The sequence below is a fragment of the Chiloscyllium punctatum genome, chromosome 2, assembly GCF_047496795.1.
Source record: "Chiloscyllium punctatum isolate Juve2018m chromosome 2, sChiPun1.3, whole genome shotgun sequence".
NCBI lineage: Eukaryota > Metazoa > Chordata > Chondrichthyes > Orectolobiformes > Hemiscylliidae > Chiloscyllium > Chiloscyllium punctatum.
Genome location: NC_092740.1, coordinates 11,034,070 through 11,106,158, shown reverse-complemented (window position 1 = coordinate 11,106,158; position 72,089 = coordinate 11,034,070). Strand labels below are relative to the sequence as shown.

At 43.9% G+C, this 72,089-nt stretch overlaps 1 protein-coding gene across 1 annotated transcript; it reads left to right on the top strand.

Annotated features, from left to right (window-relative positions):
• The first annotated feature begins 20,148 nt into the window (after positions 1-20,148).
• On the top strand, positions 20,149-56,895 carry LOC140493737 (junctional adhesion molecule-like). The gene is made up of 4 exons (XM_072592557.1): positions 20,149-20,427; positions 33,221-33,607; positions 41,796-42,143; positions 56,474-56,895. The coding sequence occupies exons 1-4, from the start codon at positions 20,367-20,369 to the stop codon at positions 56,893-56,895; spliced, it is 1,218 nt and encodes a 405-aa protein (XP_072448658.1). The 5' UTR covers positions 20,149-20,366.
• The last annotated feature ends 15,194 nt before the right edge of the window (positions 56,896-72,089 follow it).

Here is a 72,089-nt window from a genome sequence, read left to right as displayed (position 1 = left end):
AGAATTCGGATCAGGTTTAAAGGTTTGAGAAAATGTAGATGGGTAAGTGGTTCTGTTGATGCATTAACTGGAAATGTGCAGAACATGCTGCCTATTTGGATGGTGCAAGTGAAGATGATCAATTATTGATGAAAAAAATGAGACCAGAAACTGAGGGAAATAAATTTGCAGGGCTTTGGGGATAGAGCAGTGAATGGGACACACGGGATTATGTGGCAGATAGGCAGCTTGATGGGCTGAATGGTCTTTTTCTATGCCACAATGAAGCTCTTTTTCTCTCTTTAACCCGTTCTGATCTTTTAACGCATGGAGACAAACTACCATTTCAATAAACCTGCTCTGTACTCCGACTCAGCCCAGTACAGGTCACCCTTCTGCAGGTGTGGTACACAGAATGACCACATACTCCAGGATGGTCTAATCAGGATTGTGAATATTTTGGAACACATACAGTCACACCAACATCTGACATCTTTTCCCTCAGACAGAAAGAAAAACACTTGCTTCCACAGAGAAAGGACAATGATATTCGTGTCCTGGTTAAAGGAGTGACAGTCACATGTCTGTTTGGAGTTTCCTGTTTGTGAATGGTTCCCATTTCATATCCTCACAACCCCTCCGTCACAGCAGCACTGTACCTGCGAGACTCTGATGGGATGAATGGTCCACTTCAGTTCCTGTGTCTGATGATCTTCCATGTTAACCATATTTGGGAGTGAGTCTGTTTGATCAGAATTTGTTTCTGATGCTGTGCCTGTGTGCCATCCCTCACATCCTCCAGCCCGCTGGTCCAAAGGCCCTCACATGTTGCTCCATGTCTCAATCTTGAACCCATATCCATCTTCAGTTTTCTTTGCCATCTCTTGTCATGCCTTATCAGAGACCATGTTGACCAATTCTCACCTAACTGTAGACTGTATCTATGTGTCAAAGTTTTAGTGAATAATTAAATAAAGCAAGAGAGTAGGTTCAACAGCAGTTAAAAATAGCACAGCATATGATGGAACAGGAAGGAGACAAGAAAACGAAAAAATTGCAATTTTACTAAAAGAGGTAAAGTGTCAGTGTAATTCTAGTGAAAGGTGAACCTTTAAAATCAAGGTTTAGTGGATCTTAACAAATCAAAAGGAGATTGAGTGAGGTGAATTATTTGATAAGGGTTCCAGATAGAAAATAAATTTCACAAAATGTATCAGGTGATTATGCGCACAAGGTATTTCAATATGCAATGAAAGCAAAAGGAGAAGGTGTTGCTGGTTACAACACAGAGTGAAGAAGCAAGTTCAGAGGATTCTGAATTGGACATCTCTCAAATTAATTTGAACAATGAGGCAGATCTCAAAAATTGGGATAAACTATTGAGTTAACTTCCAGAGGAAAATTGAAATGACCTGAAAGAGTTATGACTATCGCGTGGAGAGATATTCGAGAATAAACTGGGAAGTATTCATCTAATTATAAATGATGTAGATATAGGAAATGCTGTTCCAATTAAGCAAAATCCTTTCAGACTGAACACTCTAAATGTGGCACAGGTTCAAAAAGAGATTGAACGCATGTTAAAAGACAACATCATTGAAGCGAGTTGCAGTGACTGGAGCTTACCCAAAGTAATGATGACAAAATCAGATGGTACCCAACGAGTATGTGTGTGTACTACTGCAAAATAAATGTAGTCACAAAGTCTGATTGATCCTGTACTCTATGTTTGAAAGACTGTTTGAGAAGGTGGGCCATCAATTTAATTCTCAGTTGAACTTACTCAGAGGATACTAGCAGGTAACTTTATCTGGAAGAATTAAGACAGTTTTGGCTTTCATGATCCCAAAGACACTGCCTTACTCCAAGTTCCACAATCTCCACCCCATCTGCTCTCAGGAGGACAAATTCCACCATAGAATATCCCAGATGGCCTCCTACTTCAAGGACCCCAATTTCCCCTTCCACATGGTCAATGATGCCATCCAGCCAAATGAAAGAGAACACTGGGAAGAGTGAAGTGACACATCATGATAGGAAGAACAAAGAGAGGTGTGATAAATGGTGTAATTTTACAATGGTTACAGGAACAGAAAGTTAGCAGAAATGCACATTGAGAAGTCTTTGAAGCTTGGAGGTTTCATTGAAATGGATTAAAAAAGGCAAAAGAAATGTTTGTTTTTGTTGAATAGCACATAGAGTAGAAAAGCAAGGATGGACATTTCCAAAACATCAGTTCGAACTCTGCTGTAGACACGTGATCATTTCTGAGCACCATCCTTTAAGGAAGATGTTTTTGTACAAAGCAGATGAATTGAATAGTTCCAGAGAAGAGAGACTTCAGTTCTTTGGAGGAACTGGTGTTATTTTAACAGCAGAGAAGATTCAGGGGAGATTTGGTTGGACTGTGCCAATTCAAGAAGAGTCTTTCAAAAGCAAGTCATGAGAAACTGTTTCCAATGGCAATCTTTCTGTTCCTGTAACCATTGTAAAATTACACCATTTATCACACCTCTCTTTGTTCTTCCTATCATGATGTGTCACTTCACTCTTCCCAGTGTTCTCTTTCATTTGGCTGGCCATTTCACCAGCCTATATAGCCCAGAGCCTGTGAGCACTTTCCTCACTCTTCACTGTGTTTTTGAATTTTGTGTCATCTGAAAACATTGGAGTTTGTCCTGTATCCCTGAGTGCAGATCATTCACAAAGATCAAGTCAGTTCATAAATGGATCCAGGTAAAGGTGTTGATGAAAGAACCAGAGGTCACATGACAGACAAATCTCCAGGGCAGGATGAAATGTATCTCAGGTTATTGAGTGAGGCAGGGGAGAAAATAGCAGGGGCTTTGGAAATAATTTTCCATTCCTCTCCGGCTGCAGGAGAGGTGCTGGAGGACAGGAGGACAGCCAGTGTGGTACCTCAAGAAGGGAACAAGGGATAAACCAGGAAACTTCAGGCTAGTCAGTCTAAACTCTGTGTCAAAACGTGTGGCAGGTCAGGCTGATGAAGGACTTATGTCTAAAACGTTGACCCTCCTGCTCCTCAGATGCTGCCTGAGCTGCTGTGCTTTTCCAGTGCTACACTGTTAAACTCTAACTCTCCAGCATGTTCAGTCCTCACTTTCTCTCAGTCTATACTCAGTGGGGTGGAAACTGTTCGAGGTAATTCTGAGGGACAGAATGGATCTGCATTTGGAGAGACAGGGATCAATCATGAACATGGATTTGTTCAGGAGAAGTCATGTCTGAACAACTTCCCTGAATTTTTTTGAAGAGGTGACCAGGTATGTAGATGAGGAGAATGAATTTGATGTTGTCTTTTGAATGCAAAGACAGATAGATTTTTGAACAGTAAAGGAATTAAAGGTTATGGTGAGTGTGCAATAAATGAAGCTGAGTCCATGAAAGGATCAGCCATGATCTTATTGAATGATGAACCAGGCTCGGGGGGTCAGATAGCCCTCTCCTGCTCCTATTCCTTATGTTCTTGTGTCTTCTTGGACTTCGGCAAGACTTTTGATCAGGTTCCACATGGGAGAACGACAGCAAAGGTGAGAGCCCATGGGATTCAAGGAAATTTGGTAAATTGGATGAACAATTTGCTGACTGGCAGGAAACAGAGGGTGATGGTTGAGGGGCATTTTTGTGACTGGAAGTGCGTGTCCGGTGGGATCCCACAGGGGTCACTGTTGTGGCCCTTGCTATTTGCGGTTAGTCATAAATGATTTAGACTTGAATGAAGAGGGGTTGATCAATATGGTTCCAGATGATAAACAAATAATGGGCGGCACGGTGGCACAGCGGTTAGCACTGCTGCCTCACAGCACCAGAGACCCGGGTTCAATTCCCGCCTCAGGTGACTGACTGTGTGGAGTTTCCACGTTCTCCCTTTGTCTGTGTGGGTTTCCTCCGGGTGCTCCAGTTTCCTCCCACAGTCCAAAGATGTGCTGGTCAGGTGAATTGGCCATGCTAAATTGCCCGTAGTGTTAGGTAAGGGGTAGGTGTAGAGGTATGGGTGGGTTGCGCTTCGGCGGGGCGGTGTGGACCTGTTGGGCCAAAGGGCCTGTTTCCACACTGTAAGTAATCTCAGTAAACTAATCTAAACAAATAGTTGTGGTAGTAAATATTGAGGAGGATAGCCTTAGCCAACAAGAGGATCTATATGGGCTGGTCAGATAGACTGATCAGGAGCAAACAGTATCCAACATGGATAAGTGTGAGGTGATACACTTGGGCAGGACGGAAAAGGGAAGGGAAGATATAATGAGCAATAGGACCCTGGGAAACACCAAGGATCAGAGCGACCTTGGTGTGCATGTACACCAGTCCCTTAATGTATCGGGACAGGTGGATAACATGGATAAAAACCCCTATGGGATACTTCCCTTTATTAGTTGAAGCATAGAGCTTAATTCAGAGCAGTGAGGTTATGTTGGAACTGGGTGAAAAATTGATTAGGTCACAGCTAAAGAATTGTGTGAAGTTCAGGAATCCACATTATGGGACAGAGCAGATTTTCCAGGATGTTACCTGGGCTGGAGAGTTTCAATTCTGAAGAGAATTTGGATAGATTGTTTTCTCCAGGGAGGAGGAGCTTGAGAGGAGACATGATTGAGATGTGTAAAATTATGAGGGACATAAATACGGTTGAAATGAAAATGGTTTCCCCATGATGGAGTGTTCAGTGACCATGGGACATTAATTTAAGGTACGGGGCAGGGTGTTTGTTTTTATTCATTCATGAAACATGCGTATCACTGGCTGGCCAGCATTCATTGCCCATTCCTTGTTGATCTCTTGAGAAGATGGCGATGGGCTGCCTTCTTGAACCATGATTTGGATGTACCAGTGTTGGGCTGGGGTGGGAAAAGTTAAAAAACACACAGCACCAGGTTATAGCCCAACGTTATTTGGAAGCACTTTCTTTCGGAGCACTGCACCTTCGTCAGATGACTGTGGAGTACAAGATTGTAAGATGCAGAAGTGTTCTCTGACTGTCAGGAGTGTTCCCTTCCAGTCGGAGAGCACTTCAACTTGGATCGAAAACTCCAAGAAAATTGGAGAATTTTGTGAACTTCTAAAAAAACTTCACCATTTTGGATGATCCCAGGAAGAGTGAGGCTTGATTTCCAAACTGCTACCTCAGTGAGGTGTAAAGATCTACATTTATATGTAATATGGGATTGACGCATGTGTGTGGTGTATCGATACGTTCTATATACAGTTTCTGTATCTCTATCAATGTCTTTCCCTTGATGTGGGTCAGCTTTTATTGCTTATTCCTTGAGAAGATTGTGCTGGATATCCAGCTGTGTGGAAGGTGTTTTTAATAATGGTTTTCTGGATCACTCAGGGAACATGAAGAAATGGAAACATTCACATTTATATCATGTTAATGAGGTTGATCCTCAATCCCTCTGACCTAGAAAGGCAGTAATTAAAATCACTGAGTCTTATTTTGCAGATTTTAAATTGTTCCAGACAATTTGTAAACTTCCAATTTAAGTTTAAAAAAAAATATTCCTTTCAGTCTCTTTCTTCTGTTTTCATTTCTCAACAAACAGCAATATGCAAACAACCAGTTATTAGTTTTATTGACAAAAGGGTAACTAGGGAGAGAACAGGGCCCCTCAAAGATCAGCAAGGCGGCCTTTGTGTGGAGCCGCAGAAAAAAGGGGAGATACTAATTGAGTATTTTGCAGCAGTATTTACTGTGAAAAAGGACATGGAAGATGTAGAATGTAGGGAAATAGATGGTGACACATTGCAAAATGTCCAGATTACAGAGGAGGAAGTGCTGGATGTCTTGAAAATGCATAAAGGTGGATAAATCCCCAGGACCTGATCAGGTGTACTCGAGAACTCTGTGGGAAGCTAGAGAAGTGATTGCTGGGCCTCTTGCTGAGATATTTGCATCATTGATAGTCACAGGTGAGGTGCCGGAAGACTGGAGATTGGCAAACGTGGTGCCACTGTTTAAGAAGGGCGGTAAAGACAAGCCAGGGAACTATAGACCAGTGAGATTGACCTCAGTGGTGGGCACGTTCTTGGAGGGAATCCTGAGGGACAGGATGTACATGTATTTGGAAAGGCAAAGACTGATTTGGGATAGTCAACGTGGCTTTGTGCGTGGGAAATCATGTCTCACAAACTTGATTGAGCTTTTTGAATAAGTAACAAAGAGGATTGATGAGGGCAGAGCGGTAGATGTGATCTATATGGACTTCAGTAAGGCGTTCGACAAGGTTCCCCATGGGAGACTGGTGAGCAAGGTTAGATCTCATGGAATACAGGGAGAGATACTCAATTGGATACAGAACTGGCTCAAAGGTAGAAGACAGAGGGTGGTGGTGGAAGGTTGTTTTTCAGACTGGAGGCCTGTGACCAGTGGAGTGTCACAAGGATCGGTGCTAGGTCCACGACTTTTTGTCATTTACATAAATGATTTGGATGTGAGCATAAGAGGTACAGTTAGTAAGTTTGCAGATGACACCAAAATTGGGAGTGTAGTGGACAGCGAAGAAGGTGACCTCAGATTACAACAGGATCTGGACCAAATGGGCCAATGGGCTGAGAAGTGGCAGATGGAGTTTAATTCAAATAAATGCGAGGTGCTGCATTTTGGAAAAGCAAATCTGAGCAGGAGTTATACACTGAATGGTAAGGTCCTGGGGAGTGTTGCTGAACAAAAAGACCTTCGAGTCCAGGTTCACAGCTCCTTGAAAGTGGAGTCCGAGGTAGATAGGATAGTGAAGAAGGTGTTTGGTATGCTTTCATTTACTGGGCAGAGCATTGAGTATTGGAGTTGGGAGGTCATGTTGCAGTTGTATAGGACATTGGTGTTACCACTGTTGGAATATAGCGTGCAATTCTGGTTACCTTCCTATCAGAAGTATGTTGTGAAACTTGAAAGGGTTCAGTAAAGATCTACAAGGATGTTGCCACCATTGGAAGATTTGAGCTACAGGGACAGACTGAACAGGCTGGGGCTGTTTTCCCTGGAATTTCGGAGGCTGAGGGGTGACCTTACAGAGGTTTACAAAATTATAAGGAGCTAGGATAGGATAAATAGACAAAGTCTTTTCCCTGGGGTTGGGGAGTCCAGAACGAGAGGGCATAGTTTTATGGTGAGAGGGGAAAGATATAACAGAGATATAACGGAGGGTGGTACGTGTATGGAATAAGCTGCCAGAGGAAGTGGTGAAGGCTGGTACAACTGCAACATTTAAGAGGCATTTGGATGGGTATATGAATAGGAAGGGTTTGGAGGGATATGGCCAGGTGCTGGCAGGTGGGACTAGATTGGGTTGGGATATCTGGTCAGCATGGACGGGTTGGACCAAAGGGTCTGTTTCCATGCTGTACATCTCTGTGACTCTAAGACATTGATTCATGGATAGACATTGAGCAGGTCACCAGGGAGAACTTTGAATAGTCACCACTGGTTCATGTGGGTCTACCCCTGTTGTCACAGCTAATGCTGCTGAGATTATGAGTGGAATCTTACAGGGGCCTGAGTGATGAGCCAAGGTCAAATTTGTGGTGGAATCAGATGAGAAGTGCGCTGAGGTCTATCTCAGAATCGGGAGCATCTCGCTGCATCTTTTATGGATTTGCTGAGCAGTGAGGCAGGCCTCTCACTGGGCAGCAGCAAATTAGGAATTAAGGGACATTATAACTTTTATTACTGCCCGAACCTTACTGACTAACATTCAGCTTCCTGTCTTACCAAACATGCCGAACAAGCTAGAAGGGCTTATTGCCGAAACGTCGATTCTCCTGCTTTTTTGATGCTGCCTGACCTGCTGCACTTTTCCAAAAACACATTTTTCAGCTCTGGTCTCCAGCATCTGCAGCCCTCACTTTCTCCATGGTGAATCCTCAGGTAAAAACAGGCTCTCTGCCTGTATTCCTGATGAAGGGCTTTTTCCCGAAACATCGATTTTACTGCTCCTCGGATGCTGCCTGAACTGCTGTGCTTTTCCAGCACCACTCTAATCTAGACCCTGAATCCTCTACATGGAGGTGGACAGAGCAGGTACCTGGAGACTTCAGCTCACCGCTGGCTGTGAGGAGTCTCCACGCTGCTCAGCACCAAACAGCGTCTCAGGGAATGATCCACAGGAATCATCCACATACACACCCATCATCCACAGACATTGGCATCCCAACATTTACCAACCCCTCTCCACCTTCACAGCAGCTCACCGATACATTGACGGGTCACTTTGGAAGCACAGACCCATATTGAGGGCAATTAACATTGAAAGGTTACTGCAGGCAGAGGGACAGGCACGCAGCTCCTTGATTGGACCAGGCTCCATCTCGGGGTTTAATCACCAAGCCTTGTTTACAGATAGACTACGTCCACAAATAATCCATGGTCAGCCACTCGTGGTCCCCATTAGCAGCTGTTTATTCTTTCAGGCTGACCTTTACCATTCCCTTTGTCTGTCCAGCTTTCTCTCTCTCTCTCTCTCTCTCTCTCTCTCTCTCTGGGTTCTATCTTCAGCTATCATTTACTCCTTCTCCTTCCCTCCAGCCCTTCTTTGACAGACATACCAACCTTTTCCCAGCTGTAATCAGTTCTGAACAATGATCACTGGCCCTGAAACATTAACTCTGCTTTCTCTCCACAGATGCTGCACCCTTCAGTCTAACACCTGCAGCATGTGCCAGCTGCCCACACAAGCAAACACACTGCATGTCTATTCAACTCGATGGCCTTGTCAGAAACTGGGTGGGGGCTGGACCTCAGGCCAGTTAAATGAAGGAGTCACCTGCTCAGGCCAGGCACCATCAGCAAATCTGTCTGCCTGCAGTTCAGGGAGAGGGCGACAGTCAGTGCTGTGGGGCCAGCAGCTTCAGTCAGGAGAACCTCGTGTTGTTAGTCTGGGAGTGGTCAGGGGTCTGACCAGTCATGTTCCAGGGGCTGTCAGTCAATGTCACTCAGAGATTTGGGGTGAATACGGTCCTGGGGACCGGTCCATTGATTGTTCAGGAGGCACAGTGGTGGAATCATTGCTGAGAGGGATGGGGGAGTTGAGGTCTGATGGGGAAAGGCAGAGGGACCTGTGGAGGTTGGGTCAAGAATGATGATCGGCGAGGGCATCTCAAGGTGTATGGGGGGAGGGGGATGAATATGGATCAGCACAGGAGGGTATCTCAGGCCATGGGGTGGGGGAGTGGTTTGCATTGCCAATGACCACCATCATGATCTCCACAGGGGGAATGTAAAGGGGCACAGTAGACATCACGAAGGTGTAATGTCAGGGCTTGGGGCAAGGAGGACAGTCATTGGTGAAGTTCATTGTGGTGGGGCTTCACGTCCGAAAATGTGTGGACAGGGTCTGTCAGGTAGTGTGAGGTATAAAGGGGACATGGAGGTGTGAGACCGTGTACCTCGTGATCTGGCAGAGCCCAATGCTGAACAGTGTCCACCGTGAACTGCATTCCCTGCCAGCACTTACCACTCTCTAAATATGAAATGGAATGGGAAATGGCAGGGCCAGTGACCCAGGATAGATGGGGACAATGTCACTCTGACAGTAAAAGCCTGGGATCCACCTCTACTGGATGCCAGGACATTGAAGGATCAATTACAAACCTGGGACATGACCAAAAGAGAACAGCTATTAACTTTGGAATACAACATTTAAAAATCCCAAGCCTAGAGAAAACAATGATTGTTAAAAGACAAAAGAAACCCAGGATTATCTATAGGAATGCCCATCATTGATCAGGTGTTTTACAGGAATGGTCCGATGGAGGGGAAAAGGAGGGCACAGCAACTATTTTGGGTATGATCATTGCAGAAACACATTGTATGAAAAGACTGTTTTTGACTGCAAAAATCAGAGTGTGTCATTGATCTCTCTTCCGGCCTGAGCTGCAGGTTCAGGGATCGATTGTGTTCTCATGTTGAAGACAGATTCGGGGATGATCCTTTGGCCCTCTCCGTGCATTCACCAGTTTCTGACTGAATAAAAGTCAGCCACGTCCCTGAATCCTGTCCGTCTCCTGACTCTTTGTCTCCAGTCTGGGTTCTCGCTCCTACAGATTGACGATACAATGAGGAGTCTCAGCTTGAAGCCGAGATGTGGGTGAGCAAAATTTTATGTACCACCCCTCTTAGAATATAAGGCACTTGGTGTGTGAAAAGCCAGGGCAAAAAAAACGTTTAATTGGAGTGAGCAGGTGGAGACAGAATTACAGGTAGGGGTGGACTGGGGGTGCCCGGCACGTGACAGCGTGAGACAAAGAGACACCAAGAGACTTGGGTGAGAGAATGCAAGATAAAGAGAGACCAAGAGTCTTCAGCAAGGGACAATGTGAAAACAAAGAGAGCAAGGGAGACCCTAAAGCATGAAGAAGTAACAAAGAAGATTGATGAGGGCAGAGCGGTAGATGTAATCTATATGGACAAAGTTCCCCATGGGAGACTGATTAGCAAGGTTAGATCTCATGGAATACAGGGAGAACTCGCCATTTGGATTCAGAACTGACTCAAAGGTAGAAGACAGAGGGTGGTGGTGGAGGGTTGTTTTTCAGACTGGAGGCCTGTGACCAGTGGAGTGCCACAAGGATCGGTGCTGGGTCCACTACTTTTTGTCATTAACATCAATGATTTGGATGCGAACATAAAAGGTACTGTTAGTAAGTTTGCAGATGACACCAAAACTGGAGGTGTAGTGGACAGTGAAGAAGGTTACCTCAGATTACAACAGGATCTTGACCAGATGGGCCAATGGGCTGAGAAGTGGCAGATGGAGTTTAATTCAGATAAATGTGAGGTGCTGCATTTTGCGAAAGAAAATTTTTGCAGGACTTCTACACTTAATGATAAGGTCCTAGGGAGTGCTGCTGAACAAAGAGACCTTGGAGTCTCCTTGTCATTGCTCCTTGAAAGTGGAGTCGCAGGTAGATAGGATAGTGAATGAGCGTTTGGTATGCTTTCTTTTATTGGTCAGAGTATTGAGTACAGGAGTTGGGAGGTCATGTTGTGGCTGTACAGGACATTGGTTCGGCCACTGTTGGAATATTGCATGCAATTCTGGTCTCCTTCCTATTTGAAGGATGTTGTGAAACTTGAAAGGGTTCAGAAAATATTTATAAGGATGTTGCCAGGATTGAAGGTTTTGAGCTATAGAGAGAGGCTGAACAGGCTGGGGCTGTTTTCCCTGGAGCATCAGAGGTTGAGGGTGACCTTATCGAAGTTTACAAAATTATGAGGGACATGGATAGGATAAATAGACAAAGTCTTTTCCCTGGGGTCGGGGAGTCCAGAACCAGAGAGCGTAGGTTTAGGGTGAGAGGGGAATGATATGAAAGAGATCTAAGGGGCAACTTTTTCATACAGACGGTGGTACATGTATGGAATGAGCTGCCAGAGGAAATGGTGGAGGCTGGTAAAATTGCAACATTTAAGAGGCATTTGGATGAGTGTATGAATAGGAAGGGTTTGGAGGGATATGGGCCAGGTGCTGGCAGGTGGGACTAGATTGGGTTGGGATATCTGGTCGGCATGGACGGGTTGGACCGAAGGGTCTGTTTCTCTGCTGTACATCTCTATGACTCTATGACTCCAAATGGAATCAGACACAGCCCGACATAGAGTCGAGGACAATGGCAGAACAGAACTGAAAAGAAAAACCCACTGGGTTCCAGACCAGTCTGTGTTTGAGAAAAATAAAACCTTAATTAAAGATATGATAGAGGATAGTTGGAATAGGGAGGGAACTGAATCAGAACAGGAAGCTTGGTGGCTGGGTCAAAGAAAGAGAAATCGACCAATGAGTTAATCAGCTTTGTGGGTCTGTTCAAGCAGAATACAAAAGAGGAACAGAATTAAGCTGAAATAGCTGCAGTGTTCATAACTGAAAAAGTGACAGAGGAAGACTGAATTTCTGCACCGGGCTGGTTCACTGAACCTTGGAGAAGGGTTAACTCTTTGTGGTTTGGTTTGAATGCACGAGTGTTGTTTGCAAAATGTTTTCTTGTGCAATTTGTGTGTTTTTGTTTCTTGGAACTTTAGATCTGGGGATATGTTGAAGTTAGTTTGCATTTTGGAAATGTTGGGTGATTTAGAAGTGTGATATGTGCCATATGTGAGCCAGTCTGGTTAATATAATGTCCATTTAAGAAACTATCAGTGGTTGTGCATGGCAGAAGTCTGCGACAAAATGTTGATTTAAGAAGTTGGTTCATCAGGCTTGGCAAAAGCTTTTGGAATTGGCTCCGTGCTGTGTTTGGACTTGGGTAAAATTTTCATTCCAGAAATTACCAATATTTGGGATTGCAGTTTCTTGCCAGAATGAACTTCCAAACACTGTTCTAACACATGAGTGAATCTTTAATTCCAGATGATAAGATTTGCTCATTGTAAAGGTACTTTGGTGTGAGACAATCCAAAAAAATTTGAAATGTGGAATCTTGGAAATACAATTCTCTTTGATCAAAATTCTGATGGTCTGTTCTAAAATCTGATAAAGCTGATAAAATAATTAGGAAAGGCAAATTTAACAAAGGAGGTGGGTTTTTTCCTAAAGTATAACATTTATTTTGGAGGAGGAGGAATGATGGATGATTTAATTACCTGCAAGAGATTGTGCCCCCCTCCCCTTTTTCCATCGTTGAAAACTAATTAACCCATTCTACTTCTCATGGAATGGATGGATACTTCCTTTAGGAATTTTGAATCCATGGATGATGTTATTTTATTGCTACTGGGTGAAGGGACCTGTAAATAGAGACTGGAGGATAAAAATATTAAGAAATTAACACAAGTTAAGAGAGTACTCAATTGGGCTAGGAAGGAGCTAGTACACAGTGGCTGAGTGGTATTATCGCTGGGCAAAATGGGCTTTGGGGAGGGAATCTGCTCAACACCAACACTGTCATTACAGTCTCAATCAATGGGTGGGAATCAGATAGCTTCCCAGTCAGATCTGGAGTCAGGCAGGGCTGCCCTCTCTCTCCTGCCTTGTTTGTGCGCTGCATAGAGCCATTTGCCGAGTCCATCAGGAAGGATGCGAGCCTGAGATGGGGAACTATTCCTGGCAGCGGGGGCCTGCAGGTTAAGGCCTCCCTGTACATGGATGATGTCACCGTTTTCTGCTCGGATCCGCTGTCCGTGCACAGACTCATGTGTATATGTGACCAGTTTGAACGGGCCTCGGGGGCCAAGGAAAACCGAGGCAAGAGTGAGGCCATGCTCTTCGGGAACTGGGCCGACCAATCCTCAATCCCCTTCACCATCAGGACCGACCACCTGAAGGTGCTGGGTATTTGGTTCGGGGGGAGTGGGTCGTGCACCAAGTCTTGGGAGGAGCGTGTCAGCAAAGTGAGGCAGAAACTGGGCAGATGGAAGCTACGGTCACTCTCCATTGCAGGAAAAAACCTGGTCATCAGGTGTGAGGCACTGTCATCGCTGTTGTACGTGGCACAGGTCTGGCCTATTCCCAGAACCTGTGCCGCTGCAGTCACCCGGGCCATCTTCCAGTTTATATGGAGTTCAAAGATGGACCGTGTCCGAAGGGACTCGCTGTACAAAGATCTGGGCAACGGGGGAAATAATACACCCAATGCCACCCTCACCCTGATGGCCACCTTTGTGTGTGGCTGCATCAAGCTGTACGTGGATCCCCGGTAAGCAAACACCAAGTGTCACTACGTACTGAGATTCTACCTGTCCCCGGTCTTGTGAAGGATGGGCATGGCCTCGCTGCCGCGGAACGCTCCGAGTAGTTGGACCGTTCCGTATCACCTGTCCTTCGTGGAGAAGTTTATGAAGAAAAACACCTTTGACCACAAGTCCATTAGGAAGTGGTCAGCACGTAGTGTGCTTGAGACCCTTAGGGAAAAGGAGAGGGCGGATCCTATCGAGCGGTTCCCTGAGCAGACTGTCAAAGCCATTTGGCAGAATGCATCATCGCCAGAACTTTCCAACAAGCACCAGGACATGGCTTGGCTGGTGGTGAGAAGGGCTCTGCCTGTGAGATCCTTTATGCACGCCTGGACTCTCAGCAACACCGCACGCTGCCCTCGAAGCGGCTGCGGGGGGGAACGAGACTGTTACACACCTCCTTCTGGGATTTGCCTACGCAGAAGAAGTCTGGAGAGGAATGCAGTGGTGTTTGTCGAGGTTCGTCCCGAGCAGCGCTGTGACGCGGGACTCCGTGCTCTACGGTCTGTTCCCTGGGATGCACACCGAGACGAACATCAACTGTGCCTGGAGGATCATCAACTCGGTGAAGGATGCTCTCTGGGCGGTCCAAAACCTGTTGATCTTCTAGCTGAAGGAGTTGACCCCGATTGAGTGTTGCAGAGTGGCACATTCCAAGGTCCAGGACTACGTATTGAGGGATGCACCACAAACTCCCAAAATTGGCCAGTGAAGAAACCCGAAGGATCATACAGAATAATGACTGACTATAGCAGTCTAAAGAAATATGCAGATAAACTGGGGCCTGGTGATGCAGATCCCAACACGATAATAAACAATATCGGGTCAGAAACCAAGCCCTTTATAATCCTAGACATAGCAAACGGGTTCTGGACTCTGCCTCTCGACCCCAAACACCAATATACATTTCCCTTTCCCACAGGTGACTGACAGTACACCTGGACAAGAGGACCACAAGGGCTCTTCATTAGCTCTGCAATGGCTGATGTAATCGCAAAAGGTCCCAAAACAGAGTGTGTAAGATTATAACAGGTTGACGAGATGCTGATTGCTTCTAGTACTGAGGGAAACCACTACAAGACAGAACTGAAAACGTTAAAAACCATTGTAGCTTCTGGATTAAAAATAAAACCAAAGAAAGCCCAGCTCAGCAAACTGGAAGTGTCTTACATGGGACAAAGTTAAAAATCACACAACACCAGGTTAGAGTCCAACAGGTTTATTTGGAAGTACGAGCTTCCGGAGCGCTGCTCCTTCATCAGGGAGCTGTGGAGCAGGATCAGAAGGCATAGAATTTATAGCAAAAGATCACAGCGTCATGCAACTGAAACGATAGATTGATCAAACCGAGATTGGTGTTAAGTCTTTCACCTTTTAGAATGGGTTACGGTTTTAGGCTCATTATGATGTAAATCCCAGAACTTCTCTCAAAGGAAAGGAGTGAGTATAAGTACTTACCCTTCGACACCAGCAACCTTTTAGAGTGAGAGCAGCAGCGGAGGTAAGGCAAACCAGGAAGGCTCCAGCTAAGTTAAAGGGGATGTTTAACATTACTTAACGGGAGTCACCAGCGGTGTTTATCCTCCACAGTCGGTGTGGGAGCAGCGGGGGAAGTGACCCAGATCAGAGGGGCTGTCGGGAAGGAAAGTAAGTGACCATATATATTAGCAAGGCGGCTTGCTCCTCCTGCAGAACGTGGCAGGTGAGAGACATGACACATGTCTCCGCTGGCTCCATCTGTGGGAAGTGCAGCCAACTCCAGCTCATTGAAAATTGTGTTCGGGAATTGGAGCTGGAGCTGGATGAACTGTGGATCATTCGGGAGGCTGAGGGGGGGAATTGAGAGGAGTTACCGGCAGTTGGTCACTCCTGAGTCTCAGGATAAGGATAGATGGGTTACAGTCAGGGGGAGGAAAGGGGACAGACAGACAGTGCAGAGATCCCCTGTGGACATTCCCCTCAGCAATAAGTATATCGTTTTGGATACTGCTGGGGGGGTGACCGACCAGAGGAAAGCCATAGTGGTCAGTTCTCTGGCACTGAGCCTGACACTGTGGCCCAGAAGGGAAGGGGGGCAGAATAGGAAAGTGCTCGTGGTAGGAGACTTGATTGTTAGGAGAATTGACAGGAGATTGTGTGGTCAGGATCGGGATTCCCGGAAGGTATGTTGCCTCTTTGGTGCCAGGGTCCGGGATGTCTCCGATCGGGTGTATAAAATTCTGAAAGGGGAGGGCGAACAACCAGAAATCGTGTTATATATTGGCACCAATGATATAGCCAGGAAAAGGATTGAGGATATAAAAAGTGATTTCAGGGAGTTAGGGTGGAAGCTGCAGAGCAGGACGAACAGAGTAGTGTTCTCAGGTTTACTACCGGTGCCACAAGTTGGAGAGGTGAGGAACAGGAAGCTGGCACAGCTTAACCCATGGCTTCGCAGCTGGTTTAGGAGGGAGGGCTTCAGATATGTAGATAATTGGGATGCCTTCTGGGGAAGGTGGGACCTGTGAATGTAGGACGGGTTGCACCTGAGCTGGAAGGGGACCAATGTCCTGGGTGGAAGGTTTGCTCGAGTGGTTCAGGAGGGTTTAAACTAGTATGGCAGGGGGGGTGGGAACCTGAGCTATATACCGGTGGTGAGAGTTGATGGAGATGAGGCAATAGCAAGAGGTAGCGCAGCCAGTGGGAAGGGATTTCCTGGGAAAGAAACAAGGGATTGATTAAAGTATGTTTGCTTTAATGCAAGGAGTATCAGGAACAAAAGTGATGAGCTTAGAGCATGGATCAGTACCTGGTGCTATGATATTGTGGCCATAACAGAGATGTGGGTTTCTCAGGGGCAGGAATGGTTGCTGGAAGTTCCAGGGTTTAGAACATTTAAAAAGAATAGGGAGGGGGGGAAAAGAGGAGGGGGTGTAGCACTGCTAACCAGAGAGGGTATCACAGCTACAGAAGTTACCATTGTCGAGGAGGGTCTGCCTACTGAGTCAGTATGGGTGGAAGTTAGGAACAGTAAGGGAGCAGTCACCTCATTAGGGATTTACTACAGGCCCCCCAATAGCAGCAGGGAGATTGAAGAAAGCATAGGTCAGCAGGTTTTGGAAAAGTGTGAATGTAGTAGGGTTGTTGTAATGGTGACTTTAACTTTCCCAATATTGATTGGAACCCCCTTTGAGCAGATGGTTTGGAAGTTGTTGTTTTTGTAAGGTGTGTTCAGGAGGGTTTCCTAACTCGGTACATTGACAGGCCCGACAAGGGGAGAGGCCATTTTGGATTTGGTGCACGGCAATGAGCTGGGGCAGGTGTCAGATCTTGCGGTGGGAGAGCATTTTGGTGATAGTGACCACAACTGCCTCACATTCTACATAGCTGTGGAGAAGAAGAGAAGCAGGCACAGTGGGAGGATATCTAATTAGGGAAAAGGAAACTATGATGCTGTCAGGCGTGAGTTGGGGAGCATGGACTGGGAGCAATTGTCCCATAGAAAGGGCATTATAGACATGTGGAGACTGTTTAAAGAACAGTTGTTGCAAGTGATGCATAGATGTGTTCCTCTGAGACAGGCAAGAAGGGCTAAGATAAAGGAACCTTGGATGACGAGAGCGGAGGCGCTTCTCATCAAAAGAAAGAAGGCAGCTTCCATAAGATGGAGGAAGTAAGGGTCTTGCTCAGCTCTAGAGGATTACATTCTGGATTAGTGATGCTGGAAGAGCACAGCAGTTCAGGCAGCATCCAAGGAGCTTCGAAATCGACGTTTCGGGCAAAAGCCTCGTTGATTTTTACCTCTAGAGGATTACAAGCAGGCGAGGAAGGAGCTCAAAAATGGTCTGAGGAGAGCCAGGAGTGGGCACGAGAAAGGCTTGGCAGGAAGGATTAGGGAGAATCCAAAGGCATTTTACATGAATGTGAGGAATAAGAGAATTATCAAAGAAAGAGTAGGGCCGATCAGGGATAGCGTAGGGAACTTGTGTATAGAGTCTGAGGAGGTAGGGGAGGCCCTAAATGACTTTTATGCTTCTGTCTTTACTCAAGAAAAGGACCTTGTAGTGTATGAAATCATTGAGGAGCAGGTAAGCATGCTGGAACAGATAGAGATCAAGGAAGCTGATGTGCTGCAAATTTTGACAAACATTAAGATTGACAAGTCACCAGGGCCAGACCAGATTTGTCCTCGGCTGCTTTGGGAAGCGAGAAATGTGATTGCTTCACCGCTTGCAAAGATCTTTGCATCTTTGCTCTCCACAGGAGTCATACCTGAGGACTGCAGAGAGGCAAATGTAATTCCTCTCTTCAAGAAGGGAAACAGAGAAATTCCCAGCAATTACAGACCAGTCAGTCTCACGTCTGCGAGCTGTTAGAAAGGGATAGGATTTATGACCATCTGGAAAAGCATGGCTTGATTAAATGCAGCCAGCACGGCTTTGTGAGGGCAGGTCATGCCTCAAAAAATTTATTGAGTTCTTTGAGGATGTTACTAGACAAGTTGATGAGGGTTGAGTGGTAGATGTGGTGTATATGGACTTCAGTAAGGCATTTGATAAGGTTTCCCATGGTAGGCTCGTTCAGAAGGTCAGGAGAAATGGGATACAGGGAAATTTAGCTGTCTGGATACAGAATTGGCTGGTAGTGCAAGGAAAGTATTCTACCTGGAGGTGTGCAGTGTTCCACAGGGCTCTGTTCTTGGGCCTCTACTCTCTGTAATTTTTATTAATGACTTGGATGAGGAGATTGAAGGATGGATTAGCAAGTTTGCAGACGACACAAAGGTTGGAGGTGTCGTTGACAGTATAGAAGACTGTTGTAGGCTGCAGCGGGACATTGACAGAATTCAGAGATGGGCTGAGAGGTGGCAGATGGAGTTCAACCTGGATAAATGCGAATTAGTGCATTTTGGAAGGTCGAACTTGAAAGTTGAGTACAGGATTAAGGATAGGATTCTTGGCAGTGTGGACGAACAGTGGGATCTTGGTGTGCAGGTACATAAATCCCTGAAAATGGCCACCCAAGTGGACAGGGTTGTTAAGAAAGCATATGGTGTTTTGGCTTTCATTAACAGGGGGATTGAATTTAAGAGCCGTGAGATCTTGTTGCAGCTCTATAAAACTTTGGTTAGACTGCACTTGGAATACTGTGTTCAGTTCTGGTTGCCCTATTATAGGAAAGATGTGGATGCTTTGGAGAGGGTTCAGAGGAGGTTTACCAGAGTGCTGCCTGGAATGGAGGGCTTATCTTACAAAGAGAGGTTGACTGAGCTCAGACTGTTTTCATTGGAAAAAAGAAGGAAGAGAGAGGACCTAATTGAGGTGTACAAGATAATGAGAGGCATAGGTGGAGTTGATAGCCAGAGACTTTTTCCAGGGCAGAAATTGTTAACACGAGGGATCATAGTTTTAAGCTGTTTGGCGGAAAGTATAGCGGGGATGTCAGAGGCGGGTTCATTTTGCAGAGAGTTGTGAGAGCATGGAATGCGTTGCCAGCAGCAGTTGTGAAAGTGAGGTCATTGGGGATATTTAAGAGACTGCTGGACATGCATATGGTCACAGAAATTTGAGGGTTTATACATTAGGTTTACCTTACATGAGGATCAATGGTTGGCAAAACATCGTGGGCTGAAGGGCCTGTTCTGTGCTGTACTGTTAAAAAAAAATAAATCACATTCTTGAGATAACTTACAGTTTTAGTGTAAAAAGTGACATCTTAGTTCAGTCAATGCATTAAAGGTGTGAGGTTAGAGTTTGTATGTATTCCAATCTTGAGTCAGACTGGTTCTATTTCCAAAGTAGGAATTTATAAAATGTTACATAGATTGGCTGCCTGCATTGACTGCCTGCAGGTTGTGGACGTTTTGACAAAATGGAATGTCCCTGCACTTTTGCAAATTCACATTCACCCAATATCAATGTGTGTGAGCATGTGAGGGACAGGGAGAGTGGGTGTGTATGTGTATGTGAGTGAGTGAGGGAACGAGAGAGTGTGAGTGTTTGCACTTGAGTGTGTATGTATGGATGTGAATGTGAGTGCTTGAGGGTGTGTGTTTGCGTGTGTGCGTACTTGGTAGTGTGTGTGTGTGAGTGTGACGGTGCATAAGCCTGTGAGAGGATTTTTGCTTGGGTGTGAGTGTGGGGAGTGTATGTGTGTGTGTCTGAGAGAGAGCGGGTGTATGAGAAAGGGCCCTTTGGTCGTCTCCCTGCACGAACTGGTTTTTACTTGAATAAACGTTGGCCATGTGCCTGAATCCTGTCTGCCTCCTGAGTCTTTGTATCCATTCGGGGGGATAATGTCAAGGTGCTTTCCTTCTGGTTATTTTCAATGTTAAAAAGTAGAAGGAGTTTTACTCTGGATCCAACCCCGAGCTGTGGCTGTCCTGGGAGTGTTTGATGGAGATGGTGTTGAAAGAGCTTTACTCTGTCTCTAACACTGTCCTGCCCCAGCTCACAGAGTGTTTGATGCTGACGCTGTTGATTTTGAGATTTGTGTTGGAAGCTGAAGTAACATCCCCTTTTCTCAACGGTTGCAGTGCCTCAGTTTTATAATAGCTTTGTCATTCTCTCAGCTCCTACTGACCGTACACAGACTTCCCGTTTGTTGTTCGTATCGTGTATGATTGCCTCACATTTATTTGGTAGGAAGTCAAGTAACTTCTGTATTTTTCTGTAAAACGACAAGAGTAAGGGAGTGAGAAGAATGAAATGGTGAAGTATTAACGATGAGGTCTCTCTATGTTTGTCTTTCTGCAGTCCTGCTGTCAGTCTCAGTACGGGGTCACAGTAAGTACTTTCTAATACTGAATTTTCAAATCCACTTTGTTCATCATGGAATTGCCTCCTCCTTGATGGTCTGTTTACTGTCTGGTATTTCGTTCCCAAACTGTTCCTGCTCAGCACGATGTGCCTTTTCCTTCACTGCGGTTTCTACATCAGGGAGAATTCATTTGTTTTATCAAAAATGAAAGCAGTGACAATTGACTATTCCGAGCGTGATGATTTATTCCTTCATGTTTTCCTTGTAGATTCATGAATCTTAGACATTTACAGCGTAGAAGGAGACCATTTTGGGTGATCATGTCTGTATCAGTCAACAATGATCTCACTCTACTTCTCTCATTTTGCAGCTCTCCATCTAAAAGCCTTCTTAACCAACTTATTGAGGGATTTAATGTAATTAGTGGGGTGGAGATCGTGGTGGGAGGTGGGATTCAGTTGGAGGGAATTTTGAAAATCAAAAAGGGATGCTGTTCAGAGGGTCAATGTGGATTTGTTGGGTCAAATCTCCAGTTTTCACACTGCAGGGATTCGGAAAAATAGAAATGACAGAGCAGAGGTGCAGGCTACTGAAGAGGCAAACAGAAATGCAAATGAACATCGAAGTACAAATGTTACCAGTGTTTATAACTCAACCGCCCTTTCAGGCAGTGTGTTCCAGAGTCGGATTAACCTCGACCTGAGGAAGAATCTGTTCAAGTCTCCTCTCACCCTCTATCTCCGACCTTAAATCTATATTCCCTGTTTACTAACCACAGTATGAATGAAGAAAGGACCTTCTTGCCTATCCTATCTGAGCACTCAGAATTGTCCATATTTTATTAGTTTTCCTGTCAAACAATAATAAAAAAAGAGAGCAGAGAATGCTGGGTAGTGAAGAGGTGAATGATAATCAAAGTGTGAAGGGAAGGGGTCGGAGATGTACGGACAAAGATACAAGAGGCGAGGCCACATTGGATTTGGTACTGGGCAATCAACTGGGCCAGCTGTTAAATTTGATGATAGTGACCACAATTTGGTTAAGTTTACTTTAGCGATGGCAAGGTGCAGGTACATACTGCAGGGCAAGTGTTATAGCTGGGGGAAAGGCAATTATGATGCAATGAGGCAAGATTTGCGAAGCATAAGATGGGGAACGAAACTACAGGGGATGGTCACAATTGAAATGTGGAGCCTGTTCAAGGAACAGCTCCTGCGTGTCCTTGATAAGTATGTACCAGTCAGGCAGGGAGGACGTGGTTGAGTGAAGGAACCATGATTTACGAAAGAAGTTGAAGCTCTTGTCAAGAGGAAGAAGGAAGCTTATGGAAAGATGAGATGGGAGACTCAGATAGGGCACTTGATTGTTAGACGTTAGCCAGGAAGGACCTAAAGAGAGAGCTAAGAAGAGTCAGGAGGAGACATGAGAATTCTTTGGCAGGTAGGATCAAGGAAACCTCTGAAGCTTCCTTTCGGTGTATCAGGAATAAAAAAAATGACTAGAGAAAGATTAGGGCAGGTCAATGACAGTAGTGGGAAGTTGTGTGTGGAGTCTGAAGAGATAGGAGTGGCGTTAAATGAATATGCTTCATCTGGGTTGCACAGTGGCTCAGTGGTTAGCCCTGCTGCCTCACAGCGCCAGGGTCCTGGGTTCAATTCCCACCTCGGGTGACTGTCTGTGTGGAGTTTGTACATTCTCCCCATGTCTGTGTGGGTTTTCTCTGGGTGCTCCAGTTTCCTCTCACAATCCTAGGATGGAGAGGTCAGGTGAATTGGTCATGCTAAATTGCCCATTGTGATCGGTGCATTAGTCAGCAGTAGTATATATTTTGATGGTCCAGTCTTGATGGGCTGAAGGGCCACTTCTGCACCATCTGATTCTGTGATTCTAAACCAACAGCAGATACCAATAAAGATCGTAAAGGTGGAGACAATTGGGATGACAGTAACTGGACAAGAAATAGAAAAACTAACAGCAATCGATGCTCTGGGCATATACAGAGAAAGAAAATAATTGTGGAACTATGTGAGGGAGAAAGTTGGGAATTTAAAACATGGAACAGGGAAATGGTAGATAATTTAGATTTACATGGTGATCAGCTCATAGAAGTTAACAGCACAGAAGGCCATTCAGCCCACTGAGTCTGTGCTGGTCACCTATCTATTCTAATCCGATTATCCAGCCCTTGCCCTCACATACCTCATGACCAGCCTGTCCATATTTTCTTTCTGCCTAAGGCTATCCTCCTCATTATTGATCACCCCACCAAGTTGTTTATCCTCTGGGAACTTGTTGATCAATCTGCCGACATATAAGTTTATATCATTGATATAAACCACAGACAGCAAGGATCCCAACACCTACCCCGGTGGGCCCCCAGTGGACACGAACATCCAGTCGGAAAAGGGTCCCTCATCCTTCATCTTCTACTTCCTGCTTGTCAGCAAATTGTGGATCCAATTTCCCAAATGTCCTTGGATCCCATGGGCTCTGACCTTTACTATCAGTCTCCCATGTGGAGATTGATAAAAGCCTTGCTGAAGTCCAAGTAGACAACATCAAAATCATTGCCTCATCTGCACACCTGGTCTTTGCTTCAAACAAATTCAATTATGTTGGTCAGATATAAGACCGTAGGATATTGGAGTAGAGCTAAGCCATTTGACCCATCAAGTCTGCTCTGTTTGTGATCATGGCTGATATGTTCCTCAAACACATTCTCTGCCTTCTCCCCATAACACCCTTGAACCCCTGACTAATCAAGAACCCTGTCAGAAATACACTCAATGACTTGGCCTCCACAGTCCTCTGCAGCAATGAGTTCAACAGAATTCTCACCACAGGCTGAAGAAATTCTTCCTCGTCTCAAATCTAACCCTGCATTCTGTGGCTGTGCCCCTGGGTCCTCATCTCTCCCCCGAGTAGAAACATCTTCACGTTCATGATATCCAGGCCTCTCAGTATTCTGTAAGTTTCAATCAGATCCCCCTCATCCTCCTAAACCTCCTTGAGTACAGACCCAGAATCTGTACTCATCATAACAAGTTTTCACCCCCTGGATCATTCTTGTAACTTCCTTGATCTCTTCCAATGTCAACAGCTCCATCCTCAGATTTGGGGCCCAAAACTGCTGTCAATATTCCAAATGTCGTCTGGCCAGATGTAGCCTTATACAGCATAGGCCATACACCCCCTAGCCTTGAATTTACACCCTCTCGAATGTAATGCTAACATTGCATTTGTTTTCTGAACTGCCAACTGTACTTAGAACTTAGAACATAGAACATAAAAAAGTACAGCACAGAACAGGCCCTTCGGCCCACGATGTTGTGCCGAGGTTTAATCCTAATGTAAATTATAGTAACTTCACCTACACACCCCTCAACTCCCTGCGATGCATGTTCATGTCCAGCAGTCGCTTAAATGTCCCTAATGACTCTGCCTCCACCACCACCACCGCTGGCAATGCATTCCATGCATTCGCAACTCTCTGTGTAAAGAGCCTACCTCTGACATCTCCTCAATACCTTTCTCCTAATATCTTATAACTATGACCCCTCATACCAGTCAATCCTGCCCTGGGGAAAAGTCTCTGGCTATTGACTCTATCTATTTCTCTCATTACCTTGTACACCTCGATCAGGTCTCCTCTCTTCTTCCTTCTCTCCAGAGAGATATATCCGAGCTTTTTCAACCTTTCTTCATAAGGCAAGCCCTCCAGTCCAGGCAGCATCCTGGTAAATTTTCTTTGCACCCTCTCCAAAGCCTCTGTATCTTTCCTATAGTAGGGCGACCAGAACTGGACACAATATTCCAAGTGTGGTCTCACCACGGACTTGTCGAGCTGTAGCAAAACCTTACAGCTCTTAAACTCAATCCCCCTGTTAATGAAAGCCGAAACACCATATGCTTTCTGAAGGTTGGAGAGGCCAGGAACAGGGAGATAATGGACTTGAACATGTGGCTGGGGAACTGGTGCAGGAAGCAAGGATTTAAATTCTTGGATCACTGGGGTATGTTTTGTGGTCAGCATAAATTATACAAAAGAGACAGTTTGCACCTTAATAGGTTGGGGACCAGCATTCTGGCAGGCAGGTTTGCTACTGCAACACAGCTGCATTTAAACTCAATAGCGGGGGGTGAGGGGGCAAACTGGAAGTTTAAGAAGGAAATTGAAGGGAAAGTTAGAACAAGGGAAGTCAAGAAAGTCAACGGTATCAATGAAGCAGAAAATTCTAAAAGGGATCATGCCGTAAGGTTGAGTGAAATAGGGGTTGATAGGAAGGGTGAGAGCAGTAACAAATTAAAAATACTATATATGAATGCACAAAGTATTAGAAATAAGATGGATGAGTTTGAGGCTCTTTTGGAAATTGGCAGCTACGATATTGTGGGGATAACTGAGACGTGGCTTCAAGTGGACAGGGCCTGGGAAATGAATATTCAAGGCTATACGTGCTATCGTAAGGACAGACTGATGGGCAGAGGGGGTGGGATGGCCCTGTTGGTAAAGGATGATATTCAGTCCCTTGCGCGGGGGGTACCTACAATCAGGGGATGTAGAGTCAGTATGGATAGAGCTGTGAAATTCTAAGGGTAGAAAGACCCACAAAGACAGGCCCCGAAACAGTAGTATGGATGGCGGGTGTAAGTTGAATAAGGAGCTGAAGTTGGCCTGTCACAAAGATGTTACTACAGTTGTTATGGGGGATTTCAACATGCAGATAGACTGGGAGAATCAGGATGGTATTGGACCTCAAGAAAGAGACTTTGTGGAGTGCCTCCGAGATGGATTCTTAGAGCAGCTGGTGCTGGAGCCTACCAGGGAGAAGGCAATTCTGGATCTGGTATTGTGCAACGAACCAGAATTGATCAGGGACCTCGAAGTGAAGGAGCCATTAGGAGGTAGTGACCATAATACAATAAGCTTCAATCTGCAATTTGAAAGGGAGAGGGTACAATCGGTAGTGACAATATTTCAGTTGAATGAAGAGAACTATGGAGCTATGAGGGAGGAGCTGGCCAAAGTTCAATGGTGCAATACCTTAGCAGGGATGACAGTGGAGGAACAATGGCAGATACTTTTGGGTATAATGCAGAAGATGCAGGATCAGTTCATTCCAAAAAGGAAGAAAGATCCTAGGAAGAGGTATGGGTGGCCATGGCTGACGAGGAAAGTTAAGAAACATATAAAGTTAAAAGAGAAAAAGTATAACATAGCAAAGAAGATGGGAAAACGGAGGACTGGGAAGCTTTTAAAGAACAACAGAGGATTACTAAGAAGGAAATATGCAGAGAAAAAATGAGGTACGAAGGTAAACTGACCAAAAATATAAAGGAGGATAGTAAAAGCTATTTTGGTATGTGAAAGGGAAAAAAATGGTTAAGACTAAAATTGGTCCCTTGAAGACAGAAACAGGGGAACATATTACGGGGAACAAAGAAATGGCAGAAGAATTGAATTGGTACTTCAGATCTGTATTCACTGGGGAAGACACAAGCAATCTCCCAGAGGTAACAGTGGCTGAAGGACCTGAACTGAAGGGTATTCATATTTGCCAGGAATTGGTGTTGGAGAGACTGTTAGGTCTGAAGGTTGATAAGTCCCCAGGGCCTGATGGTCTACATCCCAGGGTACTGAAGGAGGTGGCTCTAGAAATCGTGGATGAGTTGGTGATTATTTTCCAGAGTTTGATAGATTCAGGATCAGTTCCTGCAGATTGGAGGGTGCTTAATGTTGTACCACTTTTTAAGAAAGGAGCGAGAGAGAAAGCAGGAAGTTATCGACCAGTTAGTCAGACCTCAGTGGTGGGAAAGATGCTGGGGAGTCAATTATAAAGGATGAAATTACTACACATTTGGATAGTAGTAACAGGATAGGTCAGAGTCAGCGTGGATTTATGAAGGAGAAATCATGCTTGACTAATCTTCTGGAATGTTTGAGGATGTAACTCTGAAGATGGACGAGGGGATCCAGTGGATGTAGTGTACCTGGACTTTCTGAAAGCCTTTGATAAAGTCCCACACAGGAGGTTAGTGAGCAAAATTAGGGCACGTGGTATTGGGGGCAAAGTACTGACTTGGACTGAAAGTTGGTTGGCTGACAGGAAACAAAGAGTAGTGATAAACGGCTCCCTTTAGGAATGGCAGGCAATGACCAGTGGGGTACCGCAGGGATCAGTGCTGGGACAGCAGCTTTTTACAATATATATTAATGATATAGAAGGTGGTATTAATAGTAACATTAGCAAATTTGCTGATGATACAAAGCTGGGTGGCAGGGTGAAATGTGAGGAGGATGTTAGGAGATTACAGGGTGATCTGGACAGGTTAGGCGAGTGGACAGATGCATGGCAGATGCAGTTTAATGTGGATAAATGTATGGTTATCCACTTTGGTGGCAAGAACAGGAAGGCAGATTACTACCTAAATGGAGTCAAGTTCGGTAAAGGGGCAGTATAAAGAGGTCTGGGTGTTCTTGTGCACCAGTCAATGAAGGTAAGCATGCAGGTACAGCGGGTGGTGAAGAAGGCTAATAGCATGCTGGCCTTCATAACAAGAGGGATTGAGTATAGAAGCAAAGAGATTCTTCTGCAGCTGTACAGGGTCCTGGTGAGACCAAACCTAGAGTATTGTGTGCCGTTCTGGTCTCCACATTTGAGGAAAGTCAATCTGGCTATTGAGGGAGTGCAATGTAGGTTCACGAGGTCAATTCCTGGAATGGCGGGATTACCTTACGCTGATAGACTGGAGCGACTGGGCTTGTATACCCTTGAGTTTAGAAGACTGAGAGGGGATCTGATTGAGACATATAAGATTATTAAAGGATTGGACACTCTGGAGGCAGGAAACATGTTTCTGCTGATGGGTGAGTGCCGAACCAGAGGACACAGCTTAAAAATAAGGGGTAGGCCATTTAGGACAGAGATGAGGAGAAACTTCTTCACCCAGACAGTGGTGGGTGTTTGGAATGCTCTGCCCCAGAGGGCAGTGGAGGCCCAGTCTCTGGATTCATTTGAGAAAGAGTTGGATAGATCTCTCAAGGATAGTGGAATCAAGGGTTATGGATACTGATTGAGGATGATAAGCCATGATCATATTGAATGGTGGTGCAGGCCCGAAGGGCAGAATGGCCTTCTCCTGCACCTATTGTCTATTGTCTATTCTTTGCATCCTCTCCAAAGCCTCTGTATCTTTCCTGTTGTAGGGTGACCAGAACTGGACACAATATTCCAAGTGTGGTCTCACCAGGGACTTGTAGAGCTGTAGCAAAATCTTACAGCTCTTAAACTCAATCACCTTTGTTAATGAAAGCCAAAACACGATATGCTTTGCTGTCCACTTGGGTGGCAACTTTGAGGGATCTATGTACTTGCACACCCAGATCCCTCTGTTACTCAACACTGTCAAGAATCCTGTCTTTAATCCGATATTCAGCATTCGATTTTGACCTTCCAAAATGCATCAGTTCACATTTATCCAGGTTGAACTCCATCTGCTATTTCTCAGCCCAGATCTGCATCCTGTCTATGTTGCGCTGCAGCCTGCAATAACCCTCAATACTATCAATGGCACCTCTAAACTTTATGTCATCTGCAAATTTACTAACCCACCCCTCAACCTCCTCATCCAAGTCATTTATAAAAACTACAAAGAACAGACCCCTGGGGGACCCCACTCATCATTGTCTTCCAGGCAGAATACTTTCCATCTACAACCACTCTCTGCCTTCTGTTAGCCAACCAATTCTGACTCCAGATAGCCAAATCTCCCTGTATCCCATACTTCCTGACATTTTGAATGAGCCTACTATGCGGAACCTTATCAAATGCCTTGCTGAAGTCCACATACACCAGATCAACTGCTTGACCTTCGTCAACCTGTCTTGTCACCTCCTCAAAGAACTTCTTCTTCTCCACAATCTCATTCTTAATAATGGATTGTAAAATCTTTCAAATAACCGAGGTCAGGCTAAACAGCCTATCGTATCCCATCTTCTGCCTCCCTCTCCTGAACAAAACCATTCTGTCTGTTTTTGATCCATCTCCACCTCTTAAGTGTAGATGAATTCTGCCCCTCAGAATTGCTTCCATAGTTTCCCTACCACTGAGGTTAGACTGACTGGCCTGTAGATACCTGGTTAATCCCTTGCTCACTTCTTGAATCATGGTACCACATTGGCTTTCCTCCTGTCTTCTGGCACCTCTCCATCTGCAGATCTAAGCTCCAACTGTATAACCTGAAGTCTTATCTTTAAGCTTTTCTACAAAGATAAGAGGATTATAATTAGCAAAAACTATTGTCTCATTAATTCCATATCAGACATAAATTTCAAAGTGTTGAAGAGCTGAGAGCAATGTTTCCTTTTCCATCGTTAAGCAATGTGAACCAACCAGGTAAGAATAACAAATTTCCTTCCCAAGAGTTTATGGTCATCATGAGATTCTTAATTCCAGATTTAAAATAAAATGAAACTCGACTATGGAGGGCTTTGAACTCCATTACCCCAGAAAATGACCTGGATCTCTAGATTTATAGCCTCCTGACAAGACAACTCCACTATTGCCCCCCCCAGTATTGGCAGTCACTTGTTTTGAGTGAACCACACACAATCTTCACTTTTCAGTACAATACTGAGCAATGACCTTGTTCCTGTCTTTCTTCACTGCTTCAATATGTGGTTTTGTAGCAATAATCTTCCCTCATGGAATCTCCTAGTAAACCACTGCAACCTCGTACAATTCATGTCAATCTTTTTTTGAAGCTTTTCCAATGTCGTTGGGTTTAGCTGCCTCTGGCTTCAGCACTGTAACCTATCGGGCCATAAGGGAAGGAGGATTGCTGGGTTGTCACGGGGAGTCACAATTGGAGATATCAGAATAACTGAGGTCAGAATGGATTTGGGCCAAAGGGAAGGCTGAAGGAAGATTTGATTGAGATATTCAAACTCATGAAGGGTCAGGATAGTGTCAATAGAGAGACAGTACCCACTCATGAAGGGTCAGGATAGTGTAGATAGAGAGAGACAGTACCCACTCATGAAGACTCAGGATAGTGTAGATAGAGAGAGACCGTACCCACTCATGAAGGGTCAGGATAGTGTAGATAGAGAGAGACCGTACCCACTCATGAAGGGTCAGGATAGTGTCGATAGAGAGAGACTGTACCCACTCATGAAGGGATCAAGAACTAGAGGGCACAGTGGGATGGCAGTTTATAAAATATTATTGTTCACTCAGAATGTGGATTCAAAAGTGGAGTGAAAAGAGATTTTAGGTTTCAGTTCTGTGAAAGTGACTTGTTCATTTGAAACAAAGGGTCAGAATGTGATCTGGAACAGTGAAGTAAAGACACTGAGAAAGTGTCCTGGAGATAGGTGACCTGGAGAGTTCATTGCTGAATATTTACCAAGGTGAGTTTTACAGTCGATACAAACAGATTTTTCAGTACCACCAGTCAGCTGAGTTCAGAAGAGCAGAAGTCAGAAGAGTAGTTGTTTTAAAAAATTCTGAAAGTCTCCAGGTTGAGAGTTGTAAAAAAATCTCCAGATCATCAGCATTGAAAATAAGTCTGAAGCTGTTTCAGTTCTCAAAGGAAGAGGGAGAGAAAGAGTCAATGAGTTAGTTTATGTTAATGCATTTCATAGAGAGACAGAGAGAATCCTATCTGGTGAAAATGCTGAGATTCAGTTGAGTGAGACATCCTTAAGTGAAGCTTACTGAAGTCACTGTAGACGACATCAACTGTATTATTCTCATCTTCATACCTCGTCACCTCCTCTAAAATTCCATCAAATCCAATTCAATCAAATTCCTTTACAAATTCATGCTAAATATCCTGGATTAACCTTTGTCTCTCCAAGTAATTATTCATTCTGTCCCTCAGAATTGTTTCCAATATTTTCCCCACCATTCATGTTGGCCTCACTGGCTTGTACTCTCCTGGTTTATCACTACCACCCTTGAACAATAGGGTAACATGTAAAGGGATGATTGGCAAGTGAAATAACAAGGGTTCAGAGATACTGTGCTCTTGTTAGAGTGAAGGGTAAGGCCAGTAAGATGAGGGAACAATGGATGAGTAAATATATTGAGGCTCTGGTTAAGAATATGAAAGAGTCATGTCTTAGGTGTAGACAACTGGGATCAAGTGAATCTCTTGAAGAGTGTAAGGGCTATCGGGGCATTCTTATGAGGGATATCAGGAGGGCAAAAAGTGGACATCAGATAACCTCAGTAGATAAGGCTGAGGATAAGCCAACGATATTCTAGAAAGTCATTAGAAGTCAGAGAGCAACCAGGGAGGGAATAGGGCCTCTTCAAGATCAATGAGGTCATCTATGGGTAGAACCAGAGGAGAGGGGGGTGATATCCGAAACAAATATTTTGCATCAGTTTTTACTGTGGAGAAAGAAATTGATGCAAGGGAACTCAGGCAAATAAATATTAATGTCTTGAAAGCAACTCACTTTACTGAAGAGGAAGTGTTGGAGGTCTTGAAAAACATAAAAGTGGCTTTGTGCAGGGAAATCATGTGTCACAAACTTGACTGAGCTTTTTGAAAATGTTATCAAAAGACCAGTGAGGGCAGAGGGGGAGATATTGTTTACATGAACTTGTGTAAAGCTGTTGTCAAAGTTCCACATGGTGGACTAATTAGTGAAGTTAGGTGGCATGGGATTCAGGGAGAGAATGCCAGTTGGATACAAAATTTGCTTGATGGTAAGAGACAGAGTGTAGTGATGGAGGTTTGTTTTTACATTGATCCATGAGACCTCATTTGAGGAACATTCTAAGATATCATCCATCTTATGTCAGTGATTAACTCCTTCATCAATGTTGCAACACCCCCTCCTCTTTGACATTCCCCCTACCCCTACATGTCTCATCTCACAGTTCGATAGCCCAGAACATTGTGCTGTCAATCCTGTCACACCCTCAACTACGTGTCTGTGATAACAACAATATCTCATCCCCACTCATTAATCTACACCCTCAGCTCGTCTGCCTTACTCACAAGTAAATGCCATCCATCCATGCCACACTCCCTTATGCCCTCACTTGACGATATTCACACTGCCTTCTGGATTTACTTGGATTTCCTTCTCATCGTCTGTTAGCTCAGTTGGCTGGACAGTTGGTCTGGGATGTGGAGTGATGCCAACAAGGGATGTTTAATTCCCATATTGTCTGAGGTGACCATGAAGTTCGAATCTTCTCAACCTTGCTCCTTGTCTGAGGAAGAGTGACCCTCAGGTTAAATCATGACCAGTCATAACTTCCTTTAACGAGACAGGAGTTCTCTCGCACAATGATGAGTTTACTTTTTTACTTCAGTTTATTTTTTTCCATCTTCATGTCTCTCTGTATCCCCTCCCCCACACCCCCTCAATGCTTCGACAGCATCCCCCATCCCTCTGCTATGACTGATGAATGAGCCAGGTTGCTGAAGGCTGGCTGGGTAATAGAGTAGAAAGTGATGGGAAATAGAAAAGGTTCTGCAGGGAGGGCCCTGAGTCCTGCTCTTCAGATCACTCTGGGTCTCCTGGAACAATGGAGAGTTCAGATAATGGAGAGTCCAGTTACAAGTGGGGTTCCGCAGGGATCAGTTCTGGGTCCTCTGCTGTTTGTAATTTTTATTAATGACTTGGATGAGGGAGTCGAAGGTTGGGTCTGTAAATTTGCAGATGATACAAAGATAGGTGGAGTTGTGGACAGTGAGGAGGGCATTTGTCATTTGCAAAGGGACTTAGATATGATGCAGAGCTGGGCTGAGGAGTGGCAGATGGAGTTCAACCCTGCCAAGTGTGAGGTTGTCCATTTTGGAAGAACAAATAAGAATGCGGAATACAGGGTTAATGGTAGGGTTCTTAGTCAGGTGGAGGAACAGAGGGATCTTGGGGTCTATGTACATAGATCTTTGAAAGTTGCCACTCAGGTGGATAGAGTTTGTAAGAAGGCCTATGGTCTATTATCGTTCATTAGCAGAGGGATTGAATTCAAGAGTCGTGAAGTGATGTTGCAGCTGTACAGGACTTTGGTTAGGCCACATTTGGAGTACTGTGTGCAGTTCTGGTCGCCTCACTTTAGGAAAGATGTAGAAGCTTTGGAGAGGTTGCAGAGAAGATTTACCAGGATGTTGCCTGGAATGGAGAATAGGTCGTACGAGGAGAGGTTGAGAGTTCTCGGCCTTTTCTTGTTGGAACGGCGAAGGATGAGGGGTGACTTGACAGAGGTTTATAAGATGATCAGAGGAATAGATAGAGTAGACAGGCAGAAACTTTTTCCCCGGGTACAACAGAGTGTTACAAAGGGACATAAATTTAAGGTGAAGGGTGGAAGGTATAGGGGAGATGTCAGGGCTGGGTTCTTTACCCAGTGAGTGGTGGGGGCATGGAATGCGCTGCCCGTGGGAGTGGTAGAGTCAGAATCATTGGCGACCTTTAAGCGGCATTTGGATAGGTACATGGATGGGTGCTTAATCTAGGATAGATGTTCGGCACAACATTGTGGGCCGAAGGGCCTGTTCTGTGCTGTATTGTTCTATGTTCTATGTTCTATAACTCTCAGGTACCAAACCCTCTCTTCAACCAACAGCGACAAACACCCACTGTCTAACATCAGGATGTTTACAAACCACCCAAAGCCCTCTGTTGTATCCAGCCCGGAGCTCCTTCCACTCTGTCACTCGTCTGTTCAGAAACCACAATTGTATCATATTATATCTTTTCTCACTCAATAACAGATTCAATGTCTTACCTCACTGTTTGGTGTCTGTGCTGTGTTCATATCCTCTCTCTCTCTCTCTCTCCCCCCACAGCGGATTCTGCTAATGGTTGGTCAATAACAATCGCGGATGGAGTGAGGGCTGAGGAAGGAGGCTCCGCTGTCTTACCCTGCAGCTTCACCCACCCTGACACTAACCTCACACTCACCGGCTCCATCTTATGGTACAAGGGGAAATCACGGGCTTTAATCTTTAAGTGCACAGATCCTGGTCCAGACCATTCCCAGGGTGAGCTGTGTGAGAATGTGATAATGCGGGACGGTGGGAATCGATTCAGATTCGTGGGGAACCTCAGCAACAAAGATGCCTCAATAATGATGGAGGGACTGAGCCGGGAGGATGCTGGTTCCTATCGGTGTCGTGTGGAGCTCAATATCGGCAAGTGTCAACCACGGTATCGAACACGTCTGAAAGTGGAAGGTGAGGAACAATGTTCTGATGTGTTACTGCCCTGACAACTCAATGGGGACAGGCTCCACCTGGTCTGGGAGCTCTTGGGTTGGTTCCTTCACTTGGGCTCTTCCAGTTGGTCTAAGGCAGGAGGCAGTGAGAAGGACAGAGACAGAGAGGCACAAAGAGAGAGAGAGAGAGAGAGGCATGACTGGGATTTAGAGACCATTCCATTACTAACTTTGAAACCTCCCACAGTTACACTCATTCATTATCATGTTCAAACTGGCTTCATTGCTCTGGGATCGGGAACAGAGAAAACATCACTGACAATCCAAGCTCCAAGATCCCCACCAATGAGGGTCCAGGTTTATCAGCATTGGGTGAGGACAAGAGAGACCTGGCACCTCCTGAACCCTCATTGGATGAGCTCATCTCAGGGTGAAGGAACCCTCAGTTCACATGAGCTGAGAACCTCACTGTTGCTATCCTCCACCTCTATTGGCTGAGGAGAAAATGGGGGGAGCTGTCCTTGCCAGAGGCTAATGTCCTGGGGATTGTGGCAGATTGTGAAATTTGAATTTGAAAATATCTAGAACTGAAAACTAGTCTAATAATGACTGTGTAATCGTCACCATTCAAAAAGAATCTGGGTTAATCATGTCCTTTTCGAAGGGAAATCTGCTATCCTTACCCGATCTGACCTACATGTGACTCCATACCCACAGTTATGTGTTTGACTCTTAACTGCCCCTCAGTTGTGGATAAGGAGTGAACCCAGGAGTGCAAATGAAACTGTGGCTGCAAGAGCAGGTCACAGGCTAAGAATCCTATGAATTTACACACCTCCTGACTCCAAAGCCTATTGGCCAGTCAGGAGTGTGATGAAATACTTCCCACTTGCCTGGAACAGTGCAGGAAAATATCTCACTGCTCTGTCATTATTACTGGGTCAAAGTCCTGGAAATCCCACCCTAACATCATTGTAGGAATAAAAATAACTATAAAATGCACTGCAGCAAGACAGCAACATTTCCTCCACCAGCACCTTCCAAAGTAGGGACCTTGAAGAGCTCAGTGAACAATGACATCAGATACAGGCCATCCTGACTTGGAACTATCTTTTCATTGTCCAAGTGGATGTGGGTGTCCCATGCACAGTCAGCCTTTATTGGCCAGCCCTGGAGAAGGAATGGTGAGCTGCCTTCTTGAACTGCTGTATTCCCTCAGCTGCAGGGACATTCACGATACGGTTGGGAAAGGATTTCCAAGGCTTTGTCCCAGTGACACTGAAGGAATGATGAAATATTCCCATCAGGGTGGTGAGTGTCTTGGAGGGAAGCTTGTAGGTGGAGATGTTCTCCTGTAACCCATGTTCATCAGTGAACAACCATCCCCATTCTGACCTTATGGTGGAGGGAGGGTCATTGACGATGCAGCTAAAGATGGTTAGACCAAGGACACACTAACCTGAGGAACTCCTGCAGAGATGTGCTCTGGAGCTGAGATGACTGATCTCCAAGAAGAACAACCAGCTTCCTCTGTGCCAGGTCTGACTGAAACCCATGGAGGTTTCCCCCCTCAGCTTCCCCCTGGATTCAGTTTTGCTCAGGTTCCTTGATGCTACACTCGCTCAAATACAGCCTTGATGTTAACAACAGGCACATTCGCCTGTACCTGTCTTTTTGTTTTTTCCGTTGTTTCCCTATTATTTACTATCTATGCTACTTAACTCTGTGATCTGCCTGTACTGCTCACAAGACAAAGCTTTTTGCCGTGCCTCGGTACATGTGACAATAAATTCAATTCAATTCGATTCGATTCAATTCGATTCGATTCGATTCAATTCAATTCAATTCAATTCAGTCACTGACAGCTTCCAGCAGTTTAATTGGCCAAATTGAAAATATGTAACATTTCACTGCAAACGAGATACCTCAGTTGTTTTGAGCATGATTTGAATCTAAACAATCAGATTAAATTATCCCCCCGAATATTAAAACCCAATCGAGTTTGAATTTATTGTTTTTGCCAACATCAAACTAATGAGACAATCTGATGTTTGGGGTATATAAAAAAAAAGCAGATATGTTGAAAGTTAGACAGAGAGTAACTGCCATTGAAAAACTGCTGTACAAAACACTCTCAATCAAAGGGACCTTCTTCATATGAAACATCTTTGCAGTGAAAGACAGAAGTCGATCCAGGAGATCTTTAGCTGAAAGAAGAAACACACTGACAATGACAGCCACTGTGTGGTTTTGTAATGAAGCTGATGTAATTTTAATACAGGTGGTTATTGGAACAGTATATTGTTATTGAGTTGGAGGCAGAAAGCAAGCAACTAAGGGAAAGGAAGCTTAGAGTTGGAAATAGTTGTTGTTTAATGTTCACTTTGAGAGTTAAAGAATAATTTGATTTTTTTGTTTAAGTATTGGAATTTGGGAGTTCTCTATCACTTAGACGTTAACAGATTACGATGTGAGATGAGCTTTTCTGGGTGTTTGGTTGAAGTCGCAGTTAAAGTTTCAGTTTGGGGGCTCATCTGCGATTTGGACCGGTTTAGACAGATCCAGTCTGAGATTTGAAAAGATTTGGGTACAAAAGATCCCAGCAGATTTAAACACTTGCCGATTAGTGTCCAAGATTTTTAAAGAAAATGTAGGTGAGAGAATTGATTTATTTTCAGTTATTTGTGGTTGGTTAAATCAAAAGTCGGAGGTCACACCCTTGGATTGTGTATCAGAGGAGAGAGAGAGATCAAATCAGGCAGGTGAGTTAGCTAAACAGCACTGAAAGAGGGTGCAGTGTAGATTGAAGCAGGTGGCAGATAAAAACTCCGGAATTCAGACATTTTCCCGTGGGGATGACGTGTTAGTATTGTTACCAATGGCAGGATATCCTTTCAAAGTCAGGTTCTGTGGTCCCTGACAAATTGAGAAAAAAGTTGAGTCAGGTAAACTATCTGGTAAAGATGCTGGACAGGAAAAAACTATATTGGGTATGTCATGGGAATATGTTGAAACATTATTATAATAGAGAGAGGGGGAACTGGAGGAACAGTGTTAGTTACTGGCCCACAGAGTGAGGAATCAAATCTCATGCTGTGCAGTTTGATTGCCTGAAAATATATTAAACAATGAAGAAGTCCTTGAGGAGTGGGATAGGTTAGTGAACAATCTGTCCCAGGAACAAAGAACCAGTTGAAATGATTGTTGCAGCAGTACAAGGACATATGCAGGAATAAGATGGAGAGGCCTGATCCTCTTGTGCATGAGGTAGAAGTAGGGAATGCTGTTCCAATAAAACAACACACCTATAGGCTTAATCCTTTCAACGCCACACAGGTCCAGAAGGAAGTGGATGCAATGCGCAATGAAGCTATCATCGAACTGAGTCAAAGCAAGTGGAGTTCGATGATCATGTTAGTTGCCAAACCTGACGGGATTCAACAATTTTGCTTGGACCATTGGAAGGTTAAGGCAGTTACAAAATCAAACTCAGATCAATACTAAAATTGGAGGACTGTACAGAAAAATTTGGACAATCCCCTTATATCACAAAGTTGGACTTACTGTTTGGGTATTGTCATCCCTTTATCAGAGAAAGTGAAATAAATTTCTGTGTTTGTCACCCCAAATGGGTTATGTCAATTCAATGTCCTGCCCTTTGGAATGAAGAACACACCAGCCACATTTAAAAGGCTCGTGAACAGAGGTGTGGCTGTGGTAACAAACTGTGCAGTACATCTGGATGATGCAGTGATCTATAGTGAGTCATGGAAAGATCACATGGTACAGTTGGCACACAGCTCTTTGAAGGATTAAGAGAAGCAAAGCGGTAATAAAATTGAAGAAAACACAATTTGTGAAGGCAGAGGAGACATTATTGGGACAATACATCGGGCATGAAATGTTGACCCTCAGGAATGCAAAGACAAAGACCATCGAGGAATTTCCACAAACAACCTCAAAGAAAGAAGTGCTTTGATTTTGGGGACTAAGTGGATTCTACTGGGAGTTTGTTCCAAATGTCAGCAGGGTAGTGACTTCACTCACGGATTTCCTGAAGAAGACCACAACATTTCGGTGGATGGAACAATGCCTGGAGACACTTGACAATGTAAGAGTTGTATTAACCGCGGCACCAGTTTTAGCTGCACCAAATGTTGCAATCAAAGTTGCAATCGATGCTCATGATATTGGTCTTGAGGCTGTACTGCTACAGGAAGATGATGATGGAATTGAATAGCCAGTTGGTTACTTTTCAAAGAAACCCAACACCCACCAGAGAAAAATATTCTACCATCGAAAAGGAATTATTGAGTTTGGTACTGTCGGAACAACATTATCGCAAATTTAATGGATAAATTTTAAATAAGGTTGAACAGATAACAATGTTATACATATGTGTGCGGAAATTAATATGAACTTCAATTAATATCCTATGAATTTCATTGTCATGGGATTAAGAATTAGGCAAAAAATGGAGACATCTTTTCATTATGATGGTCCATTTTTTTTCGGGGGGGGGGTTGTTATGAAGTTGAAGGTGCGTACTGTACCTTTAAGTGAGAGTGAAAGCTGTTCTGCACTGAGAACATGCAGGCACCTGTCACGTGACTAACGAGCAGTCTCAGACTGTACTGGAAAATTGAAAATATGTAACATTTAGCTGTAAACTAGATACCAGTTGCTTTGACCATAATTTAAATCTCACCAATCCGTTTAAATTATGCCCCAGGATACTAAAACACAATCGAGTTTGAATTTATTGTTTTTGCCAACTTCACAACAATGAAATCACCTGATGTTTGGGGGATAAAAAAAAGCAGACATTTTGAAAGTTAGACAGAGAGTAACTGCCATTGAGAAACTGCGATTCAAATCATTCTCTATCAAAGGTACCTTTCTCATATGAAACATCTTTACAGTGAAAGACAGAAGACAACTAAGGGACTTCTTGAGCTGAAAGAAGAAACACACCAGTAATAACAGCGACTGTGTGGTTTTGTAACGAAGCTGATGTAACTTTAATATGGGTGGTTCTTGGAACAGTAGATTGTTATAGAGTTGGAGACAGATAACAAGCAGTTTAGGGAAAGGAGGCTAAGAGTTGGAAATAGATGTTGTTTAATGTTCACTTTGAGAGTTAAAGAATAAATTGATTTTTAATATAAAAGTGAATTTTTGGAGTTCTCTGTTCCTCATACTTTAACAGATGGCGATGCGAGGTGAGCTTTTCTGGGTGTTTGGTTTAATTAGCAGAAGGCTTCACCGCCGTCTCATAACAGCAGCTTCACCTGGGCAATCAGGATGGACAATACATGTACATCATCTGGGCCAGTGATACCCATGATGGAATAAAACAAAAGGAGAAATTAATGAAACAAAGAACATCCTGAGGAAAAACCAAAAACAAAGCTGCAGATGCTGCAAATCCGAAACAAAAATGGAAATTGTCAGAAAAGCTCAGCAGGTCTGGGAGCACCTGTGGAGAGAAATCAGAGTTAACGTTTCAGGCAGAGTGACCCTTCCTCAAGATGCTGAGAAGTTTGACAAGACAGATTCTGAGAGGATATTTGTTCTTGTGAACAGAAGTCAAACAGGGGAACAATTGCAAAATAACGGATTTTCTATGTAAATTGAGATGAGGAAACATTTAATCTCTCAGCTCCTCTTTTAAGTTCATGAAGCAAAGAACCACATGGCTGATTATCCCCCTCCTCCTGCACCCAAATATCTGACTTAATGTAGAAAAGTTTAATCTGGACTCTGAGTTTAAATTAACCTGTGCTCATTTCAAAGGTCACAGGTTGGAGCTGGTGAATGGTTCCATTAGGAATGACACCAGGGGGTTCTCCTTCACACAGAGTGTGGTCAATACTTTGAACGTGTTTGCTGGACAGAGTGAGGGGGAAAGCTGTAAAATCCTTGACCTCATTTAAAGAAAATTAACTTTGAGCAACGGGTGGAGGGTTCTGCATGAATGAATTCAGGAGGGTTCAATGGATCCAATCTGTAAGTACCTTCAGCAGTCACACGGCACCAGGTTATAGTCCAACAGGTTTATTTGAAATAACAAGGTTCAGAGTACTGCTCCTGAATCAGGTGAAGTCCTTGTATCATGTGACTTCTGACTTTGTCCACCTCAGTGCAACACTGGCATCTCCACATCATGGAAATATCTTGTAATCAAGATTTGGAGATGCCGGTGTTGGACTGGGATGTACAAAGGTAAAAATCACACAACACCAGGTTATAGTCCAACAGGTTTATCTGGAAGCACTCGCTTTTGGAGCACTACTCCTTCATCAGGTGGTTGTGAAGTATAAGCTTGTAAGACACACAATTTATTGCAAAGGTTTACAGCTGACGTAACTGAAATTATATATTGAAAAAGATCTGGATTATTTGTTAAGTCTCTCATCCATTGGAATGACCATGTTGGCTTCAATTCTTTTACATGTAGATCACAAAACATTTTTTTAAAAGTTACATTCACAAGTGAAATTTAACAATTGGTGTCTGTCAGCCCAGATAATGTATTGAAGGTGTGAGCTCCCCTGGGTGATACTGTCTGTGCCACAATGTTTAGACTGATTCTAATCGAAAAAAATGAAGTTATAGAATCTTACATAGATTTTTGAGCAAAGTAAAATGTAACTCTGCAAGTACAAATTCACCCCCACAAAATTATATGTGCATATGTGTGTGTGTGTGTGTGTGTGTGTGTGTGGGGCGGGGGTGGGGAAGGGGGGAGGGGGGTGGTTGTGAATGTCTGTGAGGAGTGTGTGCCTGTATGTGAGTGTAAGTATAAAGTCTGTGAGAGGGGCATGTGTGAGTGTGGCAGTGTATGTGTGAGCGTATGAGAGAGGGTTTGCATCAGTGTGTGCGTCCGTAGGAGTGTGTGTGTGTGTGTGTAGCGTGATGCGGTCACTTGTCATGTGACATGAACCCAAGATCCTGGTTGAGGCCATCCCCATGGGTACCGAACTTGGCCAAGAGCCTCTGCTCGGCCAGTTTTTGTTGCTGCCTGTCCCGAAGTCTGCCTTGGAGGATGGTCACCTGAAAGTCCAAGGTTGAATGTCCCAGACTGCTGTATGTGGCAGGTACTCATGCAACTCAGCCAACGTTGTCTATCCCATTCGCTGCAGGCAAGGATACCCTGAGGCATGCTACATTGGTGAGAGCAAGCAGAGGCTACAGCAACGGATGGATGGGCACCGTACAACAATCAACAGACAGGACTGCTCCCCCCCGTCCCCCACCTCCACAGTCAGAGAACACTTCAGCGGTCCTACACACACACACACACACACACACACACACACACACACACACACACACATACACTCCTCTCGACACACATACGGACGCAGATACTCTTTCATACGCTCACAAATACACTCCCACAATCACACATGCTCAGTCTTACAGACTTATACCCCTTTATACTCATACTCACACACGCGTACACTCTTTCACAGACACTCACAGCCACCCCCCAAAAAACACACACACACACCCACACACACACACATATACGTTTGTGGGGTGAATTTGTACTTTCAGAGTTTCATCAAATTTTGCTCAAAAAACTGCATGAATCCATGTAAGTTTCTATAAAGTCAATTTTTAGATTAGAATCAGTCTAAATGTTGTGGCACAGACAGTAACACCCAGGGGAGCTCACACCTTCAATACATTACCTTGGCTGACAGACACCAATTGTTAAAGTTCACTTGAGAATGTAATTTTTAAAAGAAAATTGTGATTTACATATAAAAGAACTGAAACCAACATGGTCACTCACAGACGAGAGACTTAACAAATATCCTGGTCTTTTTCAATATATAATTTCAGTTACATCACACTGTAAACATTTGCTATAAATTCTGTGTCTTACAATCTTATATCCACAATCACCTGATGAAGGAGCAGCACTCTGAAATCTAGTGCTTCAAATTAAACCTGTTGGACTATAACCTGGTGATATCTGATTTTTAATCTTGTAATCAAGGTTTTCAAATTGAGTGGCGAGGAGAAATTTTGATCAGGGTGACTCTTCTTGGGGAATGTCCAGCACAGACCTGTTAGAGATATGAGTGGAGTCTTTAATTGCTCATTTTATTGTGAAGTTGAAAGGAATGTAACATATTGAAATAAGACCTTCTGCACACTGATCTCATCCATTCTGATGTTTGTCCTTTCCTCAGATGTTCAGGGAGACCTCTCAGTGGTGAGTGGGACAGAGGGAGATTCAGTTACTTTACCCTGTATCTTTGAGACCAGATCCTACCCTCCCCTGACCACTGTTACCTGGATGAGGAAGGAGCCCTACCAACACATCGTTACATTTACAGCCCAATCACAGGGAACCTGGACAACTGGACACGGTGGAAATCGGTACGAGCTCATCGGGAACCCAGGGGAGGGAAACGCCTCAATCAGGATAAACCAGCTGAGACTGAGGGACAATCACACTTACCTGTGTCTGGTGGAGTACAGATCAAGAGTCAATCTTTTGTATCTAATCCAGAAAGAGACACGGCTGCAGGTACATGGTAAGAAACCGTTCACACATTCTTCAGCCTGTAGAAGGTGCACAATGAGAGTGGAACAGATTCTGTGAATGTTTTGTGATTTGATTTTCTGCTGAAAGGACATGGAACTAAAACACTAACCCTGTTTCTCTCCATCGGTATTGTCTGCACTGCTGAGTGTTTGCAGCATTTTGATGTTTAATTAAAATGTCTAGCATCTGTAGTATTTTAACTTTGGGATTCAAATTGAATTTTTTTCAATATTTAATGTACTATGCTTTGCTGATATTTTTTAGGTGCTTCTGATGTAAGTATTGAAAGACATTGACACACTGAGAATATTTAGCTCAATCTCCAAATGACCCAAAGTTATACTGACATTAAGATCATTCCCCCAGTGTCCATCTGACTGTGTGAGGCATCCCAGACACGTGGGACCTATCCGAGCCCTGCATTCACCCATGGGCGAAAACAGGAGTTGGTGGTGTACTGTTACTGTCACTGGGTGACTAATCCAGACACCCAATTCTGGGGCCGTGGGTTCAAATCCCAGCAGCAGGTGAATTTTTTTTTGAATCTGGAATTTAAAAAAAAGCTAACCTAATGGTTGCATGTGACCATTGTTGAGATTTAGAAAAGCTGATCTGATTCAATCATACACTTTAGGGAATCTGGGTTAGAACAATAGAACAATAGAACAATACAGCACAGAACAGGCCCTTCGGCCCACGATGTTGTGCCGAACTTCTATCCTAGATTAAGCACCCATCCATGTACCTATCCAAATGCCGCTTAAAGGTCGCCAATGAATCTGACTCTACCACTCCCACGGGCAGCGCATTCCATGCCCCCACCACTCTCTGGGTGAAGAACCCACCCCTGACATCTCCCCTATACCTTCCACCCTTCACCTTAAATTTATGTCCCCTTGTAACACTCTGTTGTACCCGGGGAAAAAGTTTCTGACTGTCTACTCTATCTATTCCTCTGATCATCTTATAAACCTCTATCAAGTCACCCCTCATCCTTCGCCGTTCCAACGAGAAAAGGCCGAGAACTCTCAACCTATCCTCGTACGACCTACACTCCATTCCAGGCAACATTCTGGTAAATCTTCTCTGCACCCTCTCCAAAGCTTCCACATCTTTCCTAAAGTGAGGCGACCAGAACTGCACACAGTACTCCAAATGTGGCCTAACCAAAGTCCTGTACAGCTGCAACATCACCTCACGACTCTTGAATTCAATCCCTCTGCTAATGAACGATAATACTCCATAGGCCTTCTTACAAACTCTATCCACCTGAGTGGCAACCTTCAAAGATCTATGTACATAGACCCCAAGATCCCTCTGTTCCTCCACCTGACCAAGAACCCTACCATTAACCCTGTATTCCGCATTCTTATTTGTTCTTCCAAAATGGACAACTTCACACTTGGCAGGGTTGAACTCCATCTGCCACTCCTCAGCCCAGCTCTGCATCATATCTAAGTCCCTCTGCAGCCGACAACAGCCCTCCTCACTGTCCACAACTCCACCTATCTTCGTATCATCTGCAAATTTACTGACCCACCCTTCGACTCCCTCATCTAAGTCATTAATAAAAATTACAAACAGCAGAGGACCCAGAACTGATCCCTGCGGAACTCCACTTGTAACTGGACTCCATGCTGAATATTTACCATCTACTACCACTCTCTGACTTCGACCGGTTAGCCAGTTTTCTATCCAATTGGCCAAATTTCCCTCTATCCCATGCCTCCTGACTTTGGATCAGTTAGCTGGATGGTTGGTTTCCAAAGCAGTGTGATGCCAACAGTGTGGGTTCAATCCCCACATTGGCTCAGGTGACCATGAAGGACCCTCCTTCTCAACTCTCCCCTCACTGAGGTGTGGTGGCCTTCAGGTTAAACCACCACCAGTTGTCTCTCTCTCTCTCTCTCTCTCAAGAGAAAGCAGCCCATGGTCTGGTAATAATATAACAACTTGATTTAGGGAATGAAATCTGCCATTCACACTCAGTGTCATGTGTTGCCATATGCAGAATCTTGAGCCCTCTCTCTCCATCAGCACCACCTCACACAGACTCAGGGCTGCTCATAATCCACCAACTCTGCACAGTCCACTTCTAACTCTGTATTGGGAAAACAAAACACTGACTGGGTGATTACTTTGCAGAACAGAAATGTTCTGCCCACAAAAAAATGATTCTCAGCATCCAGTTGCCTGCCATTTCCACACACCACCTTTTGGGGACCCAGTGACCTTCTGGACTCAATATTGAGCTGAATAACTTTAGGGCCACAGCACCTTCTCCTACCTCCTTCCCCCAACCCCCACACACCAGGCCTTGTCATCACATGGGCTACTACCAAAACAATCCATTGTCAGTGATGAATGGTCCCCATCAGCAGCTGTTCATTCTCCCAGGCTGACCTTTCCCCTTTTGTTTGTCTGTCCAATTGCTTTTCTCTCTGTCTGGGGTCTGTTTCCACTGAGTGTTTACTCCTGTCCCCTCACCCCCCTCCCCATCTTCAGCCTCTATACCAACCTTTTCCCAGCTATAATCAGTTATAGAGTCATACAGCACAGGAGCAGACCCTTCAGTTCAACGAGTCCATGCTGACCATAATCCCAAACTAAAGTAGCCCCACCTGCCTGCGCTTTGTACATATCCCTCCAATCATTTCTTTTTCATGAAATTATCTAAATGCCTTTTAAACGTTGTAACTGTCCCCACATCCACCATTTCCTCTGGAAGTTTATTCCACATAAACCACTCTCTATGTAAAATAAAAACTGCCCCTTAGAGGCATAGAGTCATAGAGATGTGCAGCATGGAAACAGACCCTTCGGTCCAACCCGTCCAGGCCGACCAGATATCCCAACCCAATCTAGTTCCACCTTCCAGCACCCGGCCTATATCCCTCCAAACACTTCCTATTCATATACCCATCCAAATGCCTCTTAAATGTTGCAATTGTACCAGCCTACACCACTTCGTCTGGCAGCTCATTCCATACAGATACCACCCTCTGCGTGAAGTCTGTTTTATATCTTTCCCCTCTCACCCTAAACCTACGCCCTCTAGTTCTGGACTCTCCAACACCAGGGAAAAGATTTTGCCTAATTATCCTATTCATGCCTTTCGTAATTTCGTAAACCTTTTTAAGGTCACCCCTCAGCCTCCTTCCTTATGTCTTTTTAAAATCTTTCTCCTCTCACCTTAAAGATATGCCTCAGTCTTGAAATCTCCCACATGAGCAAAAAGACACCTGCCATTCACCTTATCTATATTCCTCATGCTTTTATCGATCTTGATAAGGTCACCTCTCAATCTTGTACGCCCCAGTGAGAAATGTCCTAGTCGCTCCGGACTCTTCCAATAACTCAAGGCCTGCTTTATTTGCAACATCCTGGTAAATCTCTTCTCCAGCTAAATGATATCCTTGCAATAACAGGGTGACCAGAACTGGACACAATAGAGGCCTCACCAGCATCCTGTCCAACCTGAACATAACATCCCAACTCCGATTGAAAAAGGTCTAATCAATGAAGGCAAGTGTGCTGAACCACCATATACAGAGATGATGCAAATTTGGAAGAATTCTGTACCTGAATCCCTAGGTCTCTGTTCTTCAGCACTACCCAAGGCCCTACTTTTAATTGTGTAAGTCTTCCCTTTGTTTGTTTTCCCAAAGTGCAACACCTCACACTTATCTTAAACTCCATCTGTCACTCTTCAGCCCATTGACCATTTGATTAAGATTTTTTTGTATTCTAAGATAACCTTCTTCACTGTTCAATATTCTATCAATTTTGGTATCAACCACAAACTTGCAAAACATGCTCTTTGTAGTCTCTTCGAAATTGTACATATAAGTGACTGATAAAAGTGGGCCCAGCACTGATCCCCGTGGAACACTGCTGGTCACAGGCCTCCAGAACAAAACCCTCCCTCCACCGTCACTCTCTGTCTTCTGCCTTTCAGCCAATTGTGCATCCACTTGCCAAGCTCACCCTGAATCCCATGGGATCTAACTTCACTAATTAGTCTACCATGCGGAGCCTTGTCAAAGGATTTACCAAATTCTAAGTAAACAATGTTTACCCCTCTGCCCTCATCAATTTTCATGTTTACTTCTTCAAAAACCTCCATCAAGTTTGTGAGACACGATATCCCTTGCACAAACCCATGCTGACTATCCCGAATCATTCCTTGCCTCTCCAAATGCATATAAATCCAAACTTTCAGAACAACTTACTCACCACCGAAGTCAGACTCACAGGTCTGAAGTTCCCAGGCTTCTCCTGACATTCCTTCTTGAACATGAGCCACTCTCCAGTCATTCAGCACCTGACTGTTATTTATGGATGATACAAATGTTCCTGGAGGGGGCCCAGCAATTTCCTCTTCACTTCTGACAATGTCCTGGGATTGAGTAGATCACGTCTCAGAGATATATATTTATATTTTCAAAGACCTCTAACAATTCCTCTTCTGTATTACAAGCTGTTTTCAAAACATCAATATTTATTTCTCAGAGTTCTCTAGCCTCCAATTCTTTCTACACAGTAAAAACTGACACAAAATATTCATTTGATATCTCTCCCATCTCCTGAGGGGTGGCATGATGGCTCAGTGGTTAGCACTGGCACCAGGGACCTGAGTTCAATTCCAGCCTCAGGCAGCTGGAGTTTGCGTGTTCTCCCTGTGTGGTGAGGGTTTCCTCCCACAGTCCAAAGATGTGCAGGTTCGGTGAATTGGCCATGCTACGTTGCCCATAGTGTGAGGTGCATTAGTCAGTGGAAATGAGTCTGGGTGGGTTGCACTTTGGCAGGTCGGTGTGGACTTGTTGGTCCAAAGGGCCTGTACATTTATCCCTTCACCTAACACTACGGTCAATTTTAGCTTAGCCAATTCACCAAATGTGCACATTTTGTGGACTGTGGGAGGAAACCGGAGCACCCGGAGGAGACCCACGCAGACACGGGGAGAATGTGCAAACTCCACACAGACAGTCGCCTGAGGCATAGAATTGAACCCGGGTCTCTGGCGCTGTGAGGCAGCTGTGCTAACCACTGTGCCACCGTGCCGCCCACATTGTAGGGAATCTAAAACACAAAGGCAATCTCTTTGTTTTTTAAGGAGACTTACACTCTATCTCTTGTTGCTGTCTTGGTCTTAATGTACTTACACAATCCCTTTGGATTATCCTTAACCTTATTTGTTGAGGTTATCCCATATCCTTTCTTTGACTTCCTGATCTCCCTCTTATGAATGGCCTGACACTCATTATACAGTGCAAGAGATCCATTTGGACCCAGTTGTTTATATTTAGTGTATGATTCTGTCCTATCCCTGACTGGAACCTCTATCTCTTTATTCACCCATTGTTCCCGAAAGCAGTACAGTTGAAACCATCCTTTGTGAACGGTCTTTTCAGACTCAGAAGAGATCGCAGTGATCCAAGAATCTGAATCCCTGAACATTACACCACCTCTTCTGCCATTGATTTGTCTCCTTTATCCTTTTGTTCCCTCATCTGAGCTTGGCCCTGGGAGTAAATTAGAGATTACTACTTTTGAGGGTCTAGTTTTTAAATCTTCTACCTAACCTCTGATATTCACTTTGTAAAGCTTTTATTCTTTCCCTTCAATGTGTACAAAAACTTCCAGTATCTCACTCTTCCCTTTAACAGAATGTGTCAAACATTTTGCAATGTCCTTAATCCTAGCACCAAGAAAACAGTATAATATCCTAGATTCATGCTCACTGCTGCGGAACCTCCTATCTGTGCCCTTGACAGGAGAATCACCGACAACAATTATTCTTTTAAATTTGTCAAACCCCTCCAAACATAAGATTCATTCTTACAGCCCAAGATCTGACTGTCCCTCCTAATTTCCTCTGAGAGACTATCCTTTCAACAGTACGAGAGATTTCTGAACTACCTTCTTACCTTTCCTGACAGTCATCCTTCTATCTGACTGATCCTGCTGTGTTATCACCTCTCAAAATCTACTGGCCATCTAACTCTGTGTCTCTTGTATGCCTGCAATGTCATTAAGTCTAAAAAGAAGCAACTTACAATAGCATATTATCTCTAAAATAAACTACCTTTCTTTATCCAAAGATAAACCTTTCTTTATCCAAAGAGTTAATATTAAGCACAAGTGGTCCAGCCCCAGCTATCAATGTTCTGATTAAAAATAAAATCCCACGTGTCAGCCTGTCCAAGAGGTGTGTAAACACAACTAGGTTTGAAACAAAACATTCCTCAGCAATTAAAAAAAAAAATTGCTTTAGTGAGTTTAAAAACATCTCTCTCATAATTTCATAGTGGAAAAAGACTGAACAGTCCACATGTGGGCCTGTCCAAAACTTCCATTGAGAAAACTCCATTTCATAAAAAATTGTGTGAGGTTGTTTTGCTTCTTTTGCATTTTTGACGAGAAAAGAGCTAAAAATGAATCAAATAAAAAGCTTATATTAATGAAATTTAATAAACGTAAGAAATCTCAAAGTAAATCTGGAAATAAATCTGAATCTCAGGAGCAGCTGCAAGATCCACACTCCTCTCGGTCCACCTTTTTTGATCATTTTATGTCTGAAGATGTGTCACTGGACCCAAAACATTAACTCTACTTTCTCTGCAGAGATGCCACTGTACCTGCTGAGTTTTTCCCACAATTTCTGTTTTTGTCTCTGCCATCCTTACTTGGTCAGGTCTCCAGGACAGGGGTTGACAGTACATCAGTATTGAAGAAGGGTGTTCACTGTGTCAGGCCAGTGGAAGCGAGTGTGGGTCCTGGAGGTTGGGTCAGGGGCTGTGTGAGGAACAGCACTAGGTCCCATGATTTCTGTAAAATCTTTCAAATAACCGAGGTCAGGCTAAACAGCCTATCGAATCCCATCTTCTGCCTCGCTCTCCTTAACAAAACCATTCTGTCTGCCTTTGATCCATCTCCATCTCTTAAGTGTAGATGAATTCTGCCCCTCAGAATTGCTTCCATAGTTTCCCTACCACTGAGGTTAGACTGACTGGCCTGTAGATACCTGGTTAATCCCTTGCTCACTTCTTGAATCATGGTACCACATTGGCTTTCCTCCTGTCTTCTGGCACCTCTCCATCTGCAGGTCTAAGCTCCATCTGTATGACCTGAAGTCTTCTCTTTAAGCTTTTCTACAAGATTAGCAGATTATAATTAGCAAAAACTGTTGTCTCATTAATTCCATATCAGACATAAATTTCAAAGTGTTGAAGAGCTGATAGCAATGTTTCCTTTTCCATCGTTAAGCAATGTGAACCGTCCAGGTAAGAATAACAAATTTCCTTCCCGAGAGTTTATGGTCATCATGAGATTCTTAATTCCAGATTTAAAATAAATGAAACTCGACGATGGAGGGCTTTGAACTCCATTACCCCAGAAAATGACCTGGATCTCTAGATTTATAGCCTCCTTACAAGACAACTCTGCTATTGCACCCCCGAGTAATGGCAGTCACTTGTCTTGAGTGAACCACACAGAATCTTCACTTTTCAGTACAATACTGAGCAATGACCTTGTTCCTGTCTTTCTTCACTGCTTCAATATGTGGTTTTGTAGCAATAATCTTCCCTCATGGAATCTCCTAGTAAACCACTCCAATCTCGTACAATTCATGTCAATCTTTTTTCGAAGCTTTTCCAATGTCGTTGGGTCTAGCTGCCTCTGGCTTCAGCACTGTAACCTATCGGGCCATAAGGGAGGGAGGATTGCTGGGTTGTCACGGGGAGTCAGTATTCTGGTCTTGGTGAGCTAAGTGATCTTGACATTGAGCTTATGTCCTGTTCAATATGTAGGACATTGTTGTGGTGCAGTGGGGAGTGTCCCCACTTCAAGTCACATTTTGCCTTCAGCCTACTCAGGACTCTACCAGAGATTGTCATCATGAATGGATCCTAATTCGCTAGATGGCCCTTTAAGAGAAAGTTGGGAGTCAATTATAACACTTTATTACATAGGAGATGTTGTGACAACATACACCTTAAACTGCTGTCAATCATTACATACTTCATCAGCATATGATGGGTCAGCCCCATGACTTGTTAGACAGTCTGAAGCAGCAAAATCGAAGTCAGATTGACAATAAACATCACATCCCAGTCAATCAAAATATTCCCTTCACATAAAAACACACATTATTGTTTCACATACACACTGATCCTGTGTGTGCCTGTTATTTTTGCATCGAAGAGAAGAACATAATAAAGGGATAATTGAACAGAGATATTTCAAATCATACAATCTTTAGATAGAGTGGATAGAATGTTTCCCCTTGAACTTCACAATTGGAGACATCAGAATAACTGAGGTCAGAATGGATTTGGGCCAAAGGGAAGGCTGAGGGAAGATTTGATTGAGATGTTCAAACTCATGAAGGGTCAGGATAGTGTCAATAGAGAGACTGTACCCACTCATGAAGGCTCAGGATAGTGTAGATAGAGAGAGACCGTACCCACTCATGAAGGGTCAGGATAGTGTAGATAGAGAGAGACTGTACCCACTCATGAAGGGTCAGGATAGTGTAGATAGAGAGAGACCGTACCCACTCATGAAGGGTCAGGATAGTGTAGATAGAGAGAGACTGTACCCACTCATGAAGGGTCAGGATAGTGTAGATAGAGAGAGACCGTACCCACTCATGAAGGGTCAGGATAGTGTAGATAGAGAGAGACTGTACCCACTCATGAAGGGTCAGGATAGTGTCAATAGAGAGACTGTACCCACTCATGAAGGGTCAGGATAGTGTAGATAGAGAGACCGTACCCACTCATGAAGGGATCAAGAACTAGAGGGCACAGTGGGATGGCAGTTTATAAAATATTATTGTTCACTCAGAATGTGGGTTCAAAAGTGGAGTGAAAAGAGATTTTAGGTTTCAGTTCAGTGAAAGTGACTTGTTCATTTGAAACAAAGGGTCAGAATGTGATCTGGAACATTGAAGTAAAGACACTGAGAAAGTGTCTAGATTAGATTAGATTAGATTACTTACAGTGTGGAAACAGGCCCTTCGGCCCAACAAGTCCACACCGCCCCGCCGAAGCGTAACCCACCCATACCCCTACATCTACATTTACCCCTTACCTAACACTATGGGCAATTTAGCATGGCCAATTCACCTGGCCTGCACATCTTTGGACTGTGGGAGGAAACCAGAGCACCCGGAGGAAACCCACGCAGACACGGGGAGAACGTGCAAACTCCACACAGTCAGTCGCCTGAGGCGAGAATTGAACGCAGGTCTCAGGCGCTGTGAGGCAGCAGTGCTAACCACTGTGCCACCGTGCCGCCCATGTCCTGGAGATAAGTGACCTGGAGCGTTCATTGCTGAATATTTACCAAGGTGAGTTTTACAGTCGATACAAACAGATTTTTGAATACCACCAGTCAGCTGAGTTCAGAAGAACAGTAGTCGGAAGAATAGTTGTTTTAAAAAAATTCCGAAAGTCTCCAGGTTGAGAGTTGTAAAAAAATCTCCAGATCATCAGCGTTGAAAATAAGTCTGAAGCTGTTTCAGTACTCAAAGGAAGAGGGAGAGAAAGAGTCAATGAGTTGGTTTATGTTAATGCATTTCATAGAGAGACAGAGAGAATCCTATCTGGTGAAAATGCTGAGATTCAGTTGAGTGAGACATCCTTAAGTGAAGCTTACTGAAGTCACTGTAGACGACATCAACTGTATTATTCTCATCTTCATACCTAGACACCTCCTCTAAGATTCCATCAAATCCAACTCAATCAAATTCCTTTACAAATTCATGCTAAATATCCTGGATTAACCTTTGTCTCTCCAAGTAATGATTCATTCTGTCCCTCAGAATGATTTCCAATATTTTCCCCACCATTGATGTTGTCTTCACTGGCTTGTACTGTCCTGGTTTATCACGACCACCCTTGAACAATAGGGTAACAGGTAAAGGGATGATTGGCAAGTGAAATCACAAGGGTTCAGAGACACTGTCCTCCTGTTAGAGTGAAGGGTAAGGCCAGTAAGATGAGGGAACAATGGATGAGTAAATATATTGAGGCTCTGGTTAAGAATATGAAAGAGTCATGTCTTAGGTGTAGACAACTGGGATCAAGTGAATCTCTTGAAGAGTGTAAGGGGTATCGGGGCATTCTTATGAGGGATATCAGGAGTGCAAAAAGTGGACATCAGAGAACCTCAGCAGATAAGGCTGAGGATAAGCCAACGATATTCTACAAAGTCATTAGAAGCCAGAGAGCAACCAGGGAGGGAATAGGGCCTCTTCAAGATCAATGAGGTCATCTATGTGTAGAACCAGAGGAGAGGGGGGAGATATCCAAAACAAATTCATGCTAAATATCCTGGATTAACCTTTGTCTCCTCCGTTGTTCTTTAAAAGCTTCCTAGTCAGAAGTGACAGTCGGAAGTGACAGGACTTCTGTTGAATAAAGGGAACTATGGAGCTATGAGGGAGGAGCTGGCCAAAGGTCAATGGTGCAATACCTTAGCAGGGATGACCATGGAGGAACAATGGTGGATATTTCTGTGTATAATACAGAAGTTGCAGGATCAGTTCATTCCTAAAAGGAAGAAAGATCCTAGGAGGAGGCATGGGTGGCCGTAGCTGACGAGGGAAGTGAAGAAACATATAAAGTTAAAAGAGAAAAAGTATAACATAGCAAAGATAAGTTGGAAAACTGACGATTGGGAACCTTTTAAAGATCAACAGAGGATTATTAAGAAGGAAATACGCAGGGGAAAAATGAGGTATGAAGGTAAACTGGCCAATAATATAAAGGAGGATAGGAAAAGCTTGTTTAGGTATGTGCAAGGCAAAAAAATGGTTAGGACTAAAATTGGGCCCTTGAAGTCAGAAACAGGGGAATATATTACGGGGAACAAAGAAATGGCAGAAGAATTAAATGGGTACTTCAGATCTGTATTCACTGGGGAAGACACAAGCAATCTCCCGGAGGTAACAGTGGCTGAAGGACCTGAACTTAAGGGAATTTATATTTGCCAGGATTTGGTGTTGGAGAGACTGTTAGGTCTGAAGGTTGATAAGTCCCCGGGGCCTGATGGTCTACATCCCAGGGTACTGAAGGAGGTGGCTCGGGAAATCGTGGATGCGTTGGTGATTATTTTCCAGAGTTCGATAGATTTGGGGTCGGTTCCTGAGGATTGGAGGTTGGCAAATGTTCTACCACTTTTTAAGAAAGGTGGGAGAGAGAAAGCAGGAAATTATAGACCAGTTAGTCTGACCTCAGTGGTGGGAAAGATGCTGGAGTCTATTATAAAGGATGAAATTATGGCACATCTGCATAGTAACAGGAGAGGACAGAGTCAGCATGAATTTATGAAGGGGAAATCAAGCTTGACTAATCTTCTTGAATTTTTTGCAGGTGTAACTCTGAAGATAGATGTGGGAGATCCAGTAGATGTAGTGTACCTGGACTTTCAGAAAGCTTTTGATAAAGTTCTACATAGGAGGTTAGGGAGCAAAATTAGGGCACATGGTATTGGGGGCAAAGGACTAGATTGGATTGAAAATTGGTTGGCTGATAGGAAACAAAGGGTAATGATAAACGGCTCCATTTCAGAATGGCAGGCAGTGACCAGTGGGGTACCGCAGGGATCCGTGTTGGGACCGCAGCTTTTTACAATATATGTTAATGATATCGAAGATGGTATCAGCAATAACATTCGCAAATTTGCTGATGATATAAAGCTGGGTGGCAGGGTGAAATGTGATGAGGATGTTAGGAGATTACAGGGTGACCTGGACAAGTTAGGGGAGTGGGCAGGTGCATGGCAGATGCAGTTTAATGTGGAAAAATGTATGGTTCTGGATTAGTGGTGCTGGAAGAGCACAGCAGTTCAGGCAGCATCCAAGGAGCTTCGAAATCGACGTTTCAGGCAAAAGCCCTTCATCAGGAATAATTGCTGATGAAGGGTTTTTGCCCGAAACGTTGATTCCGAAGCTACTTGGATGCTGCCTGAACTGCTGTGCTCTTCCAGCACCACTAATCCAGAATCTGGTTTCCAGCATCTGCAGTTATTGTTTTTACCATAAATGTATGGTTATCCACTTTGGTGGCAAGAACCGGAACGCAGATTACTACCTCAATGGAATCAATTTGTGTAAAGGGGCAGTACAGAGAGATCTGGGTGTTCTTGTACACCAGTCAATGAAGGCAAGCATGCAGGTACAGCAGGTAGTGAAGAAGGCTAATAGCATGCTGTCCATCATACCAAGAGGGATTGAGTAAAGAAGCAAAGAGGTTCTTCTGCAGCTGTACAGGGAACTGGTGAGACCACACCTGGAGTACTGTGTGCAGTTCTGGTCTCCAAATTTGAGGAAAGACATTCTGGCTATTGAGGGAGTGCAGCGTAGGTTCACGAGGTCAATTCCTGGAATGGCGGGATTACCTTACACGTAAAGATTGAAGCGACTGGGCTTGTATATCCTTGAGTTTAGAAGGCTGAGAGGGGATCTGATTGAGACATCTTAGATTATGAAAGGATTGGGCACTCTGGCAGCAGGAAACATGTTTCCGCTGATGGGTGAGTGCCGAACCAGAGGACACAGCTTAAAAATATGGGGTAGACCATTTAGGACAGAGATGAGGAGAAACTTCTTCACCCAGAGAGTGGTGACTATGTGGAATGCATTCCCCCAGAGGGCAGTGGAGGCCCAGTCTCTGGATTCATTTAAGAAAGAGTTGGATAGAGCTCTCAAAGATAGTGGAATCAAGGGTTCTGTAGATAAGGCAGGAAGAGGATACTGATTAGGAATGATCAGTCATGATCATATTGAATGGTGGTGCAGGCTCGAAGGGCAGAATGGCCTACTCCTGCACCTATTGTCTTTTGTCTATTGTCTATTGTCAAATATTTTGCACCAGTTTTTACTGTGGAGAAAGAAATTGATGCAAGGGAACTCAGGCAAATAAATATTAATGTCTTGAAAGCAACTCACTTTACTGAAGAGGAAGTGTTGGAGGTCTTCAAAAACATAAAAGTGGCTTTGTGCAGGGGAAATCATGTGTCACAAACTTGACTGAGCTTTTTGAAAATGTAACCAAAAGACCAGTGAGGGCAGAAGGGGAGATATTGTTTACATGAACTTGTGTAAAGCTGTTGTCAAAGTTCCACATGGTGGACTAATTAGTGAAGTTAGGTGGCATGGGATTCAGGGAGAGAATGCCAGTTGGATACAAAATTTGCTTGATGGTAAGAGACAGAGTGTAGTGATGGAGGTTTGTTTTTACATTGATCCATGAGACCGCATTTGAGGAACATTCTAAGATATCATCCATCTTATGTCAGTGATTAACTCCTTCATCAATGTTGCAACACCCCCTCCTCTTTGACATTCCCCCTACCCCTACATGTCTCATCTCACAGTTCAATAGCCCAAAACATTGTGCTATCAATCCTGTCACACCCTCAACCATGTCTCTGTGATAACAACAATATCTCATCCCCACTCATTAATCTACACCCTCAGCTCGTCTGCCTTACTCGCAAGTAAATGCCATCCAGCCATGCCACACTCCCTTATGCCCTCACTTGACGATATTCACACTGCCTTCTGGATTTACTTGGATTGCCTTCTCAATGTCAGTTAGCTCAGTTGGCTGGACAGTTGGTCTGTGATGTGGAGTGATGCCAACAAGGGATGTGTAATTCCCATATTGTCTGCGGTGACCATGAAGTTCGAATCTTCTCAACCTTGCCCATTGTCTGAGGCAGAGTGACTCTCAGGTTAAATCATTACCAGTCATAACTTCCTTTAACGAGATAGGAGTTCTCTCGCACAATGATGAGTTTACTTTTTTACTTCAGTTTACTTTTTTTCCATCTTCATGTCTGTCTGTCTCCACCTCCACCCCCACCCCCACAATGCTTCCACTGCATCCCCCATCCCTCTGCTGTGACTGATGAATGGGCCAGGTTGCTGAAGGCTGGCTGGGTAATAGAGTAGAAAGTGATGGGAAATAGAAAAGGTTCTGCAGAGAGGGCCCTGAGTCCTGCTCTTCAGATCACTCTGGGTCTCCTGGAACAATGGAGAGTTCAGATAACTCTCAGGCACCAAACCCTCTCTTCAACCAAGAGCAACAACCCCCCACAGTCTAACCTCAGGATGTTTACAAACCACCTGAAGCCCTCTGTTGTATCCAGCCCGAAGCTCATTCCACTCTGTCACTAGTCTGTTCAGAAACCACTATTGTATCATATTATATCTTTTCTCACTAAATAACAGATTCAGTGTTTTACCTCACTGTTTGGTGTCTGTGCTGTGTTCATATCCTCTCTCTCTCTCTCCCTTCACAGCGGATTCTGCTAATGGTTGGTCAATGACAATCGCGGATGAAGTGAGGGCTGAGGAAGGAGGCACCGCTGTCTTACCCTGCAGCTTCACCCACCCTGACACTAACCTCACACTCACCGGCTCCATCTTATGGTACAAGGAGGAAACACGAGCTTTAATCTTTAAGTGGACGGTTCCTGGTCCAGACCATTCCCAGGGTGAGCTGTGTGAGAATGTGATACAGTGGGACGGTGGGAATCGATTCAGATTCGTGGGGAACCTCAGCAACAAAGATGCCTCAATAATGATGGAGGGACTGAGCCAGGAGGATGGTGGTTCCTATCGGTGTCGTGTGGAGCTCAATATTGACAAGTTTGGATCTGGAAAAGGAACACGCCTGAAAGTGGAAGGTGAGGAACAACGTTCTGATGTGTCACTGCCCTGACAGCTCAATGGGGACAGGCTCCACCTGGTCTGGGAGCTCTTGGGTTGGCTCCTTCTCCTGGGCTCTTCCAGTTGGTCTCAGGCAGGAGGCAGTGAGAAGGACAGAGACAGAGAGGCACAAAGAGAGAGAGAGAGAGAGATAGAAGGAGAGAGAGAGAGACAAACAGAGAGAGAGAGAGAGAGAGAGAGACATGACTGGAATTTAGAGACCATTCCATCACCATCTTTGAAACCTCCCACAGTCACATTCGTTCATTATCACGTTCAAACTGGCTTCATTGCTCTGGGATGGGGAACAGAGAAAACATCACTGACAATCCAAGCTCCAAGATCCCCACCAATGAGGGTCCAGCTTTATCAGCATTGGGTGAGGACAAGAGAGACCTGGCACCTCCTGAACCCTCATTGGATGAGCTCATCTCAGGGTGAAGGAACCCTCAGCTCACATTGGCTGAGAACCTCACTGTTGCTATCCTCCCCCTCTATTGGCTGAGGAGAAAATGGGGGGAACTGTCCTTGCCAGAGGCTAATGTCCTGGGGATTGTGGCAGATTGTGAAATTTGAATTTGAAAATATCTAGAACTGAAAACTAGTCTAATAATGACTGTGTAACCATCACCATTAAAAAAAGAATCTGGGTTAATCATGTCCTTTTGGGAGGGAAATCTGCTATCCTTCTTGAACTGCTGTATTCCCTCAGCTGCAGAGACATTCACGATACGGTTGGGAAAGGATTTCCAAGGCTTTGTCCCAGTGACTCTGAAGGAATGATGAAATATTCCCAAGTCAGGATGGTGAGTGTCTTGGAGGGAAGCTTGTAGATGGAGATGTTCTCCTGTGTCCCATGTTCATCAGTGAACAACCATCCCTTCTTCGGACCTTATGGTGGAGGGAGGGTCATTGATGATGCAGCTAAAGATGGTTAGACCAAGGACACACTAACCTGAGGAACTCCTGCAGAGATGTGTTCTGGAGCTGAGATGACTGATCTCCAAGAAGAACAACCAGCTTCCTCTGTGCCAGGTCTGACTGAAACCCATGGAGGTTTCCCCCCTCGGCTTCCCACTGGATTCAGTTTTGCTCAGGTTCCTTGATGCTACACTCGCTCAAATACAGCCTTGATGTTAACAACAGGCACATTCGCCTGTACCTGTCTTTTTGTTTTTTCCGTTGTTTACCTATTATTTACTATCTATGCTACTTAACTCTGTGATCTGCCTGTACTGCTCACAAGACAAAGCTTTTTGCCGTGCCTCGGTACATGTGACAATAAATTCAATTCGAATCGATTCCATTCGATTCAATTCAATTCAATTCAATTCAGTCACTGACAGTTTCCAGCAGTTTAATTGGCCAAATTGAAAATATGTAACATGTCACTGCAAACGAGGAACCTCAGTTGTTTTGAGCATGATTTGAATCTAAACAATCAGATTAAATTATCCCCCAGAATACTAAAACCCAATCGAGTTTGAATTTATTGTTTTTGCCAACCTCAAACTAATGAGACAATCTGATGTTTGGGGTATTAAAAAAAGCAGATATTTTGAAAGTTAGACAGAGAGTAACTGCCATTGAGAGACTGCTGTACAAAACATTCTCAATCAAAGGGACCTTCTTCATATGAAACATCTTTGCAGTGAAAGACAGAAGTCGACCCAGGAGATCTTTAGCTGAATGAAGAAACACACTGAGAATAACAGCCACTGTGTGGTTTTGTAATGAAGCTGATGTAATTTTAATACAGGTGGTTATTGGAACAGTATATTATTATAGAATTGGAGGCAGATAGCAAGCAGTTAAGGCAAAGTTAAAAATCACACAACACCAGGTTATAGTCCAACAGGTTTAATTGGAAGCACATTAGCTTTCGGAGCGACGCTCCTTCATCAGGTGATTGTGGAGATCTCGATTGTAACACAGAATTTATAGCAAAAATTTGCCGTGTGATGTAACTGAAATTATACATTGAAAAATTGATTGTCTGTTAAGCCTTTCATCTGTTCGAATACGGTGATAGTTTCACTTCTTTCATGTGTAAATCACAAAACCTTTTTTTTAAAGGGCATTCTCGGTTTAGCTGTTAACAGTGGTGATAGCTAGACAATATGTTGAAGGTGTCAGCCCCCTGTGTTCTCTGTCTATGACCTGATGTTTAGATTGACTCTAATCTAAAAAGTGAGACAACAGAGTTTTACATAAATTCATGCAGTTTTTGAGCTCAGAGTTCTACATGAATGTATGCAGTTTCTGAGCAAAGTGCAATGTAACTCTGCAAGTACAAATTCACCACACAAAATATATGTGTGCATGTGGGTCTTTGTCTATCTGTGTGTGTGTGTCTGTCTGGGATGGGGGTTGTGAGTGTGAGAAAGTGAATGTGTGTGTGTGTGTGTGTATGTGTGTGTGTGTGTGTGAGAAATCAGTTAAGGGAAAGGAGTCTTAGAGTTGGAAATAGTTGTTGTTTAATGTTCACTTTGAGAGTTGAAGAATAATTTGATTTTTTTGTTTAAGGAGTGGAATTTTGGAGTTCTCTCTCACTCAGACTTTAACAGATTACGATGCGAGGTGAGCTTTTCTGGGTGTTTGGTTTAATTAGCAGAGGGGTTCACCACCATGTCGTTACAGTTTGGGGGCTCAACTTCGATTTGGACAGGTTTAGACAGATCCAGTCTGAGATTTGGAAAGATTTGGGTACAAAAGATCCCAGCAGATTTAAACATTTGCCGATTAGTGTCCGAGATTTTTAAAGAAAATTTGGGTGAGAGAATTGATTTATTTTCAGTTATTTGTGGTTGGTTAAATTAAAAGTGAGAGAAATGGCTCTTAAAATTGCTGAAGACGTTCTGTGGTTTGAAAATGGTTCCAAATTTGCCAAGAAAGTTTAGAAAGACAGCAGAAGACCATAATTTTAGAATTAGCATTGAGGTTAGAACATAGAACATAAAACATAGAATAATACAACACAGTACAGGCCCTTTGGCCCTCGATGTTGTGCCGACCTGTGAACTATTCTCAGATCATCCCCCTACACTAACCCATCATCATCCATGTACTTATCAAAGGATTGTTTAAATCCCCCTTAGAATTGGATCGAACCAGGGACATGGGAAAGCTGAAATTGTAAGGGAGTTAGTCAAGCACTCTGGTGTGTCAGAGAAAAAGAGAAGTGCAGGAGAGTTCGAAAAATTTAGTTTACAATTGAGGAAAATGGAGTTTCAAGATAAAGAAAAGGATCCATGAGAGAAAAAAGAGAGAGAGAGAGAGACAAAGAGAGATAGAATAAATGGAGGGAAAGAGACAGAGGGAGAGAGAAAAAGAGAAGAAAGGGAGAGAGAAAGAGTGAAGAAAGAGAAAGGAAAAAGAAAGAGAGAGAGAGAGTGAAAAAGAAAGAGAGAATGTTGTTAGCAGAGCAAAGAGAGAGCGAAGAAAGAGAAAGAGAAAGGGAGAGAGAATTTGAACTTCGAAGTTGTGAATTAGTCAGGAAAGTCAAGTTAACAGGAAGGAGATGAAGAGTGAAGGTCGTGATATATACAAATACGTCAAAGCTCTGCTACATTTTGATGAGAAAGATGTTGAAGCCTTTTTTATTTCATTAGACAATTTGGCTCGGCATAGGGAGTGGTCAGGGAACCTCTGTGTAATGTTAGTTCGGAATAAGCTGGTCGGCAGAGCTAGTGAGGTATTTGCAGTGCTGTCAGATGAGGGGTCAAGAGATTATGATGATGTCAAACATGCTATTTTGAGTGCTTCTGAATTGGTACCAGAAATGTATAGACAGTGGTTCAGAAATATAAAGAAGGAATCAAGTCAGACTTGTATTGAGTTTGAAAGAATCAATCAGTCATTTTGACAGATGGGAACATGATTTAAAGATCGATAGGACCTTTGAGGCTCTAGAAGAGGTTATTCTGCTGACGAGGTTAAAAACTCACATCACTCAACTTCCACCAGATTGTGTTGCTGGTCGTATACAGACAGGAAATGTTCCATGGAGCACATGAACTACCAGTAGGAGGTCACCTCAGTCTAAGGAAGACTCAGATTAAGGTACAAAAGCAGTTGTATTGGCCTGGAATGCACAAAGATGTTGTTAACTTTTGCCAGAGCATGAAGACAAAATGGGTGGTAGAGAAGTTATTAGCTTTCTTCACTTGGTATGAGCTATTCAGAGAGATTCAGTCAGACCATTGTCTAATTTTATTGCTCAGCTGTTTAAAGAAGTCATGGATAGATTAGGCATACAGCACATTAAACCAAGTGCAGATCATCCTGAAACTCAGGGAGCTTTGGAAAGGTGGCATCAGACCCTGAAGACCATGTTAAGAGTGTTCTGTCAGGATTACCTGAATGATTGGGATGAAGGTATCCCATTCATATTGTTTGCCATTAGAGATGGCTCAAATTAATCTACTCAGTTCACTCCCTTTGAGTTAATATTCGGACATGAAGTGAGAGGTACTTTGAAATTAATTAAAGAGAAATTGACAGGACTGAAGTCGGAGGTCAACTGGAACAAAGAACCAGTTGAAAGGATTGTTGCAGCAGTACAAGGACATTTGCAGGAATAAGATGGAGAGGCCTGATCCTCTTGTGCACGAGGTAGAAGTAGGAAATGCTGTTCCAATAAAACAACACACTTACAGGCTTAATCCTTTCAATGCCACATAGGTCCAGAAGGAAGTGGATGCAATGCTCAGTGAAGCTATCATCGTACTGAGTCAAAGCAAGTGGAGTTCGATGATCGTGTTAGTTGCCAAACCTGACGGGATTCAACAATTTTGCGTGGACCATTGGAAGGTTAAGGCAGTTACAAAATCAAACTCAGATCAATACTAAAATTGGAGGCCTGTATAGAGAAATTTGGACAAGCCCCTTACGTCACAAAGTTGGACTTACTGTTTGGGTATTGTCATCACTTTATCAGAGAAAGTGAAATAAATTTCTGCGTTTGTCACCCCAAATGGGTTATGTCAATTCAAAGTGCTGCCCTTTGGAATGAAGAACACACCAGCCACATTTAAAAGGCTCGTGAACAGAGGTGTGGCTGTGGTAACAAACTGTGCAGTATATCTGGATGATGCAGTGATCTTTAGTGAGTCATGGAAAGATCACATGGTACAGTTGGCACACAGCTCTTTGGTTTTCAAGTCAAAGAATGAATTGCTTTTTTTAATATAAAAGTGAATTTTGGGAGTTCTCTGTTCCTCATACTTTAACAGATGGCGATGCGAGGTGAGCTTTTCTGGGGTTTTGGTTTAATTAGCAGAAGGCTTCACCGCCGTCTCGTAACAGCAGCTTCACCTGGGCAATCAGGATGGACAATACATGTACATCATCTGGGCCAGCGATACCCATGATGGAATAAAACAAAAGGAGAAATTAATGAAACAAAGAACATCCTGAGGAAAAACCAAAAACAAAGCTGCAGATGCTGCCAATCAGAAACAAAAATGGAAATTGTCAGAAAAGCTCAGCAGGTCTGGGAGCACCTGTGGAGAGAAATCAGAGTTAATGTTTCAGGCAGAGTGACCCTTCCTCAAGATGCTGAGATGTTTGACAAGACAGATTCTGAGAGGATATTTGTTCTTGTGAACAGAAGTCAAACAGGGGAACAATTGCAAAATAACGGATTTTCTCTAAATTGAAATGAGGAAACATTTAATCTCTCAGCTTCTCTTTTAAGTTGATGAAGCAAAGAACCACATGGCTGATTATGCCCCTCCTCCTGCACCCAAATATCTTACTTAATGTAGAAAAGTTTAATCTGGACTCTGAGTTTAATTTAACCTGTGCTCATTTCAAAGGTCACAGGTTGGAGCTGGTGAATGGTTCCATTAGGAATGACACCAGGGGGTTCTCCTTCACACAGAGTGTGGTCAATACTTTGAATGTGTTTGCTGGACAGAGTGAGGGGGAAGGCTGTAAAATCCTTGACCTCATTTAAAGAAAATTAACTTTGAGCAATGGGTGGAGGGTTCTGCATGAATGAATTCAGGAGGGTTCAATGGATCCAATCTGTTAGTACCTTCAGCAGGCACATGGCACCAGGTTATAGTCCAACAGGTTTATTTGAAATAACAAGGTTCAGAGTACTGCTCCTGCATCAGGTGAAGTCCTGGTGTAGTGTGACTTCTGACTTTGTCCACCTCAGTGCAACACTGACATCTCCACATCATGGAAATATCTTGTAATCAAGATATGGAGATGCTGGTGTTGGACTGGGATGTACAAAGTTAAAAATCACACAACACCAGGTTATAGTCCAACAGGCTTATTTGGAAGCACTAGCTTTTGGAGCGCTGCTCCTTCATCAGGTGGTTGTGGAGCGTAAGATTGTAAGACACAGAATTTATAGCAAAGGTTTACAGTGTGATGTAACTGAAATTATATATTGAAAAAGACCTGGATTACTTGTTAAATCTCTCATCCATTAGATTGACCATGTTGGCTTTCATTTTTTTAAAATGAAAATCACAAAACTTTTTTTTAAATGTTCCATTCTCAAGTGAACTTTATCAATTGGTGTCTATCAGCCCAGATAATGTATTGAAGGTGTGAGCTCCCCTGGGTGATACTGTCTGTGCCACAATGTTTAGACTGATTCTAATCTAAGAAAATGAATTTGTAGAATCTTACATGGATTTTTGAGCAAAGTAAAATGTAACTCTGCAAGTACAAATTCACCCCCACAAACCTATATGTGCATGTGTGTGTGTGTGTGCGTGTGCGTGTGGGGGGGGGGGGGGGGGGGGGGGGGGGGGGGGGGAGGAGGGGGGGGGGGGGGTGGGGGGGGGAAGGGGTGAGGGGGGCTGGTTGTGAATGTCTGTGAGGAGTGTGTGCCTGTGTGTGAGTGTAAGTAATAAAGTCTGTGAGAGGGTGAATGCGTGAGTGTGCAGTGAATGTGTGAGCATATGAGTGAGGGTATGCATCAGTGTGTGCATCCATAGTGAGAGTGTGTGTAACCGTAGAGTGTGTGTGTGTGTGTGTGTGTGTGTGTATAGGAGTGTCTGTGTGTGTATAGGAGTGTCTGTGTGTGTGTGTGTGTAGGAGTGTCTCTGTGTGTGTGTGTGTGTGTGTGTGTGTGTCTGTGTCTGTGTGTTGCGTGATGGGGTCACCTGTAGTGTGACATGAACCCAAGATCCCAGTTGAGGCCATCCCCATGGGTACCGAACTTGGCCAAGAGCCTCTGCTCGGCCACTTTTTGTTGCTGCCTGTCCCGAAGTCCGCCTTGGAGGATGGTCACCTGAAAGTCCAAGGTTGAATGTCCCAGACTGCTGTATGTGGCAGGTACTCATGCAATTCAGCCAATGTTGGCTATCTCATTCGCTGCAGGCAAGGATGCCCTGAGGCATGCTACATTGGTGAGAGCAAACAGAGGCTACAGCATTGGATGGATGGGCACCGGACAACAATCAACAGACAGGAGTGCTCCCCACATCCCCCCCCCCCCCCCCCCCCCCCACCCCGCCCCTCAACCAGTCAGAGAACACTTCAATGGTCCTGCACTCACAGACATACATATACACACACAAACACACACATGTGCGTACACACACACACACAAACACACACATGCGCGTGCCCACACACACTCAGACACTCCCAAATACACACTCCTCCAGACACACATACTGGCGCAGATGCTCTTTCATACGCTCACAAATACACTCCCACAATCACACATGCTCCATCTTACAGACTTAGACCCCTTTATACTCATACTCACACACATGCGCACACTCTTTCAAAGACACTCACAGCCACCCCCCAACAAACACACACACACACACAAACACAAACACACACACTTATACGTTTGTGGGGTGAATTTGTACTTTCAGAGTTTCATCATACTTTGCTCCAAAAACTGCATGAATCCATGTAAGTTTCTATAAAGTCATTTTTTAGATTAGAATCAGTCTAAACATTGTGGCACAGACAGTATCACCCAGGGGAGCTCACACCTTCAATACATTATCTGGGCTGACAAACACCAATTGTTAAAGTTCACTCGTGAATGTAACTTTTAAAAGAAAATTGTGATTTACATCTAAAAGAACTGAAACCAACATGGTCACTCTACCGGACGAGAGACTTAACAAATATCCTGGTCTTTTTCAATATATAATTTCAGTTACATCACACTGTAAACATTTGCTGTCAATTCTGTGTCTTACAATCTTATACTCCACAATCACCTGATGAAGGAGCAGCATTCCGGAAGCTAGTGCTTCAAATTAAACCTGTCGGACTATAACCTGGTGATGTCTGATTCTGAATCTTGTAATTAAGGTTTTCAAATTGAGTGGCGAGGAGACATTTTGATCAGGGTGACTCTTCTTGGGGAATGTCCAGCACAGACCTGTTAGAGATATGAGTGGAGTCTTTAATTGTTCATTTTATTGTGAAGTTGAAAGGAATGTAACATATTGAAATAAGACCTTCTGCACACTGACCTCATCCATTCTGATGTTTGTCCTTTCCTCAGCTGCTCAGGGAAATGTCTCAGTGGTGACTGGGACAGAGGGAGATTCAGTTACTTTACCCTGTATCTTCAGGAGCTGGGACTCCCACACCCTGACCACTGTTACCTGGATGAGGAAGGAGCCCTACCAACACATCGTTACATTTACAGCCCAATCACAGGGAAATTGGACAACTGGACATGGTGGAAATCGGTACGAGCTCATCGGGAACCCAGAGGAGGGAAACGCCTCGACCAGGATAAACCAGCTGAGGGTGAGGGACAATCACACTTACCTGTGTCTGGTGGAATACAGGTCAAGACACAATCTTTTGTATCTGATCCAGAAAGAGACTCGGTTGCAGGTACACGGTAAGAAACCGTTCACACATTCTTTAGCCTGTAGAAGGTGCACAATGAGAGTGGAACAGATTCTGTGAATGTTTTGTGATTTGATTTTCTGCTGAAAGGACATGGAACTAAAACATTAACCCTGTTTCTCTCCATCGGTATTGTCTGCCCTGCTGAGTGTTTGCAGCATTTTGATGTTTATTTAAAATGTCCAGCATCTGTAGTGTTTTAGCTTTTGGTTTCAAATTTTTAAAAATATTTAATGTACTATGATGTGCTGGTATTTTTAGGTGCTTCTGATGTCAGTATTGAAAGACATTGACACACTCAGAATATTTAGTTCAATCTCCAAATGACCCAAAGTTATACTGACATGAAGATCATCTCCTTGAACAGGAAGGTGCTACAGACTAATGTGTCCCTCTTGGTTCCAACCTTCATCAGGAATAGTTCCATCAATGCAAGTACATTCCCCCAGTGTCCATCTGACTGTGTGAGAAATCCCAGCCATGTGGGACCTATCCTAGCCCTGCATTCAGCCTTGGGTTATACCAGGAGTTGGTGGTGCACTGTTACTGTCACTGGGTGACAAATCCAGACACCCAATGCTGGGGCCATGGGTTCAAATCCCACCGCAGCAGGTGAATTTTTTAAAATCAAGATTTTAAAAAAAAACTAACCTAATGGTTGCATGTGACCATTGTTGAGATTTGGAAAAGCCGATCTGATTCAATCATACACTTTCGGGAATCTGGGTTTTGGTTCAGTTAGCTGGACGGTTGGTTTGCAAAGCAGTGTGATGCCAACAGTGTGGGTTCAATCCCCACATTGGCTCAGGTGACCATGAAGGACCCTCCTTCTCAACTCTCCCCTCACTGAGGTGTGGTGGCCCTCAGGTTAAACCACCACCAGTTGTCTCTCTCTCTCTCTCTCTCTCTATCGCTCTCTCAAGAGAAAGCAGCCCATGGTCTGGTAATAATATAGCAACTTGATTTAGAGAATGAAATCTGCCATACACACTCAGTGTCATGTGTTGCCATATGCACAATCTTGAGCCCTCTCTCTCCATCAGCACCACCTCACACAGACTCAGGGCTGCTCATAATCCACCAACTCTGCACAGTCCACTTCTAACTCTGTATTGGGAAAACAAAACACTGACTGGGTGATTACTTTGCAGAACAGAAATGTTCTGCCCACAAAAATGATTATCAGCATCCAGTTGCCTGCCATTTCCACACACCACGTTTTGGGACCCAGTGACCTTCTGGACTCAATATTGAGGTGAATAATTTTACGGCCTCAGCACCTTTTCCTACCTCCTTCCCCCAACCCCCACACACCAGGCCTTGTCATCACATGGGCTACCACCAAAACAATCCATTGTCAGTGACGAATGGTCTCCATCAGCAGCTGTTCATTCTCCCAGGCTGACCTTTCCCCTTTTGTTTGTCTGTCCAATTGCTTTTCTCTCTGTCTGGGGTCTGTTTCCACTGAGTGTTTACTCCTGCCCCTTCACCCCCCTTCCCCATCTTCAGCCTCTATACCAACCTTTTCCCAGCTATAATCAGTTATAGAATCATACAGCACAGGAGCAGACCCTTCAGTTCAACGAGTCCATGCTGACCATAATCCTAAACTAAAGTAGTCCCACCTGCCTGCGCTTTGTACATATCCCTCCAAACATTTCTTTTTCAAGAAATTATCTAAATGTCTTTTAAACGTTGTAACTGTCCCCACATCCAGCAATTTCTCTGGAAGTTCATTCCACATAATCCACTCTCTCTGTAAAATAAAACTGCCCCTTAGAGGCATAGAGTCATAGAGATGTGCAGCATGGAAACAGACCCTTCGGTCCAACCCATCCATGTCGACCAGATATCCCTACCCAATCTAGTTCCACCTGTCAGCACCTGGCCCATATCCCTCCAAACCCTTCCTATTCATATACCCATCCAAATGCCGCTTAAATGTTGAAATTGTACCAGCCTTCACCACTTCGTCTGGCAGCCCATTCCATACACATACCACCCTCTGCGTGAAAAGGTTGCCCCTTAGGTCTGTTTTATATCTTTCCCCTCTCATCCTAAACCTATGCCCTCTAGTTCTGGACTCTCCGACCCCAGGGAAAAGATTTTGCCTATTTATCCGATCCATGCCTCTAGTAATATTGTAAACCTCTATAAGGTCACCCCTCAGCCTCCTTCCTTATGTCTTTTTAAAATCTTTCTTCTGTCACCTTAAAGATATGTCTGACTCTTGAAATCTCCCACCTGAGCAAAAAGACACCTGCCGTTCACCTTATCTATATTCCTCATGCTTATATCGATCTTAATAAGGTCACCTCTCAACCTTGTACGCTCCAGTGAGAAATGTCCTTGTCGCTCCGTACTCTTCCGATAACTCAAGGCCTGCTTTATTTGCAACATCCTGGTAAATCTCTTCTCCAGCTCAATGATATCCTTGCAATGACAGGGTGACCAGAACTGGACACAATAGAGGCCTCACCAGCATCCTGTCCAACCTGAACATAACATCCCAACTCCTGTCACTCTTCAGCCCATTGACCCATTTGACTAAGATCTTTTTGTATTCTAAGATAACCTTCTTCACTGTTCAATATTCTATCAATTTTGGTATCAACCACAAACTTGCAAAACATGCTTTTTGTAGTCTCATCAAAATTGTTCATATAAATGACTGACCAAAGTGGGCCCAGCACTGATCCCCGTGGAACACTGCTGGTCACAGGCCTCCAGAACAAAACCCTCCCTCCACTGTCACTCTCTGTCTTCTGCCTTTCAGCCAATTGTGCATCCACTTGCCAAGCTCACCCTGAATCCCATGGGATCTAACTTCACTAATTAGTCTACCATGCGGAGCCTTGTCAAAGGATTTACCAAAGTCTAAGTAAACAATGTTAACCCCTCTGCTCTCATCAATTTTCTTGTTTACTTTTTCAAAAAACTCCATCAAGTTTGTGAGACACGATATCCCTTGCACAAAACCATGTTGACTGTCCCGAATCATTCCTTGCCTCTCCAAATGCATATAAATCTAAACTTTCAGAACAACTTCCTCACCACCGAAGTCAGACTCCCAGGTCTGAAGTTCCCAGGCTTCTCCTGACATTCCTGCTTGAACATGAGCCACTCTCCAGTCATTCAGCACCTGACTGTTATTTATGGATGATACAAATGTTCCTGCAGGGGGCCCAGCAATTTCCTCTTCACTTCTGACAAAGTCCTGGGATTGAGTAGATCACGTCTCAGAGATTTATATTTATATTTTCGAACACCTCTAACAATTCCTCTTCTGGAATACAAGCTGTTTTCAAAATGTCAATATTTATTTCTCAGAGTTCTCTAGCCTCCACTTCTTTCTCCACAGTAAAAACTGACACAAAATATTCATTTGATATCTCTCCCATCTCCTGAGGGGTGGCATGATGGCTCAGTGGTTAGCACTGGCACCAGGGACCTGAGTTCAATTCCAGCCTCAGGCAGCTGGAGTTTGCATGTTCTCCCTGTGTGGTGAGGGTTTCCTCCCACAGTCCAAAGATGTGCAGGTTCGGTGAATTGGCCATGCTACGTTGTCCATAGTGTGAGGTGCATTAGTCAGTGGAAATGGGTCTGGGTGGGTTACTCTTTCGAGGGTCGATGACGGTTTGTTGGGCTGAAGGGCCTGTTTCCACATTAGATTAGATTAGATTTGTTACAGTGTGGAAACAGGCCCTTTGACCCAACAACTCTACACTGACCCGCCGAAGCGCAACCCACCCAGACCCATTCACGTACATTTACCCCTTCACCGAGCACTACGGTCAATTTTAGCTTAGCTAATTCACCAAACCTGCACATTTTGTGGACTGTGGGAGGAAACCGGAGCACCCGGAGGAGACCCACGCAGACATGGGGAGAATGTGCAAACTCCACACAGACAGTCGCCTGAGGCATAGAATTGAACCTGGGTCTCTGGCGCTGTGAGGCAGCAGTGCTAAACACTGTGCCACCGTGCTGCCCACATTGTAGGGAATCTAAAACACAAAGGCAACCTCTTTGTTTTTTAAGGAGACTTCCACTCTATCTCTTGTTGCTGTCTTGGTCTTAATGTACTTATAGAATCCCTTTGGATTATCCTTAACCTTATTTGCTGAGGCTATCCCATATCTTTTCTTTGACTTCCTGATCTCCCTCTTATGAATGTTCTGACACTCATTATACAGTGCAAGAGATACATTTGCACCCAGTTGTTTATATTTAGTATATGATTCTTTTTTATCCCTGACTGGAACCTCAATCTCTTTATTTACCTGTTGTTCTCGAAAGCATTACAGTTAAAACCATCCTTTGTGAACGGTCTTTTCTGACTCAGAAGAGATCGCAGTGATCCAAGAATCTGAATCCCTGAACATTACACCACCTCTTCTGCCATTGATTTGTCTCCTTTATCCTTTTGTTCCCTCATCTGAGCTTGGCCCTGGGAGTAAACCAGAGATTATTACTTTTGAGGGTCTGTTTTTTAAATCTTCTCCCTAACCACTGATATTCACTTTGTAAAGCCTTTATTCTTTCCCTAACTATGTCATTCCCATCAACGTGTACAAAAACTTCCAGTATCTCACTCTTCCCTTTAACAGTATGTGTCAAACATTTTGTAATGTCCTTAATCCTAGAACCAAGAAAACAGTATAATATCCTAGATTCATGCTCACTGCTGCAGAACCTCCTGTCTGTGTCCTTGACATTAGAATCACCGACAACAATTATTCTTTTAAATTTTGTCAAACCCCTTCAAACATAAGATACATTCTTACAGCCCAAGATTTGACTGACCCTTCTACTTTCCTCTGAGAGATTATCCTTTCAACAGGATGAGAGATTTCTGAACTACCTTCTTACCTTTCATGACAGTCATCCTTCTATCTGACTGATCCTGCTGTGTTATCACCTCTCGAAATCTACTGGCCATCTGACTCTGTGTCTCTTGTATGCCCTCAATGTCATTAAGTCTAAAAAGAAGCAACTCACACTCACATCTTAACTCTCAAATAAACTACATTTCTTTATCTGAAGAGTTAATATTAAGCACAAGTGGTCCAGCAGACAGCTATCAATGTTCTGATTAAAAGTAAAATCCCATGTGTCAGCCTGTCCAAGAGGTGTGTAAACTACAACTTGGTTTGAAACAAAACATTCCTCAGCAATTTAAAAAAAAATTGCTTCAGTGAGTTTAAAACATCTCTCTCATAATTTCATAGTGGAAAAAGACTGAACAGTCCACATGTGGGCCTGTCCAAAACTTCCATTGAGAAAACTCCATTTCATAAAAAATTGTGTCAGTTTGTTTTGCTTCTTTGGCATTTTTGACGAGAAAAGAGCTAAAAATGAATCAAATGAAAAGCTTTTCTGACTGAAATTTAATAAACGTAAGAAATCTGAAAGTAAATCTGGAAATAAATCTGAATCTCAGGAGCAGCTGCAAGATCCACACTCCTCTCGGTCCACTGAAGAAGTGTCACTGAACCCAAAACATTAACTCTACTTTCTCTGCAGAGATGCCACTGTATCTGCTGAGTTTTTCCTGCAATTTCTGTTTTTGTCTCTGCCATCCTTACTTGGTCAGGTCTCCAGGACAGGGGTGGACAGTACATCAGTATTGAAGAAGGGTGTTCACTGTCTCAGGTCAGTGGAAGCAAGTGTGGGTCCTGGAGGTTGGGTCAGGGGCTGTGTGAGGAACAGCACTAGGTCCCATGATTTCTGTCCCTAGCCCTATCTACATGTGAATGCTGACCCACTGAATTATATTTGGCGGCTGGGTAAGGAATCATCTGTGATGCTGGGGACATCTTCTGGGTCAAGTGATTTGGGAATCCTTCAGCCCTAACATTTGCACTAATGAGCAGGGCTCCCCCTCATTGAGGATGGGGATATTTGTGGAGACTCATATTCCTGTTAGTTGCTTAATTGTCCTCAACCATTCATAACTGCATGTGACAGGTCTGCTGAGCTTATATCTGATGCACTGACAGTGGAATCACTTACCCCAGAGCATCAATTGCTGCTCATGCTGTTTGACACGGAAGTAACCCTGTTTTATAGCTGACATCTCATTTTCAGGTTTGATGGTGCTGTTCCTGGCATCCCCTCCTGCATTGTTCATTGAACCAGGATTGATGTCCTGACTTGATGTTAATGGCTGAGTGGGGGAATATTACAGGCCATGGGTTTACAGATTGTGTTACAGCCCAATTCTGCTGTACTGATGGCCCACAGTGCATCAGGGATCCCAGAATTGATTTGCTCGATCTGTTCAAAGTCTGTCCTATTTAACACAGGGCTAGTGCCATACATGATGGGGATGTACCTCAATGTGAT

What these genes read in the sequence shown, in the direction of transcription:
- LOC140493737 (XM_072592557.1), top strand. Translation starts at nt 20,367, where the DNA reads ATGAGGTCTCTCTATGTTTGTCTTTCTGCAGTCCTGCTGTCAGTCTCA. An exon ending in AGTCTCAGTACGGGGTCACA is followed by an intron (nt 20,428 to 33,220) that starts GTAAGTACTTTC and finishes CTCCCCCCACAG; the next exon opens with CGGATTCTGCTAATGGTTGG. An exon ending in AACACGTCTGAAAGTGGAAG is followed by an intron (nt 33,608 to 41,795) that starts GTGAGGAACAAT and finishes TCCTTTCCTCAG; the next exon opens with ATGTTCAGGGAGACCTCTCA.